Source organism: Sparus aurata, unplaced genomic scaffold (assembly GCF_900880675.1).
Source record: "Sparus aurata unplaced genomic scaffold, fSpaAur1.1, whole genome shotgun sequence".
NCBI lineage: Eukaryota > Metazoa > Chordata > Actinopteri > Spariformes > Sparidae > Sparus > Sparus aurata.
In genome coordinates this window covers 526-72,614 of record NW_022045158.1, presented here as the reverse complement: position 1 = coordinate 72,614, position 72,089 = coordinate 526, and the positions used below count along the sequence as shown (strand labels likewise).

General features: G+C 43.1%; 2 protein-coding genes across 2 annotated transcripts in view; both read right to left on the bottom strand.

Moving 5' to 3' along the window:
• LOC115578045 (alpha/beta hydrolase domain-containing protein 17C-like) overlaps window positions 1-10,116 on the bottom strand; it is an 18,815-nt gene extending 8,699 nt beyond the window's left edge. The window contains exon 1 of the mRNA XM_030410902.1: window positions 9,280-10,116. Within this exon, the coding sequence (XP_030266762.1) occupies window positions 9,280-9,764 (485 nt within the window). The 5' untranslated portion in view covers window positions 9,765-10,116. The remainder of the gene's footprint in view (window positions 1-9,279) is intronic.
• Window positions 10,117-40,603: 30,487 nt separating this feature from the next.
• Window positions 40,604-67,837, bottom strand: LOC115578046 (aryl hydrocarbon receptor nuclear translocator 2-like). Its single transcript, XM_030410903.1, has 11 exons — window positions 67,694-67,837; window positions 65,859-65,993; window positions 64,133-64,207; window positions 60,216-60,367; window positions 54,542-54,617; window positions 53,445-53,568; window positions 53,175-53,277; window positions 52,906-53,044; window positions 51,212-51,362; window positions 43,515-43,660; window positions 40,604-43,423 (listed from the first exon to the last, which is right to left on the bottom strand). The coding sequence occupies exons 1-11, from the start codon at window positions 67,820-67,822 to the stop codon at window positions 43,325-43,327; spliced, it is 1,329 nt and encodes a 442-aa protein (XP_030266763.1). The 5' UTR covers window positions 67,823-67,837; the 3' UTR covers window positions 40,604-43,324.
• Window positions 67,838-72,089: the final 4,252 nt, after the last annotated feature.

The window sequence follows — 72,089 nt, the reverse complement described above, 5'->3', positions numbered from 1 at the left end:
AACATTCTGAGACATGATGCCAGTGCAAATTGATTTTAAACAACCCTGCCTGAAAATATAACCATTTACTAAACACAGCCAACAGCTCAGCATTACTCCCAAAGGAGAAGGAAGGACAGAGCCAATAAATACACTGTATTCTCAGACTCTGCTAAATGTACAGTGAACAAGGTAAAAAGCAGATGAAGAGATTTAAAGAGATTCTTTTAACTGCAGTTTTGGCATCTTCTACAAGTTTAAAAAAAATGGTACCAGTAACTAATGAAACAAGAGTTTCGGAACATTATTTTAGCCCGACAGTGTCTGCAGACAGATAAACTGAGTTTAATTATGTTTGAGTCTATACACATATAAAACACAAAGGAGTGTGTCTTTAAAGCTTGGTGCAGGGAAATGTAATTTCAAGGAGGAAAGACAAGAATGATAAACTCATTTAGCAATTATCAAAATGTTAAGCCAGCTGGTCTTTGTGCAAACAAATCTTTATCTTCAATGTATTTTGTGCTTTTACAATTCAGCAGAGCCCTGAAGGCAGAGCAACAGGAAAACCACAATGAAATCAAATTGCTGTTTAAGGGCATATTCTTAATGATTTTCTCCAAAATGTAATTAAAAACATATTGAATAAACATAAACCTCCTCCTCAGGTGTTTAGCGCTCTCCCCCAAGGAGGGCCTAATGATCAACACTGCTTCATGCTCGGGCAGATCGCTCTCCAAAGGGTCAACGAACAATCAAGTGTCTAATACTAGGTGGGAAGAGACACTTTCCTTTCAGGGATTTTCAGATCATCTGTCAAATGGAACATTAATCAGAGGCATGTTCAGAATCTACTGGACTGTTAAATTCTAAATAAAAACATGATCAGCCTTTGGCTTATATTATGGCAGCAAGGTGATAATTACATTAATGTCTCTCCATCAATAAATCTGTATAGTCTTCAGAAGAATTTAATCCATGAAAAAAAGTCACACAACCAACAGCAGTTGGGGATCAGACCAGCTCGAACCTGCAATGTCAGATGAGCAGTCAAGTCTCTACTTCTGTTGTTTTAATACACCTGAAACTAAATGTCAGCAGTATGAAAACTACACAAATCACCTTTCCTGCAGTCCTTTGAAATAAATCTAAAACCTTTGTCAATATACAAAACGTTTGCTGTTCTGCTTGGTAATAAACAAGAAGCCCTTGGGGTCTGGATTTGGACAAAAAGGTGACTGAACGAGTCTAAACTTACAAATAGCGAGGATTATCCACCAAGAGAACCCGTCTTTCAAACTTCACATCAAGTCTCTTACTGAAAAGCTCAGGGTGAAGTTGGTTTACATTAAACCATGTTTATTTTAGTGCATGGAAAACATCAATTTCAAGTGACATTTTTATCAGCAACACATTCTGGTGATGTTTTGTATATGCATGTAAATTCATCTCCTTTGAAATGTGTCATGCATCATGTGATTCAGTGGTTCATGCTGCTTTACAATTTGTCTGTGATCATCACATCAGTGCAGCTTGCATGAGAGAGTTGATATTAGTCCCTAGTTTTGCTCTCTACTGACTCCTAAACCCTTCCACAGCTGAAACCTGCTGTCATGCAAACAAATCTTGCACGTCATTCCTCAATTCTCGATACGCTCGTTATCAAGAACAACTCATTGTGGATCTTATCACATCATGAGTCAGCCATGCCCATAATCTACAACAAGGTAAAGTGACAAGTAAAAGAACTGCTGAGCAGAGCCAAACAAGTAGCGCTTACCTGGGACTCGTGGAGCTCACAGGCCATAGAGGATTACATCACCATAGAGGCCCATTATATTGCAAAAGACTCTTCTCCATCCTCTCATGTCCTGCAGACTAGAGCCTTGAATGAGTCCCGCAGGAGCTAATCTTGCAGACCTACACTGTAATGTGACCATCAAATAGAACATTACTGGCAAAGACATTGTTTTAGTCACAACAATGCATGTGCTACCGCACAGCAAGCTTTAATATTTTCTCATGGCACTGAGCAGAGACAGCTAAATTGTTAATAAAAGTTAGAAAGACTGGTCTGATGTGTGCAGAGTTTTTGGAAGTAAATATATTGTAAATATTGTATTGTATATTGTAAAACTTAGTATGTTGTTGCATCCCTAACGGCTAACGATACATCTAAAATGTAAAACCACCAACTCATACGGGCAAGCGGTCACTTGCAGACAGCACATTCATTGGGCATTTCCAGTGGTATAACTGGGTACCCAATCAGAAAGTGCTGTGGGCGGGACTTTAAATGAGAGAGAGACTACAGTAGGGATGCACCGATCCGACTTTTTCAATCCTGATACCAATACTGATGCCTGGGCTTTGTGTATCTGTCAATACCTGATACCGATCCGATACCGTTGTTGAATTAATAATAAATTGTATACCTTCCACCTTTTACCTTCCTTCCACCATGTGGAAGACACTAAAAGGCACCAGACCTTCCTACCCAAGACAAAACAATCAAACAGTCAACAAACATAGTAAATATGTAAAAAAACTAAAACAAATATGCATTCAAATCTAAAACAGAATGTAATCAAACTTCTTAAAATTAAAATAAATCAAATGTAGCCGCAGAAACAAAACAGTGGTTGGTTGAACATACAGTAGCAATTAGGGCTGAACGATAGATCGTTATCGTATCTATATCTAAATTAGGGCTGGGCGATAAATCGATTTTATCGATTAATTCGAATTTGTACTTTACGTTGATTTGTTTTAGTGAAAATCGATTTCCCCCCCTGCTGGGCTCCCGTAGTTCAGAGCGCGCGCGGCACGCTTGATAAACAAACAACATGGCGGCGAGCAGTGAAGATCTCATCCCCAAGAAAGGAAACGTTTCTTCAGTTATTTGGAATTGGTTCGGGTTTGTGGCGTCGGACATGGAACAAACAGCACCTCGCTGCAAAGTTTGTTTGGCTGTTGCTACCAAAGGAAGCTGCACGACCAATTTACTGCAGCACCTCAAACAAACAGAGGCATGCTGCCGAGTGGGAGAGGTGTTGCTCCCTACGAAAGGAACAAGACCGCGGCAGCCCAAGCACCGCCACCACAAACAACCGAGCGTCTTGGAAACATTTACAAACTGTATCCCATATGATAAGAAGGGTGCCCGGTGGAAAGCGATCACGGATGCAGTCGCGATGTATATTGCAAAGGACATGGTGCCCATATACACCGTGGAAAAGCCGGGGTTTATTCACCTGCTGAAAGTTTTGGACCCCAGGTACGTGCTACCAAGCCGCAAATATTTTTCTGATGTTGCCTTGCCTCAGCTGTATAACAGTACACACCAGAGGATCGCCGCGGAGCTGGACGGGGTGTTGTTCTACTCTGCGACAACCGATCTGTGGTCCAGCAGAGTGATGCAGCCTTATCTAAGTTTAACGCTGCATTTCATAAATGATGACTGGACTCTGCGAAGCGTCTGCCTCCAAACGGCGTACTTTCCTGATGAACTAAAAGGCGAAATAATTGCCCAAGGCTTAAAAGACGCCCTGAGCTCGTGGAATCTTCCGGAGGACCGACTCACCTGCATGACGACTGACAGTGGCACCAACATGCTCAAAGCCCTGAGAGACAATGGGTGGCCCAGCCAGCCTTCAGTGCTTCGGGCACAGATTGAACTGTGCTATAGGTAAGAATCAAGTGATATCAAGAGCTGCATGATGTAAATGATGCATTATACTAAACCAATATTTCCACAAAATCTACATGATTAATCATAATTATATACAGTACATGCTCCATACTCTGTGTGTGTGTGTGTGTGTGTGTGTGTGTGTGTGTGTGTGTGTGTGTGTGTGTGTGTGTGTGTGCGCGCGTGCATAATAAAACACATTTTTAAACAATAAAAAAACTAAACTGAAACAAGGAAAGAGACTCTGGAAACTAACAAACTAAACTGAATTGAAATAAAAAATAAATAGCCTAATAATGAAAATTAATGGAAAAATACAAACTATAATTACTCTTGTGTGCATGCTCTTTGTGTACATTCATAAAATGCAGATATGTGAAGAAAGACATGTTAGTGATTGTAGGTCATGTTACACTAATTTCTTTTTGCTTGTGTATTTTTTATCTATCACAGAGAATGGTGTGAAGGACCCACGGGTCGATCGTGCTGTTGGGGTTTGCAAAAAGGCTGTGTCTGCCTTTAGTTACAGCTGGAAGAAAAGAAAAGAGATGGCTGACATTCAGGTTGAGCTGGGGCTACCCACACATCAACTTGTTACAGAGTCCCCGACGAGATGGGGCTCCCACCAGAAGATGATCGAGAGGTTTCTCGAACAGGAGAGGGCAATAGTCCGTGTCCTGGGTGCGGACAAAAAAGGGTGCCATCTTGTGCCCACTTGGCAAGATCTTCAGGTCTTAGAATCCATTAATCGAGCCGTAAAACCCCTTCAAGACTTTACCGACGCACTCTCTGGGGAGTCATACGTGAGTGTTTCATGTATTAAACCGGTGCTCCATTTGTTCAAAACCAGTCATATCAGATATTTACATGATTCAGGGAATCAAAATAGTGACCAAATACTTTTGTATACCTCAGGCACCTTTTTACTATGCAAAACATGTTCAGGTAAATGTTTTGTTTGCACTTTATCAACCTAAAAAAGGTCTTATAATTGTATGTGTTACTTATTTATCTAAGTGAGTTTGAGGGGGTACTGAGTCAGTTTGAAACAGATAAAGCTTACTGAAAGTTACATTGTCACTGTTTACAATGGCAGGCAGGGCTTGCCATCTCTTTTTTTTTGGCTTGTTCATGATTTCCCTTTAACCTCAGAAGGGAAAATCAAAATAAAATTAAATTAAAACTTGTTTTCAACAACTTCTCTGTCATCTGCAAATTGATTTTAAGTGGAGGGGGAAAAAAATCGATTTAAATCGTGAACCGGATTTTTTGTAAAAAAATCTGAGATTTTTTTTTAGGCCATATCGCCCAGCCCCAATCTAAATATGAACATTCAAGATATTCATATCGAAAAAGCAACGATATAAACGATATAGATTACACCGCTCGCCCTGCACGTACAGCTCTGGCAGTCACAACAAACATCCTTTTTACGACTGCCCTTGAATGCACCGCTAAGGCCAGCCAACCACAAAGCTTATTTCATGCTTGCTGTGGATCGACAGCTGAAGCCAACCAATGACAAACATACGAGGGCGGGAGTGAGGGAGACGGAGACGGACACACAACTTGGCGACTTTCTAGCTAGTTTAGCGACTTTTCAGACCCTCTTAGCGATGTTATTTCTAAAAAGCGACTAGCAACAAATTTAGCGACTTATTCCAGTGTTTCCTCTAGGATTTCTTTCAGCAGCTCTCCGGGGAGGCGTCAACAAATGACACTTGACTGCTGATTTTACTCTAATGCCCAGCTTAATCCCCCTTTCTACTGAATGGCTGGCATGGAAAAGGGCTCTTTAAAGGCTGAATGTAAAAATAAAAAATACTAACAAAAATACAACAATAAAATAAAAAAAATGAATAAAACAATGAATAATAATTTCTTGATGGGGCTGTAGAATCAGTGGCAAAGATTGCACCCAGGCTCAGAACAATGAATTTTTCTGGGCTTTGAGAAATATTTGACGAGCTCATCTGAAAGTGCAGTCAGCAGTGACATCATGGCGTGTATATATTCGCTTAATGCTATCAATTAGTTTACTCACGTTAGCGACACTGAGTTGAGTTGGCACTGGGCCCAATTAATTAAGCTACCGATACGTTACGTAACCTTAGCTGGCCATCAATATTATGAGAATGTCTATTGAACTCATAAGATCTTTTTCTTAAGCTAATAAGTCTACCTTTTCTCCGGTGAGTCGTTGCCCTATTTTCAAGATGACACTCCTCTGACTCTCCGACCTGGTGCCTGGGTGCTCGACGTGATGTCACTTTCAAGGCCGCGCTCTCGCGAGTAATTAACGTCGATGGCACCAGTAAGATCTTGGGGGGATCTACTCCAAAGAGTAGATACTGAGCAAGATAGTTATCTAGTTTATCTCAGCACTCGCGACACCCGACCCAGTGCAGGACTCTGCTGTGAAGGTGGATGATGCGGCGGTGCTGTATTTGCGACAATTTAAAAAAAAGAAGAAAAAAAATCTGAAGGAGCGACGGCTAGGATTTAGGAGTTGCGTGCCGCCACTCCTAAATGAATGTAGAGGAAACACTGTTATTCAGATCATCAGGGGAAAGGTGAGAAATATATGATATTGTAATTCTCCTGCTGCTCAGAGTCATCAGTCTGCGGCTCCTCTGCAGCAGCGCCGGCTCTCTGTCCTCTCACACGGCTGCAGGTGGCAGGTGTATGTGGGGGGGCTGGCTGGGGCAGCAGGAGCGGACGCTGCGGCCGCTCGCTCTGTGGATTTGAGACCGTATAGCTGCCGTCTACTCTGTTTTGATCCGTTAATTCTCTGACTTCTTAGTCTTTCTAAATTCCACTGGTACTTTACCGGTGATAACCTGAAGCTGCTGAGTCTCGATCTTCACTCTCACTCTTTCTCCAGATTAGGATGTCATCGTTCATCTTGTAAAAATGCACATAGTTCGTTTGATCTTCTCCCTCCCTTTACTGTTGTTACTTCAAATATATTTGTCTCAGTAGTGAGTTTGTGATTATTTGGTAAAGATTTCTCTATCAACCATTTGTATATGGCTTAAAATAATCTCTATTTTTCTGAAAAATGCTTGGTTTTCACCGAACCAGTAGTCATATCGTATCATATCGATATCGAGATATCTGGCATGAATATCGAGATATGAAATTTTGTCCATATCGTTCAGCCCTAGTAGCAATCAAACAGTAACCAGACATTGTAAACATGTAAAAAATATATTAAGTGCAAAGTCCTGCAAACAGGAATTCAAAATAAAACATAGCAGCTGAACCTGAGAAAAAACTAATAAAATATTGGAGCTGATAAAACATCTACCTCTACTTTTAAATGCTTATGGAAAACAGTGGTGTGTGCAACTAATTTAGATGAATCAATCACAAATAATTAATGGTTTATCTAATTAGATAGATTTAAAAATCCCCTGACAGCACTCGTCTGTTTGGATTCCTAAATGTAGTTAGTCAATCACACACTCTTGTAAAGGGTCCTCTGGTGACCCAATGCCCCGGCTCCACCCGGCTCCTCCACCCGGCTCCACCCGGCTATGTCTTTACAGGAGAGCAGCACTGTTGCGGTTCATGCTATACTGAGCAGTGGTCAGTCAGTCTCTGCTGCATGTCAGAGACTATGTAGCTGCTCACTCACTCCTCTGCTGCTGTTTTCAAAACAGGCTAATTGCCTAATCGAAGTTACAGTATACACGTCTAGATGTGATGCACTGTTTGAAGCACTGGATGTTACTAAAGACAGTGATGTTTACAGCTTCTCGGGTGGAAGTCCAGATACCAGTACAGTATGGGTGTTCCACTGGCTGCTACAATGAAAAACAAATAAAGGTCGATATATAAAGTGATAACCACAATAAAAAGCAACACACTGTAGTTTGCTTTGACGAACACAGCCCACAGCACAAAGGTCAGCTCTAAACTGTATCAGAGACCAAGATGAGCTCCTAACATCAGAATACCCAAACAGCCTCAACAACCTACAAAGACGACAAACTCTTCCTTGCACAGAGAAGAGTCTCAGAGAGAATGGTCACCGATCCAACAAGCTGCTGAGCAATACACATCTGTTGTTGTTTTAGATAACAATTCACCTGTTGCAGGGCACCAGATGTCCAAGGCTGCAGTACTGCCTCCTAAATTAAACGTTTCACAGCTCAGTATGAGAGCAACACTGCACACAAATCTCTCTGTTTCCTGGTACTTGTAATACACTCTGTGGAAGGTTTATGGAGAGGGATCCACTAGATGCAAAATCCAACGCTTCACACTGGTTGAGAAGTCACCTGATGTGGTTACAACACTGACTGTCAAACACACATTAGACACCCAGCTGGAGCCGTGTTTCATACTCGTTTTTACTTGTGACAACATTGAGCCAAACAGGCTTAAAACCCAGCTTCACAACAAGGAAAAAATCATTAGGAAATTAGGAACATTAACATAAGAAAAGCTCAAAATCTGAATTTTGAGTTTCCTCTACCTTTATTGTTTAAACTCGAAAGCTCAAAGTCTGGTTTTGAAATTAGAATTTAACTATAACTATAACAGCAGACTCAACACCCTCACATGGTGATCACACTGGATGTGTTAAATGCACCATTTCTGTAGCCTAGACACCCAAACAATGTATCTGCACAGACACTCTGAAGGTCAGGCAATAAGACGGACAACAGATTAAAAAGTAACACTTTAACTTGCACCTGACCGGGGAGCTGATGCTGACGAGGACACTGGAGTCCAAGAGCCATGCAGGCTAACATTTACTAACTGTGGCTGATGGGAATGTCACGAGTCCTGCAGGTATTTGGTCGTTAAAGTGATTACGATTCATCCTCTCAGGACCACTGAATGTACACCATTTTACAGCAGTCCATCGAATAGTGGTCAAGATACTTAATCAAATCAAATTGTGACACTGCAAACTAGAATTTAATTTAATATTGAGTCAGTCAAAGAGTCATTGCAATATTTTGGTTTCTGCTATGTACATTGTAATTTCATAAAGTTTGATTAAGTCAAATAACCAAAGTAGGCCCTGCTTTGTTTGATGAGTCAACAGAAGTGAACCAACAATGGCTGTGAATGGTGGTTCGCTGTGTATGGAGATCCTGAATGTCACACAAAACCCAGTGTAGCCAAGAACCTTTCAACTGGACTAAATCAAGACAGACTTCTCTCGTAATCTGCAGAAATACCAATCTTACAGCAAATAAAGTTGCAATTGACGTGTTTGAGTGGATTGGCCTTCCTTGAAATTGCACATCTGGCAATGTGTCTACTGCACGTGTGCAAAATAAAACAAACTAAGTGAACTGAACTGGTCGGACATCATCTTTAACATGAACACAGATTATTACAGCAGCACTAAACCACAGAAACTGCTGTGTGAAAGGTTTACCGTCTCAAATTCTTATTAATCCATGATTGTTTACAGATTAATACATGTTTTCATGTTTCCACCACCTCCATGTGTGTGACCCTGTGCACCTGCACAGTGCCTGTGTGTTTGGACACCTGTGTAGTGAGTTAAACATCACAGGTGTGTGTGTGTGTGTGTGCATGTTGGAGGGCTACAAGACTTCATGGTCCACTTCTCTCATACTCACTTGTTCCTCAGGACCTGCCAGGCCGCCTCGATGTCCGCATACAGGTTCTTCTCGGAGGGCTTGCCGGTGCTGACTCCGTAGCCCGAGTAGTCGTAGGAGAACACGTTGCAGTTGATCCTGGAGCCGAGGCCGATGTAGAAGCTGCACATCTGCCCCAGGTCCACGGCGTTACCGTGGGAGAAGAGCAGCGTGTACCGGCTGTTCGGGGCGCAGCGCACAAACATGCATCCCACCCGGTTACCCCGGCTGCTCCTGGTGCTGAACACCTCCACAGCATCGAGCTCCCGCTGGGAGTACTGCCAGTCCGCCCGCTCCGTGAGGTGGAGGCTCGTCGCCCCGTTAGCATCGGCGTGCACCGAGTACGTGGGCTCCGGCGGGAGGAAGGCTAGCTTGGCCGCGATGCGACTCGGACAGGGCGGACAACAGAACAGCCAGCACAGTTCACCAAGAGAAAAACCATTCATCCTGGGACCTTGCTCGGGCATCTAGGCGCGGGTGTACCAGTAAATGAGCCGCTGTTGGAAACAAAGGCAGTTCTCCCGGTGTGAGCTGCTACTTCTGTCCCATCGACAGACTTTCACAGCGGCGCTCAATGACAGGTGGCTGTGCGGCTAACGAGCTAGCTAACAACAAGACTCAGTCCTCCTGAAGATAACACACTCACACAACCTCACAACACGTCGTTCAGCACCACAACACCGTGCGGAGTCCGGTCTCCCTGCAGCAGCTCCGCCCGTGTGACATACCGCTCTCTGTCCGTCAGGGTTTGTCGCTAATGCATTGTGAGAGAGAGAGCGGCCATTTCTGCAGGACGGAGAGCAGCCGGGCTTCCGGCGGAACCGGATATCCGGTTTGGATCCTGTGCGTCTTTATGTCAACATGTTTTATTCATTGTGTGTTTTAGAACAATTGAATGCATTTTAATTGTTATTCAACTATTTATGTTTTCTCATTACTTAAGACAGAGTGAATGACCAGAGTATAAATAAGTTCACTTGTGTATATATAGTTCATTCAAATCATACTCGTGTAATTAAATGAGTTTTATTGTAACATCTGTTTTTTGTGTGTGTGTGTGTGTGTGTGTGGTCCTCCCTTCCTACGTCACCTCTCCTGCTGGAAAAACCAGTATATGTTGGGTTTTGGTGCTGGTCTCTGCTGGTTTTTCCAGCAGGGTCTGAGGAGTTGCCTCCAGAGCACTTGTGATTCAGACATTTGCTTGGCAGTATCAGTCCGAGTTACGTCCTGTTGGCTTCTTTCACAGAAGAGAAGTCAGCAGCGGGATGTGTTGGGAAAGCTCCATGAAGGTGGAGTTCTGAGATACCAAACATGGCCACCTCGCCAACTGCACGGAGCGGAGAGGGGGGAAGCAGCCCTCAGGACTTCTGTCTCCATCCTGCCAAAGCTGAAGGACATAAATCCACATAAGTCTGCAATATAATCTCCATAAGTGGAACCATGACATCCTCCCTCAGTAGCTCAGTTCTGCCCCTGCACAGAGGCCCTGCCCTCGCCACCGCAGCCCAACCTGTCCTTTCAATAAAACCCAGAAAAGGGAAGAAAATATTAAGAAAAACAACAACAACAAAAAAAGATGCTTTAGGATTTAAATAAAATAAATATAAACAAACAAAAATATAATAAAATCCCAAAGCGTCAGTTTTTTATAGTTCTTTTTATTCTTATTTTTAAAAATATTTTTCAGAATGGTACCTTCCAAACTACACAGTGTGAGCACGTACTGAAAACATGTTTTGACCTGAATTAAAAAACATCACTCATTACAGGCATTGTTTACAGTTCAGGAACATTCAAGCTTCTAGGTAACTGTGTAAAGACATCATCAACATACCACTTTTATCAATCTATATTAAAAAAGAGCAGACTTTATTTCAGTAAGAAGCATTCCTGACCTTGCCAGCAGAGCAGCCAGTGACAGTGGTGCTCTGTGCAGACGACCAGGCACCAGCTGTACTGTGAACCCTTCTCTCCGGAGCAGCAGGCTGAGTGCCTTCAGCTGCTGAAGGAGGTCTGACGTCAGGTGAAGAAACATCCTCTGGTGCTGCGGAGGCTCTGATGAATGGACCCGGCTCTGTTTTTCATGACGACACTTGCCTCCCTGACATTTGGCTCACAGACAGTTTTTAAATGGAGTGGAGCACAAGGGCCACACTGGGTATGACATCACCAGGAGGACTGGGGCTTACTTCAGCTTCTCTGCATGTCCTGACTAACGGCTCTGAACGATGTTATAGAGCCATTGTCATTTAGGTGGTTCTCAGGTCAGGTCCACTAATTTGATGTTGTCATATGTAGAGGACGTGGTGGAGGGAAATTCCACTTTCACCAAAACATATGCTGCATTGACTGCATTCAACACTGAACTCACCGTTCATCCTAATGAAGACAAAAGCTATTGGCACTCAGGTTGGATCCTCTTAGGCCAACTGTGTGCCATCGTATTTAGAATATAAGTGGTCACTGCCTCTTCTCATGAATATTGACGGAGCCACATCTGCTGTTAATGACACACGTATATTCAGAGTAGCCTGGCTGCCACAAGGAGTTTAACATTATACATCTGTATCCTCCACAGATGCTGAGGTAGATATCCAATTATTTTTTTAAGATTTATACTTTAACAAAGTGCTAAAGATATCCGTCTGTCCTCTATCTGGCCAATGCTAGCTAAGATCCAGCCACCTAAATGTGACGACCAGTCAACAGATGAGACCCTGTGACCATGACAGCTCACAGTTTTTATTCATCTTTTAAACAAATGTCTCTCAATTTGTTCTCAGTCATTAATCAACCTTGCCACAAGCATATACTGTAAAAATGCATTGGATCTTTTAATTTTCTGTAATGATGATTTAAAATGTTTCAACCCTGACACATGACAGGCAGTGCAGCACTCACAATGCAGAACACAGGATGTCTTTACTATATTGCAGTCAGAGTGGAAACGTGTTTCCTTACATAGCTGAAGTTCTTCAAACTCACCTGAGAAGGAGAAGGAGATCGGCTCCACATGCACATTTCAGCACTGTCACTAATAACCATATGGAGACAGCAGTCGGCTGCATTTGTCACAGCCTGGAGGGGGAAAGTCATTACTAGATATTCTAATGTGTTCAGAACTAACAGACTGCCGGAGACGAGGTCTGTGCCAAGTTTCCAATACAAATACTGCAGAAAAAAGTTCCAATCGCCTTGCACCATATGTCTGATATTTGGAATAGATTGGGTAAAATGATGCTTTTACAAGCCTAAGTATAATATTTATGAGTCGGATACGTACCCTCAGAATCCTCACACTTACACACGTCCTCTGTAGCAGAGCCTTCTGCAAAGCCTACACACAGACATGTTTTTAGACCTGTCAGACAAGGACAGGAAAACAAGACAGTATGCGATTATGAACCTGCCAACGTAGAAGTCCAATCAAATTTAGCCTTTCGCTTCATGACCCGATGATTCATTTTAGTGTGGGGCTGAACAGCTTTTTTTTCTCTTCCTTGCTCCCATTGCGTCCATGCAAGTGTAGCTGAAAACATAAGATTCCTTAGGATGACAGAATAAGGTCATTTCCTCTTCTGTATCATGGTGAACACAAAGTCAGCCCTGTTACTCATTTCTTCTCCCATTAAATAATAAACCTATAAAATATTTACTCAATTCTATGAACATTCATTTTACTATACTGTCACAGTCACAACACATTGCAGACCCAGAAACCAGGATACTGTCCTGGTGCTGCTGTGGCAGCCTGGTTGTTGGTTTGCTCCTCTGTTTCCTCCCTTCCTTCTCCCTCACCTGCTCCTTACCTGTGTGAGTGTCTGTGGCAGCAGAGTGCACACCTGTGTGTGACCAACTCATCCCCCTCCAGCTGTATCTACCTGGTCTCTCCACCACTGCGGTGCTAGATTATTATGTCCCATGTGGTGACTTCAGAGTGCCACTGTTGTCTGATGCTCAGAGTATTTAGTGTTTCTGCCTTTGCACTCATGCTTATATCTTTGTTGGCTCATCTGCAGAAACCTCCTGTGTCATTCTGCTCTGCTCGCCTGCTCTCATTGGTTCCTCCACACCGGCTCCGGTCCACCCTGCCCGCCTACCCGGTCATCTCATCTGTGTTTCCCTCAAGGAGAGCTAGGTTGTACCAGTAAATCCTTACACACTAACCTCCAGTCTCCGTTCTCTGCATTTGGGTCTTAAAAACAACCTCAAAGTAACAGATAAAAATGTTAAGTCACTCTATGTTCTGTAGGGTCAGACTGTAGAATTACATTTCTGTTAGTAGCTACTTACATGCTATTTGTTGTCAGACTGTTCTGCATAGTGATTTCATGAGGGTATCTGGATTATGGCTAATTAATGCAGAATATGGGATAATAGGATTGTGTGCATGTTTCCACATGGACATTTTAGAGGGAGACACTGATGACAAGTAACCGGCTATCATGTTATGTCAGCATCTGTCTGAATGGCCTTTCTCTGTTAAACACTGGTTTATAATTGAACAGTGTCGTTTTGAAAACATTTAAACATTAGCCATTATTTTGGCACTGGTATTGTAGCCATAACAAGAAATATTTCATCATAAAAATATCTAGTCACAACATGAAAAGGAACATTAAAAATGATTTGAACACTGCTCTTTTGCTCTTTTCAGCTTAATGAGTTGTAAAACGGATGACGTGGATGTTAAACTGCCTCTTCCATGTTAATCTGCAGTAGTCTGTATGTTATCTTCACTTCAGACCTCAACACTGCTCTTGTGACTTCCATAGAAAAGTAACCAGGGTTCTTGTTCAGTCTTCAGACTGGCGTGTTAAATTGCCATCAGAAATGTAAAAGGCAAACATCTGAAAGCTCAGGTCAGGAGGTGACGGATCAAAACTGTGGCGACTGCAACCAATGCTGCTTCCTGCATCACATAAGACGACTGCACTTAACACACACATGAAGTGGTGTGCAGTACTTTGGGGTTGTTCCACACTCTGTCAGTGCCTGAGGAGAAACTGTATCTGAAGAGTCTGCTTAAAGAGACCCAGTCAAGGAGGGTCCCAGCTGGGACGGTGGAGGGCAGGATGCTGGACTGGAGACCGGTTTATCTGGAGGCAGGGACCGGGGGCTGGCAGCAGGCCAGTTACTCCAGCACTTTGACAGTCTACATCTGAAGCTTCTGGTCTGCCTCACATGTAGACTGGCTTCAAACTGACACTGAAGAACAAGTTGGCATTCATTTATGCCAGCTGCTGGAGAAGTGTGACTGTCTGCCTCACACTGAGCTCTGACACATGGTCAGAGAAATGGTACAACTTCTAAAAGGTCATCCATCAGCCAAGAGGTTTTATTCTTCAAATGTTATGTTCATTAACAACTGCTCATTTTTATGAAGTCAGTGTAAAATGTAGTGAAGAATTCCAAGTGTCGGTCTCTAACACCTGAGGAAAATATTTGACCAGTGAAAAAAGAATTAGTGAAGCCAAAGAGACAAAGAGGCCACCTGAACACAGAGATCAGGCTTTATGTGCAACGGGAATGTGTAAACTCGGCATTTACACCCGGGTCAGTTCACTCTGCGGTAAGTTTGTATTTAATCTAAACATACGACCGGATGAGCGTGCTAAACTCCACCACGCAAAGTGATGAGGCGTTATCAACTTCGCGGACTTCCCGAATCTCAAGTTACCTGGATCGCCAACTGAACTTCTGATTTAGTGCCCAGTTAACTTGAATGAGAATAAAATGTCATGCTGCAGCTCTTCTAGACTTTCCAAATGTTATTGGTCCTAATAGCTCAAACTATGTCAGTAAGACGAGTCATCACATGGTGGGTCTGTTGTTTTCTCTTTTGTTCCAACAGTTTCCAGCACATTTGTGATGTGAAACGTGTCAGTGAAATAACTTCAGATGAACATCACAGATGGGCTGCCTTGCCTGCAGGAAGTAGCAGTGTGGTTGAGTAGATTTTTAGCGGTTGTACCCGTGTTTAAAAAAAACACAACTTTGGTTGAAAAGTGGCAAAACTGAAGAAGCCTCGTAGATGAGAGGTGAAACATCTTCAAGAAACTGAAACAAGTCCGGTTGCCTACAATACAGCACTCAGGATTACCATGACAACATGTTAGCTCCACTATGTTCACAAGCTAGTTTCTATCTAACTACCTGCTGTTTTCTGACTTTTATACTGGAGACGGCTCCCTGCTGCAGCTGGTGAATGGAAGAAAAGTTTGTGGGCGGAAAACCCAATACAATGAGCCAAAGGTGCTAAAAGGCTCTTTAGAGCTGAGGAGAGCTGCAGAGGTGCTGACAGAGAAACAGTCAGCTGATCATGAACTGAATTTCCTTTTAGTCTTTTTGTAAAAAATCCATGTTAGTGAGCACTTTCTGTGTGACAGGTGTGTCATACAGTGATGCTGATTAGTGCACAGATGTGCTCTGCACTGCTCACAAAAGGCTTCTCTGAAATGTGCAGTTTGATATCACACAGTGTGTCATGTGTTTCAAGGGGACGTGCAGTCGGCTGCTGACTATTAATTAAATGTTAATTTCATTAAAGTGTCCGATTTTGTTTCTGAGAATTTGGCACAACACCCCACGGTGTAAGCCCAGGACCCCCCATCCACCTTCTTCACCTGCAAGACCAGCCGCTGGGACAGCTGAGGCACCATGCAGGGTCTGTTGTTCCATTTATCCACCAGGGTCACTTCATGGAGCAGCACGATGTCCCATGAGACCATGCTGCAACAATATGTATCCAATTCCTGAACAAATAAGAACAACCCAGTTCTGCAGGTCCTGCACACTCTCCACACCTGTCACTGATGTTTTGGATCAACATGTTTTACTTATTTAATATCCAACATCTTCAAAGAGCCATTGAGGAGAACTGGCCTGATGGACTTCATAAGACAGTGCAGCTGCTCTGGTAGACACTGCTTCAGTCTGCAGCCAACAGCACACGTGTAAAACTATAAACTATAACATCTGTGACATTGTGTTTGGACATCAGACTGCACACTTCAGAATGGTCTTTTATTGTGACCAGTACAAGTGTACCAGTGCTCACTAACAGGGATTTTACCTTAACTAACTGAAGGTTGAAAGCTAAAACAAAAGTATTGCATTTGTGTGACGTGTAGTTTACGGTAGGTCAGGTTAGACACAATTAATATGAATGGTTGCCGGTTCAATTAACTGTGATATCTGTTATCAGAGACGTGTCTGTTTAAGTGTGTTATTATTATTATTATTACTGGTAAAATGAACTCATACAGGGTTCTCCCCAGACGGTGGAACAGCGGCGCTGCGCCGCTATACCGCTCGGTCAGCGCCGCTATACTCCGCGCGTGACAGTGTCGAGCGTCCGTTCGTCCGTCCGTCCGCCGTCCCCCGGTTGACGGCTAGGAGCTCCCGGCTGACGGCGATGAGCGTCCGTCCGTCCCCCGGCTGACGGAGTTGATGACCGGCTGTCCGTACGTCCGTGTCCCCCCCCCCCCCCGGACTGACGTTGACGAGCGGTCGCGCAACCCCCCCCCCCCCGGACAGACGGTGCGCCGCTATACTAAGAATTTCTGGGGAGAACCCTGTCATAGCTGACTGACTGAGGTGTCCTGCACTGACAATCCAGCTGCTGAACAACCATGCTAACAAGAAATGACTCGAAATTGGTTACAGCAGCTGTAATAATTAATACATTTGCATATGTGTAGTTCAGCTTTTGATCAAAAAAACAAAGATAACTGACAGATTGCTGAAGATTAGCAAAAACACATTATTTCAGCTTCTCATGCATTATTAATGAAACACCTCACACCATGGGAGCGCAGACACGGGCATATTTTCCATTTTAATACATATTCTAGGATAGTTATATGAAATGAATTCAAACCAATGGCTGCTTGAAAACAGAAACAGAGTGTGAGAAACAGTGCTGGATTGTGAATAAAGACCTAATGCTATGTCTCGGTTGGGAAACAGCAGACAAAGCTTTCAGCTCTAACGTGCAGCTCATGATATTATTGCTTCCTGTAATCAGACTCAAGCGCTCTGTTGCTCCCATTGTTATTCTTATGGATGTTTTCTGTTCTCGAGAGATCCTGATCTCAAGAACGCTATCTGGTAAAATAAAGGCTGAAATCAAGAGAAACATTTGCCATATCAAATATCTGTGTGAACAGTCATGTTGGAGCCACATACTCCATCTAACAATCAAACACAATATTTTTACATGGCAGTATTGGAATTGTGTTTCCTCACTCACAGACATCACTGTGGTAGTTGTGACTCAGGAGATTTAAATCTGCAATTCAAACGAGCAGAAAGAATCAGAGCAAGCTGGATATACTGAACATAAGCAGAATATATTTACATTCTTCTTTTAGAGCCGTCTCTTGATTCCGGAGGGGAAGTCTCAGCAGTCCTGAGCGCTCATGTCACAGCTAAAGTATTTCACTGCAGTCAGTGTGTCAGTCCTCCTGCATGAACACATGTATTAAGGCCAACTAGGGGTGAAAAGTAATCTGGATTTAAATATGATTTTGACAGTGATGCCAAAACATTCATCAGAATAAAGTGTCTTCAGTTCATCTGTCATTAACGAGTAAACAGAAGAGCCTGTAGGGAACAGTGAGAGTTCAACCTGATACACTGGTGTGTGTGTGTGTGTGTGTGTGTGTGTGTGTGTGTGTGTGTGTGTGTGTGTGTGTGTGCTCGTGTGTGTGCGTGGGTGTGTGTGTGTGTGTGTGTGTGTGTGTTGCCTTGGTGGGAAGCACAAACTGGATAAGATAAATGCTGTGAGTAACTGTGTAGCACAGCTAATTAGCAAAGCATTGATGAGGCTCTGTCACCTTTGCCATGCAGCTCTGAGAGGTGCAGGTGTGACTCATCCTGTATTTGTGATGATTGGCACATTCAGGCAGTGCCTCGTCTTTGAGCTGCTATGTGAAAACAATACTGTATTTCAGTTCCTTTCTTTTCAAGAAAGTCCAGTTGCCTACGAGAGAATAGCACACAGCACTTAGAAGTCCTGATTAATGGATGCAGGAAAAAGAAAGAGAAATAGGACTCAGGCTGGCTCCATCACAGCATCTCTGATCAAACTGTTGTGCTCAACGGATGGACTGTGTTCTGAGCCGACAGAGCTCAGGACAACAACGGACGTGGAGAGCCGCTGAACACCGACTGGATGCCAGCCCTAGATTCTGATGGAGCAGTTGTAAGCCTGCCATCCACCTCCCAGAGAGGCTCATGCTGTCAGCCAAAACATCAACAGCACTGGCAGATGACGTCAACATCATTGATCATCCTGGGTACACTGTGATGTTCTGCTGGGAAACCCTGGTTCCTGGTATAACCTGTGTACACTGTTTGCACCACACACTGGCGCCACTCATGCAGAAAATGTGGACCAGACGTGAAACATGAAGACACACCGGGAAGGTCGTTTAAGTCGGTTCAGTGCTGTTTATCTTCATCACCATGTCAGCGGCTGTGCGCTCCCCTCTCAAAACTGACGACTTTTCCCCATCAGTCAGTCGACAACAATGGGACAGTAAATCAGCTTTTATTGCGATAACCCAGTCTCTTGTATTAGCATAATAAGATAAAAGCCAAGTTAGCCAGATGCTGCAATGGAAGTAGCTTTACATAAATAGCAGCTTGGCACTCAGCGGCTTACCGTCACAATAGAGCCCGGCTCACTGTTTCTCTCTTTGTTTTGTTCTCAACAGTCACACACACCAATAACAATGTCTCTTAGTCATCATTTTCCTGATTTAGATAAACAACAGGGGAAGACAAATATATGTGACTCAGTGGAAGACCAGCAGCTCATTCTTTCCTCTGCATCACACACTGACAATGAGCGGAGGACATTTATAAAGTGGCTGTGAATCTAATGAGAGCTTGTTTCTGTAAGTGACGGAGACGGAGACAGAGTGTTTGTCCACAGGTGGAGCCACAAGTCTGCTCACCTTTCTGACCCCGTCAACTCTGTTCAGTCTCTACATATTCAGACTGATGACTTCTAACGATTTTCAAGTCTTATGTGTTCAAAGCAGCTACAATCAACCAATAACCACTGCCTTTACATTTCTAATATTTAACACATCCACAACTTCTGCTCTCCTACCGAGCATGATGTTGCTCTTTTTGGCTCTCACAACATTTCGTAGACATTTTAATGCAGATTTCTTAAGTATTATATCTTGAGGTATCATGTGCAGTGTGGAGCTGCAGCTATCAGCAGCTTGAATCCGGAACAGAGTCGATGTAGACATTAGAAGCCCACGCACACAGACCATATCTCTGTTATTCATTACAAGTGCACTCAGATATCATTTTCAAATACCAAAAGGAAGACAAAAATTGCAAACCCATATGAAATGCAGAGTAAAGGTTATCTAAACTCACGGCTGTAAAGATACATATGGTGTGAAAGTAAATAAGGTGGAAATGAAATTGGCTTTTCATTTCCTGAGAGCAACCAAAAGTAGAGCTAGAGAGCAAACAGAGAGCACTCATTTAAACAGAATGTGTGGGCTGTGACTAGAAGAAGCTGCTAAGTGCCATTAATTGTGGTCTTTAAAGTGTGACACATTAGTCCTGCACTTACATGTAGAGAGCCACGTGTTGTCCTAAAATGACATACACTGACATGGTGGGCCAGCAATCTATGAGTAACTATCACAGCAAGATAGCATCATTACCTCCAGACCAGCTGATGTTTTTGCCGATGACTTTTTCTACTGTTGCAGCGTTATACACAGAGTTATAATTACAATGTAAGCCCATGAATGCGTCACACAGCCTGTGCTTACAGCCCTGGTCAGACAGAAGTGTGCTGATGCTGACTGACGGCTTCATACTGAGCAGGTGCCAACGAGAACTTTGATTCTTTGGACCTCGGAGCTTTAACTTTGCACCCTGTGTGGGACCGCGGCACAATCAGAACACGCTGTGACTCGTCATGGAGAACACAGGACATGACTGACTCTGCTGACCAACCACAGTGCCTGCTGTACACACATGGCATCTCTGTTTAAATGACAAATGAACTAAGACACACTCAGACACACCATGGCTTTGTAACAGAAGACTCGTTGAGCTGATTGGATGTGTTCATCTCTCAGCAGTGGTTACACCTCCTGAGGAGTCGCCTCCTGAATCTCCTGTTCCTCCTCAGAGTCAGCACAACAGCTCAGACTGAAGAGCCTCTCCTCCACCACACTGGACCATGTGGCTGTGTTGAGTTTCATAAGCTGTGTTTTTATGTCTGACGATGGGAACAACACATACATTGTGAGTGACTGCCTTTGTACAGTGTGATTTCAAAGGATTTTGCCGCTCAGTCACCCGTTTATGCAAGAGGAGAGGAGGAGCAGGAGGAGGACTGGACCCTGTTTGGTTAGGCCAGCTCAGACACCTGCTTCCATGCAGGTGTCTGCTTAGCCTGGACAGAGCTGGAACACACACACACACGCACGTACGCACGCACGCACACACACACACACACACACGTACGCACGCACGCACACACACACACACACACACACACACACTCACAGCACAGTGTGACAAAGGACATGGTTGAAGTACCAGCCCACATGGCAGGTCCACTCTGTCTCCAGATGGTGTGTAAGTCAGTGCATCATCCATTGAGACTGATGAGCCAGAACCAGAACCACTACTTGACCACTTGAGCAGCATTTGAATGGTGCCACATGAGACAGTGGTCAGCTTAGTCTGGGTCTGTAGCTAAAAAGGAAACATTTACTTATAGAGCCGCACCATAATGACGCTGATGGTGGAGTCAGTAACACTGGGTGTAATTGGGGGCCTGAGCAGCAGTCAGGAGAGCAAAGGACTGTGGGAGCTTTACAGCAGGTGTCAGAACAAAGTGAGCAGGCCAGGCATTGTTTCTTTTCAGAAACCACAAGTCTACTGTCAGGAGGGATATTAATCACAGCCAATTAGCTCTTAAAGCTCTGGGGTCGGACAGAGAAACAAGGAACTGATGCTGTTTTATGCAGCCACGCTACATTAGCTGTTCTTAGTAATTATCAATTATAATGGCAGTCAGTCAGTCAGGACCTCTCAAACTCAGCATGTACAGTCTCAAAGTGCTCACAGGCGTTTCATTTTAGCTAAAGACTAATTGCTGCTCAAAGTAGAACAGATACTGAGTGTTTACAGTGAGGCCTGTGGAAGACTGCAGACTCTGCTGTCCACTCACATCTGAGGGAGACACGTCTGTTCTTTGAGGACAGTTGCCTATGATAAAGTTTATCTAAATATGATGTTAAATCCAAATCTAAATGGTGAATGTCAGTGTTGAACTCTCCTCCAGAAGGTTTTCTGTTCGTCCAGTCATCAGAACAAACTTGCATTGAGCTCTTTGGACTTCATGTTGTGATTTTTGTGGCCACGGGGTCATCTTTTTATCTAAGTCATATCCCATCATACATTAGCTGTTGGGAAAATTTTACAACCACGTAGAGCAATTTTAACTAATAGAGGATTTACCGAAATACTAATCAGTTCATAAGATTACCTGGTGTTCTATCAGGTACTAAGTTATTTAAATGCCATGCCGCATCCGATACATCTTAGAATCACATTTTTACTCTTAATGGTACAATGAAAATTCACATATCTCAAACATGACTTTGGAATAAGGATAAGATGGTTACATCAACAGTACTGTGCTACAACAGGAGTTGGAGACGTTTAGTTCATCTCACTCTGAGCTCACAGTTGCTCTGCAACATGCTGCCAAAGCTTCTCTGCTGTGTTATTAATTGCAGTTGTTTTATTCAATAACTGTATAATGTGTTGCTCTGTGGCTGCGAGCACTGTAGCTTTGTCTTCACAAGTCTTGATTCAGTGTGATCTCATTAGGTTTATGAAGTCAACATCATGACACAGATAAATCCTGGTTAGTTAGTGTTGCTCATGTCAGACAGGCCCATCTCAGATGCTATCAGGAGCCTCCTCTCTGCAACACAGGTGTTTTTGTTGGTAACAATGGTGTAACTTCAAAGAAATGGCCAGAATTCAAAGGCAGTTCCAAAACTATAGGGGGCAGTATAACTGCTAACTGCTGCTCACTATACTCTTTCTTTGGTTGTAATGACTAGCTGCAGTTAGAAAGCAGCTCAGTTGTCCTTGGAGCTAAATGGCTGTGTTAGCTGTCTGTGGTTCGACCTCGGATCACAGGCGGAGTCATTGCCGGCAACGGGGCTCCTCAGTCTACCAGTGAACACCAGACTGGGACCTCACACAGCTGCTGAGACCCACAGCTGCCAGTTTAAAGACAGGCGATACAGAAAGTCGTATCAAATGGTATGTAGAGTCGGAATAGTTTCATATCTTAGTTGGTGAATTGGAGAATAATTTCAACCAGACTAATTGTAGGATAGAATAAAGTGTGTTTTAGGATGTGTTAACAGGCACTGGAGTTCATCTGACTTATTAGACCAGCCTACATCTCCCAGCTGAAACTGTCTGTGACATCAAACAGTCCACCTATACCTCTACTGTACCGTGCAGTACAGAGTGGTGTTATGAGGCAGGACAGGTTGGGGATAGCTGGTTAGCATGCTAGCTTCAGAAGACACAATATACGTCTTTAACATAACATCAGCACTGGTCGACTACTTGTTTATGAGTACTGTGAGTATGATGGTGTCATAGCATGCACATTGGTCAGCAGTTTGAATGCACTTTGGATGTGACAGGATAATACTTGCTTTCTGAACTATATGTACTGTTCTTTTCTATCTGTGGTGGTTCCAGGAGACCTGAACCTGAACTGAAAACTGTGGCAACACTTTGGTCCTCACAGCACCTGGTCACCAGAGGTCCTGTGGTCAGACTGATTACACTCAGCTAGCTTTTATATCCAGTCCCATTTCCTCCCTGTGACCATGGTGTGTGGCCTGAACACAATGGAAATACAGAGGAAGGATGGAGCTGGGTGGAAACGGTAAAGTGATGTTGTGTGTGTAAGTGCAGGTAAACAGGCAGCCCAACAGAAAACAGTGGGTTATTGTTTTCTCTCTGCGGTTTGAATGCCGCTGTCAGTGTGTTTGGAGGAGATTCACAGCAGCGTGATTTAAGATAGACCTGTCAGCATGGAGACACACTGACTGCAGACAAGCATGCAGCTATGCTCCGCCAACCACAATGTGCACACACACGTACACGCGCTGCATTACATCTCAGTAGCTTATGCAAATTGAACACTATCTCACAGGCACACACACCCCGACACACGCAGCACAGCGCAGCACAGTGTCTCGCTGATGGTTTCGGGGCCCGAGGCGAGGCACTGTAAAGAGAGCAGATGCCATTTGAACGCTATTTACAACACTTGAGTTGAAACTTTTCAAATAAACACCATCTCGACAGTTATCAGCTAATGACAATCAGTCAGGAGATGTGGAGCGCAGCCAGACGACAGCAGCATGTAGATGCAGAATGAAGACATCCTGAGAATGAAATGTTCCTTTCTCCCATCCCTGCCAGTCCATCACAAATGCTGCAGAGCTTAGCAAATGTCAGAGGGGAATTTAACAGGCTAATCGGAGTGCATGTCATGTCAGGAAGGAATGTGGGAAACTATTTCTTTTCAAATCACCTACCAGTTTGTTCAAGAACCGAGACTGAAGAAAGGTGTTCAAGTGCCAAGCAGGAGAGATGCCAAGAGCTGCCAGTTTGTATTTATGAGTAAAAAAAGATCTGAGCTTTTGGCATTCCTCACATACTTGACAGGCTTTAGAAAAGTTTGCACGGCTTATGTGGAGCTGGTATAGGCTGAGTGGGAAGATGAAGTGCTACAAGACATTTAAAGTATAGCAGCTATGTTTGCAGAACATCACTGATGTTTAGGTTCTTTTTATAAAGGCGAACATGTTATTACTGACACATTTGAAATAAACCTGTATCAGAGGAAGAGGTGAGAACAGGCCTATCCAACCTGTCAACGAACAAGGCTACTGGACTGCATCTTATTGCTTCCAGATATCCAGTATCCATTCTGACCTCTATATCAAAAGTGTTTGAGCATCTTGTGTATAAGCAGGTGGAGGAGTATTTTATCAGACAGAATCTGCTGTATGAGCTTCAGTCTGGCTTTAGCGCGGCACACTCTACAGAAACCTGTCTTATTAATCTTTTTGATTACATTTGCCAGAATTTTGATAAAGGAAATTATGTTGGGATGGTTCTTCTCAATTTGCAAAAAGCATTTGATACAGTAAACCATGAAATACTGCTTTCTATACTGCAGTGCATGGGGTTTAGTGGTACTGCAGATAAATGGTTCTCTTCATACTTCACAGGAAGGACGGAAGGACTCAGGACTGTGATGTGGAAGGGAACACATCTGATCCTGAGCATATAACATGTGGAGTGCCCAAAGGTTCTATCCTGGGCCGCCTTTTATTTTTAGTGTACATAAATGACATGCTGGCTGCAGTGACATGTGGGCTTCTTTATATGCTGATGACTCTGCCTTACTCGTCCCGGGGAGTGATGTGCATGAAACAGAGAATACTCTTAGCGAAGAGCTTGAGACGGTCAGCCAGTGGCATATAGACAACAAGCTCTCAATACATCTGGGAAAACTGAATCCATTTTTTTTGGAACAAAAAGGAAGGTGTCAAAACTCAATGCACAAGGCTCATGTGTTATGGTACTGAAATAGTGTTTCAGTCAAGTGTCACATATCTAGGATTAACATTAGAACAATCACTAACGTGTAAATCTATTGCAGCCAAAATATGAGCTAAATGTGCCAGTAAATTAAAGTTTTTGTATCATAGCACAAGGCTTGTTTTATGTCTGATACAGTGCCACTTTGAATATGCTTGCTCTGCACGGTTCTGTGGATTGTCTGTCAAGCTTAAAAACAAATGGCAAGTTATGCAAAATGATGTTATCTGGTACTTGTGGAAATTTTGGCTGATATTATGTCAGTGTTCTTGTTTCTGTGTCTTTGTGTCTTATGTGTTGACACCGAGGACCATGTTGGAAATAAGTGTCATCATTTTAACATGTTATCCTTTGGATTATGTTTTTTGTCTTCAAATCCAAAAATAAATAAATAAAAATCAAAAGTTACTCTCCAGCGTCTGCTCGGACAGAGATTCACCTGTGTTTCTCTCTCTGTATGTAACCAGTCAGAGCTGTTTGTCTTCCACTGACACTTCTATACAACATCTTTCCTTTCTTAGTGCACTACTGCACTATTTATATTGCATATTATCAACCAGAACACAACCCTATATAGTTACCATCATAACCATGTGTATAGAATCATGGATGGACTACTGAACATGTCTGTGCACGGCAGGGGAGAGGAGCCCTCTAGCTTCATTGTCTGCTCCTGTAAACCTGGTCTCTACAATATGCATTGGAAATAGTCTAGTCCTTGTGTCACCATACAGTCTCTGGCCAATATGAAAATCCCTCCTGTTCTAATCTTGTTTTTTACATCACTGAGACAAATGTACGTTCGTGCATTTAATGGAACTGTTTTAAAAAAGCAAATTGTGCACTTCCATTATACTTACTTTCTCCTGGAAACCTGCTCACCATGCTTGGTGCTCCTCATCAGCCCATCCATCACTACAGAAAAACAGGAAACAACCATCTCCACGTGTTCTGTCTGAGAGTGGATGCAGAGCTAACTCTGATATGATATCTGCTTTTATTGATCTGAGTGAAGTGTTCACCTTTTTTAGGTTTTTGCTAACATTCATTCACTCTGGTCCCATATTATACTGTTTTTCATCAATTTCACACAGCTGTCAGAGGTCCAACAACTCTGTATTTGATATGCATCGCCCCAAACCCATCCGTGGTCCTGAATTTCAGCTGTCTAAAAGTCGCTCAAGTGAGTTCTACTGAGAGCAGGCTGTTTCTGTGCCTGCACCTTTAAATGCTAATGAGCTCCGTCTGTCAACGCCTACTTGGAGAGCCTTGCATGCTACACGCCCCTCTCAGGGAGAGGATGCTGCTACGCTAGCAGTAGCATGCGCTAATGTTTATGGTGGATGTATATATAAGTATCGCTATGGCTCGCAGAGATTTTTTTTCGTTTCCTGAACCAGTTTGACCCAGAATCAGACCCAGAAGGAGAGGCTCCTAAAGAAATACAGACTCTGCAGCTGCCAGCAGGACGTTTCAGGAATGGTTAGTGTGTCTGAATAATGTTAGTTTGTTCGTATGTGTTGTTACAGTTACTACCATGTCGCTAATGGCTAACAGCTAGTGAAAGCTGTGTTTGTCTCCAACACAGTCTCTTAACTCTTGAACACTGTTCGCATCGTCTCTGTCTCCAGTCTGCACATGTTTCCAGACTTTTTACTGTGACAACCAGCTCCATCGTAATATTATTAACATTAAACTCGCTTCAAATGCCATTATATTGCGGACCGAAGTGGAGCTAACTAGTTAGCCAATTTCCAGCTGATTTCACCATACTCGTAGGCAACTGTAAATACTATCAAATAGGGGTGTAACGGTTCTGGACCGAAACCGAAAACCTCTGTTCAAAGGACTTAGGTTCAGAAACTCATTCTACCATCCCGAACCTCGGTTCATCCCCGCCCCTACTGCACAGTTGTGTCAGGTTAGTTTCATTTGTGCAAGATGGCTAATAAACCTGAGCTCGCGGATCCCCCGGCCACATTCCGGTCAGCCGTGTGGACACATTTTGGGTTTCCAGTGGATATAAATGAGGATGGCAGTCGCGTCATTATCAAAACGCACGTAATTTGTCACCTGTGTTTTATGAAACTTGCTGTGGGAGGGGCCGGCAACACTTTAAACATGCAAGCGCATATGCGGAGACATCACCCCGACACTGAGCTCACTCAGCCCAGCGGAGCAGCAAGTAAGAAACCACAACAACAGCTAAATCCTCACGAGGCCTTTAAAATGAAGCTTCCTCCGAACTCAGAGCGAGCCAAAGCAATTACAAATGCTAAAGGGGTTTTCATGGCATTGGACATGCGCCCCTTTTCAGTTGTTGAGAACCGTGGATTCAAACATTTGCTAAGTGTCCTGGATCATCGATATAACATACCAAGTCGACCGCATTTCAACCAAAATGTGTTGCCAAAACTTTATGAGGATGTGAAGGCTAAACTGCGAGATGACTTAAGCAGCGCAAAATTCATTGCATTAACTACCAATGGTTGGACATCTCGTGCAACGGAGAGCTTCATCACAATAACGGCACACTACATCACCGACAACTGGGTAATTAAGAATCCCGTTCTTCAGACACGCGCTGTGTATGAAAGTCACACAAGTGACCATCTGTCGGAAATACTGCAGGCAGCTGTATCAGAGTGGAAGATTGACAGACCAAAAATATAAAAAAATATCGTTAATGCCGTTGAAGCATGTGGATTTTCTCCAAGCATCCGGTATTTCGGGCACACAGTTAACCTGGCATCGCAGAAGGGCATGGGCATGAACCAGGTGTCAGGTTTTAGGAAGGGTCAGAAAAGGTCTCATTCTTCCATGGCAGCACAACTGCTGCAGCAGTGCTGCGGGATAAACAAGAGATGCTCCAACTTCCAACACAAAGACTGATTCAGGATGTCTCTACCAGGTGGAACTCGAGTCTCGACATGCTGGAGTGCTACCTTGTACAGCAGGCAGCTGTTTTCTCAGCACTTACAGACAAGAGGAATATCAAGGATGTTGTTACTCTGTCTGAAGATGACGTTAAAACAGCGGAGGACGTCGTCCAGGTTATGAAAACACTGAAAACAGTGACAACACTAATGAGCAGTGAACAGTTTCCAACAGTTTCAATGATAATGCCTCTGAAACACACAATTCTTGCATCCATGGAGCAGAATGATTCAGATTCAGCAGAAAGATATCAAAGCTGCCATTACATCTAACTTAAAAAAGAGATACCCTGACACTGACTCAACACTTTCTTCACATGAGCACAGCACTTGACCCACGTTTTAAATCTCTGCCCTTTCTGGATGAGACCACTCATGGCCAGATCTTCAACAGCCTGACTGAGGATATCACAGCTCGTGGTCCCCCACAGGTATTTGTTAAATAGTTTTAATTTGAAGTAAATTTAATAAGAATTTAAAAAATACAGTTTACTTTCCTGTTAGGTCATAAGACCTGTAAGCCCTATAATGAAAAACATGTTCTGTGATAAATGCTTTGCAAGTTTTATAATTAAATTTAACAATAAATGTATATTATTACCATCAGAAATGTACATCAGTGTTTTGGTAGATGTAATATCTTGTTTCCCTGGATTTGTAGGCCTGTTGTCAGCTATGTGATAAATAATATAGTAACATTATAATGCAAGTGTTTTGTGCACTTGTCTTGGGTAGGTCCAGGCCTCAGAGGTAGAGACTGACAAAGAAGAAGTGGAAATGGCATCCAGCAGCAGTGGTCCTCCAGGCAAAAGGGCAGCAATCACCTGAACAGACAACAGCCAAGCCTTGGTGTCAAGTGGTGGAGGAAGAGGTGCAGCGTTACAAGGCAAGCCTCGCATCTGAACATGTGGACATGATGGTCTTCATGAAGAAGAACCTGAATGAACTGAAGCATTTACACAAATGTTTCGATAACTGAATGCAACAACCACTGACTTATTTCGTTTTATCTCTAGACTGGTCTTAAAATAAGTGCTTTTATTTATTGGTATATGTAAGACTGGCCTAGAAATTAAGTTTTGTTTTGTTTTGTTATTGTAGACCGGTCTTAAGAGAAGTGCGTTTTATTTATTTTGTTATACCTCACACTGGTGTAAGAAGTTTTTCATTTTTATTTTATTTATTTAGACAATGTAGACTGGTCTTAAGACAAATGTTTATTTTTTGTATTCCTTGAGAGATTAATAGAAGTGTTTAAGTTATTTTTTTGTTGTGGACTTTTCTAAAGAGCAGTGCTATACTTTGTTAAGTTAATGTAACTATAATAGTAATAAAATAATGTTCATGTTCTTGATATTGCAATGCAACGATCCTTCAATAAAATCCAGAGATTTTTTCTGGAAATTTTCCAAAAGGTTTTTCAGTATGTTTTTAAAAACCGAGGTTTGAACCAAACCGTGAGTCAAAAACCGAAGTTCGAACCAAATCGTGGGTTTGGTGAACCGTTACACCCCTACTATCAAAACAAGGTGACACTTACCTGTGGCTCGGGTGCAGGTGCTGGGTCCGGTATGGTTGAGACTGATCCTTTTACGAGGGTCAGTGTCGAGGCAAAGTCAGCTTTGTACTGACACTCGTTACTGAAGCAGTCCGATGTAAGTGGTTAGCACACACTACAAGCTAACACAAACCGCACGTTGTCATTAAAAATGAAACACAACCACAGTCTCTTCTGTTGTTCTGTAGCTGGGACAGAATATAGGCACTGATGTTGATTTATACAACCAACAACAGAGCAAATGCTTGTCTAGCTCTGAGCGACGACATTGTGAAACACTGCTATCTTACCGCTGGACACACTGAACTTCACCTCGGGGGTGAACGCCCCCCTCTCTGATATCTCCTATCACTGTGCAGAGGCGGCGGGACAATGAACATCTCTCCTTTCGTTACGTAACGACAGGAGCTGAATCTGAACAGCCTGTAGGAGCTCCATGTTACCAGTGGGTGGGCTGCAGAGACCATGCAGGACTCGTTAGCTTTCCTCATTCTGGGAGTTGGCAGGCTCAGGGAGGACCAGCTTATATATGTAGACACCAGATAAAACGTGTTTTTTAATAATATGGGACCTTTAAAGGGGTGACCCCACTATTTTAAACAACTACAGGCCCATCTCAAAACTGTCTGTCCTGGCAAAGGTTTTAGAATCCTTTGTTAGTGATCAACTAAAGGATTTTTTTAAATAGTAATAATGTTTTATCTGACTTTCAATCTGGTTTTAGAAAAATACATAGCACAACAACTGCAGCTCTTAAAGTTTTAAATGATGTTAATGAATCTATGAATAACAAGCAGCATTGTGCAGCCCTCTTTATTGATCTTTCTAAGGCATTTGACGCAGTGGACCACTTTGTGCTCAAGCACAGACTATTTAAAGCTGGACTGTCTCAAAAATCTTACAGACAGGTCACAGTGTGTGCAGGCAGAGGGCTGCACCTCTAGCTCTCTCACTGTAAGTAAAGGTGTACCCCAGGGATCAGTCCTGTGGCCACTCCTATTCATTTTGTACATCAATGACATTGATCTAAATGTGTCAAATGTGAAATCTCACTTTTATGGTGACGATGCTGTACTCTACAGTTCAGCACCCCCAACCCCCCAGAAGGGGCCCTCTCCCAGTAACAACTTGCTTTTAACACGGTTCAAGAACATTTGTATGATTTAAAACTTGTTTTAAATGCTGACAAAACTAAAGTCATGCTGTTCTCTAACACAAAATCAAAACCACGAAATCTGCCCTCCATCTTCTCTACTCAGGGTTTGAAGATTGAGTGTGTTTCCAATTACAGATGTCTTAGTATATTAATTGATGAATCTCTCTCTTTCGTAAATCATATTCAGCAGCTGGTAAAAAGATTGAAACTGAAACTGTGTTTTTTGGATGACCTGGAGGCAGAAACATCTAGCTGTAGATGTTTTGCCTGAGGCTTTTATTATTTAAGCTGACCTTGAAATGTGGCTGTTTTGGATGCTAAGTGTTTTTAATAGGGCCGGGACTTTAACGCGTTAATTACGATTAATTAATTACACAAAAAATAACGCGTTAAAAAAATTTACGCATTTTAATCGCACTAATTTTTGCACCGCGGAACGTTTCTCACTGGATGAGTTTCAGGGGTACCGATTATACTGGAGCACCAACAAACGTTCATGCATAGCGTTCAGTTGGGCAGTTACTAGTTTAAAGCCCCTGTACAGACTTTTCATTTAGTGTTGATTTTGGCGGCCCCGCTGGACGAAAGCGGTAGTGTTTTGCCGGAATGAAGACTGCATTTCCCATGAGCTCTAGCGCCCACTGTCGTGAAGACGTTTGTCTGGCCGGCGCGTGTAGATTTGTTTTGGAAACGTCGGAAAGACGACGGGACTTGCTTTGAAAACTTTTTTTTTTTTTTAGCAGCTATCTGCAGCGTGCATATGGACGAGGTAATGTGTCTATTTGTATTTCTACTTAATATAATATGCCGCCGGTGAAACAAAGTAATGCTGCTGTTGCGCTGCAATTTGCCCGCTATATATATTACCCACGGTGCTACAGAGCTAGCGTTACAGCAAAGTCACAGTGATTGTGATGGATGTTTTGTTCTAAGTAAGAAACTGAATCATTTATAATGACAGAGGATATTACCGATGCATCGTTGCAGGTCGGCTGGGCTGATACACACAGCTGAAATGGATGCGTGATCTAAGACGTTTGTTGTCGTTTTCACGAGTGTAGTATCTAGAGCTAATCTAGTGGTAATGTTAGCCAGCTTTGTTGTAACAACATGAATTCATGTATTGCTGTAAACTACGTCCCGCATTACATTTCATAAATGAAATAACATTTACAAACCTGTCTAGGAGGAATCGGGCGAATTATGGATCAGACCCTCCCTTCAAGCCCCGCAACTCTCTCCATCTCTGGAAGGAATCGCCAATGTTTATCCGTGTTTTAGCCCTAGCTCGATCGGATTCCCTCTTGGCCTTTCGTTGGTCTTCGGTTCGAATTCTTTTTCTTTTCTTTGTCTCATTATCAGCCATGACAAAAGTTTTAGCTCGGTTAGCACTGGCTAGCGTAGCAACAAAACAGCTATGCCGTATCCTGAATGTCGTCAGTTCCGGTCTGACTGCCGTAAATCATTTCGTCAGTGGTCCGACCCGACCAAGGCCTTTCAGAGGTATAGAATTAGACTACTTAGAAAAAGCGTATCTTCACGCTGATGGGCTCATTTGCTGTTGTAGGTAACAGAGACACATCAGCAGAAACCAGAGACTTTTCTATATCCAGTTAAAAACTCCGTACAGGGGCTTTAACTACATTTCTCAGTAGCGTGGTGGTAGCGTTGCTACTTTCTGAATGAAATAGCTTTTCAGTAGCTTAGCTCTTTTATTGACCAAGTAGCGCGGTAGCGTCCACACAAGCTACATTTTTATGAACACCTCTGAAGTTCAGCGCAGCGGAGCTTTCTGTTGCGGTCTGAAATGAAAGGATAAGTCGGTGATGCCACCGCCACACATGGCCGTGTATGTGGAGCCGACAGAAGCACTTCGGTATGACGGTGACACCACGGACTCATCCTTGCATACAACGTCTCTGCTGCACGGCAATACAGACAGGTTAGCTTCAGTGAGTCACGTTACTTGATGGAAAGATGGCAGAGGGTGAGGAGGACGGAGACGAGTTGATCCCGAGGGATGCAAAAGACAAACTTGAATAATAAACAAATACAGTAACAGAGAAACATTACTCTGAATTGTTACTTTTGTAATTTTTAACCAGCAGCACAGCATATTTCTACAAAACCAAAGTATGGTGATTAGTCAAAATGATTAGCTTAAAATGTATGTAGATATAGCTACTACTACAGAGTGGGCTTAATAAAAATACCACTTTTGAAACTGCCAGTTATATGAGACACTGGTTGATGGATAGAGTACTTTAATTTCCCTTTGAGATTAATCTCAAAGGGAAATTAAAGTGTTACAGCCACTTGACATAAATCAAAATCCAAAAACAATGAGGTAGGTAAAAGAAACAAATACAATTAAAAGCTGAATTATATACAATAACTAAATAGACTAACTCAAATATCAAATATAAATTATAAAGCTGAAACTAGAAGACTAGAGAACCTTAATGAAAACTACAACTATAATATACTATTTGCTGTTTAATTATGTTAATATGCTACAGTGTAGGACACTGTCCATTAGTGTAAGTCAGGTGGATATTGCTGTGGTAGCAAGGTGAATGACTGTCCATGGATGTTAGAATTAAGTGTGCATTGATAGTTAATAAACAATTGAACGTAACATTTTTGCCTGCTTATCTGTCTGATTGGTAATTTTATTGATCGCTGAGATAGCTTTGACTTGGAATGAAGTTGTTCCAATATAAAAGAAATAGCTTTGATGTAGTTAAGCTACTTTTGCCATTTTGCTGTAGCTTAGCTTGCTACATTTCTCTGGGGAGTAGCTTGGTGTAGTGAAGCTTAATTTAATGTAGAGTAACTTGTAGCTTAGCTCACTACTTTTTTCGAGTAGCTTGCCCAACACTGCGTTCATGACTTCAGACAACAACAATGAACAAGAAGCAGATGAGACCGCTCTGGTTGGCCCCGTGGATGGGAAATTTTGTTTTAAAAAGCGGACGGATGGCAGCGTAGATAAGAGCACGGTTGTGTGCAAATTATGCAAGAAGGAGTTTGCGTATCACCGCAGCATATCAAGCCTCAGATATCACCTAAATGCCAAGCAACTATTTATTATGTTGTTGTTGCAACTGGCACTTTATGTTGAACTGTTTATTGTTTTGGCCAAGGTTATTTACAGAGAGTTGGACTGAAATTGATTTGTTTAGATCAACTGTTGGTAAAGTCTGTTATGGCCTCTGAAGATAGATGTTTTCTAATAGTCAGGGTTTCCAATGTTCTGAATGTACTTGAAAGTATTGTGTTTTACTTAAAAAACAAAGTGTTATAGTTTACAGAAGGTCTACCTACCTATAGGCTACCTGAATCTCTGAAATGTATTCCTAAATAAGCTATTGCTACACTTTATGGCAAAAATTGCACTGGTCTGTTGGTCTTGAAAAAAAAACCCAAACAATGTTTTGTTGCTTAAGCTTCTGTATTCAGTCATTATCAATGGTATACTAAAATCCATGTGAAAAAAATTGCTTCTCACTGTTCTCAGGTCAAATATTATATGCGATTAAAATGCGATTAATTTCGATTAATTAATTACAAAGCCTCTGATTAATTCGATTAATTTTTTAATCGAGTCCCGGCCCTAATTTTTAATGTTTGTGCCTACCTTGTGTTTGTGTGTATGTATGAATATGCTGTTGCCTGTCTTGGCCAGGACACTCTTGTGAAAGAGATTTCTAATCTCAATGAGTCTTTTTCTGGTTAAATAAAGGTTAAAAAAAAAAAAAATCTGACTGGAATATTTTAACCACATTTAGAATTCATTCATCTGCTCTCACTGTATATATGTATACATGAATAGTGGTCCTTATTATAGCCAGGTCCCTCAGTAGTTTGATAAATAAGAGATGGAGGTCAACGTAATCAGAATTTACAAAATTCAGATAGAATACTGATTTACTGGATGTGGCTCATTTCCTCCTAATCAATTAATCAATCGATAAGTTAATCAATGGGAGTGTTGTCCCCATCTAACGAGTGCTTAATGATGTTTCATACATATTTGGCGAGAGCACTCCATCATTCAACAGGAAGAGACCCTGTCACAAAGACATGTAGGACAGTAAAGTGACAGTTTGAGAGCACACACACCACAGGCAGCACCATCAGCCACATCACTGTCCAGCACACAGAGTCACATGTCACACCTGTGGTGAACATGACACCTGTGATTGAGTGTTTGATGCTGGAAAACCTCTGAACTGTCAGCACACAGACACAGGCCACACTGACTCGCTGCCTCAGGGAGTGTGAGGAGGAAATGGATGGTCCTCTGAAGTGAGTGTCAACAATATTCTTAAATTCAGGCTTGATTTGAGAGCTGAAGCGAATGTGCTACCACTCTTCACGGATCAAACGCTGCATGGCAAAACAACTATGCCCTCATAAGATGAAACTTGATGCCTTTGGAGGATTCAGACTGTAGCCATTCACATTACAGAGTGCACATCAAAAGTCCCGGCTAATCTCCTCTTTAATGTAACTAAGCCCTCCCCACACAGCCGTCCTGAGCAGCAAGGCCAGTGAGCATTGGCAGCTTAAAGAAACATGTAATGTACTGAATCCAGCTGGCCCTCAGGGACCAAGAACTTTTCTCAAACAAACCCCCACTCCCTCTCCCTGCCACCACCTTTGTGCATCCTTGTGCAGGGTGAGCCTCATTAAGGGCCATTATCAGGGAGAGAAAGTGGGGTTATAATAACCCTCCAACAGTCTGCGCAGATATCAACCTGCTGACCACATCCATATAAGTTCTGTTGACCACCATACAAACGTAACTACTCAACTAAGACTAGACCTCAAACTAGCAGCAGAGTGGTGCTGTTGGCACAGTGTGGTGTAACAGGGTGGAGTTGGCACAGTGTGGTGTAACACGGTGGTGCTGTTGGCACAGTGTGGTGTAACAGGGTGGTGTTGTTGGCACAGTGTGGTTGTAACAGGGTGGTGGTGTTGGCACAGTGTGGTGCAACAGGGTGGGTGTTGTTGGCACAGTGTGGTGCAACAGGGTGGTGGTGTTGGCACAGTGTGGTGTAACAGGGTGGTGTTGTTGGCACAGTGTGGTGTAACAGGGTGGTGTAACAGGGTGGTGTTGGCACAGTGTGGGTGCAAACAGGGTGGTGGTGTTGGCACAGTGTGGTGTAACAGGGTGGTGTTGGCACAGTGTGGTGTAACAGGGTGGTGTTGTTGGCACAGTGTGGTGTAACAGGGTGATGGTGTTGGCACAGTGTGGTGTAACAGGGTGGTGTTGGCACAGTGTGTGTGTAACAGGGTGATGGTGTTGGCACAGTGTGGTGTAACAGGTGGTGTTGTTGGCACAGTGTGGTGTAACAGGGTGGTGTTGTTGGCACAGTGTGGTGCAACAGGGTGATGGTGTTGGCACAGTGTGGTGTAACAGGGTGGTGTTGGCACAGTGTGGTGCAACAGGGTGGTGGTGTTGGCACAGTGTGGTGTAACAGGGTGGTGTTGTTGGCACAGTGTGGTGCAACAGGGTGGTGTTGTTGGCACAGTGTGGTGTAACAGGGTGGTGGTGTTGGCACAGTGTGGTGTAACAGGGTGGTGTGTTGGCACAGTGTGGTGTAACAGGGTGGTGGTGTTGGCACAGTGTGGTGTAACAGGGTGGTGGTGTTGGCACAGTGTGGTGTGCAACAGGGTGGTGTTGTTGGCACAGTGTGGTGCAACAGGGTGGTGGTGTTGGCACAGTGTGGTGTAACAGGGTGGTTGTTGGCAAGTGTGGTGTAACAGGGTGGTGGTGTTGGCACAGTGTGGTGCAACAGGGTGGTGTTGTTGGCACAGTGTGGTGCAACAGGGTGGTGTTGGCACAGTGTGGTCTAACAGGGTGGTGGTGTTGGCACAGTGTGGTGTAACAGGGTGGTGTTGTTGGCAAAGTGTGGTGTAACAGGGTGGTGGTGTTGGCACAGTGTGGTGCAACAGGGTGGTGGTGTTGGCACAGTGTGGTGTAACAGGGTGGTGTTGGCACAGTGTGGTCTAACAGGGTGGTGGTGTTGGCACAGTGTGTGTGTAACAGGGTGGTGTTGGCACAGTGTGGTCTAACAGGGTGGTGGTGTTGGCACAGTGTGGTGTAACAGGGTGATGGTGTTGGCACAGTGTGGTGCAACAGGGTGATGGTGTTGGCACAGTGTGGTGTAACAGGGTGATGGTGTTGGCACAGTGTGGTCAACAGGGTGATGGTGTTGGGACAGTGTGGTGTAACAGGGTGATGGTGTTGGCACAGTGTGGTGTAACAGGGTGATGGTGTTGGCACAGTGTGGTGCAACAGGGTGATGGTGTTGGCACAGTGTGGTGCAACAGGGTGATGGTGTTGGCACAGTGTGGTGTAACAGGGTGATGGTGTTGGCACAGTGTGGTGCAACAGGGTGATGGTGTTGGCACAGTGTGGTGTAACAGGGTGATGGTGTTGGCACAGTGTGGTGCAACAGGGTGATGGTGTTGGCACAGTGTGGTGCAACAGGGTGGTGTTGTTGGCACATTGTGTGTAACAGGGTGGTGTTGTTGGCACAGTGTGGTGTAACAGGTGTGGTGGTGTTGGCACAGTGTAGTTTAACAGGGTGGTGGTGTTGGCACAGTGTGGTGTAACAGGGTGGTGTTGGCACAGTGTGGTGTAACAGGGTGAGTGGTGTTGGCACAGTGTGGTGTAACAGGGTGGTGTTGGCACAGTGTGGTGTAACAGGGTGGTGTTGTTGGCACAGTGTGGTGTAACAGGGTGATGTTGTTGGCACAGTGTGGTGTAACAGGGTGTGTTGTTGGCACAGTGGGTGTAACAGGGTGTGTGGTGTTGGCACAGTGTGGTGTAACAGGGTGGTGTTGTTGGCACAGTGTGGTGTAACAGGGTGGTGTTGGCACAGTGTGGTGTGTAACAGGGTGATGTTGTTGGCACAGTGGTGTGTAACAGGGTGGTGTTGTTGGCACAGTGTGGTGTAACAGGGTGGTGTTGGCACAGTGTGGTGTAACAGGGTGATGGTGTTGGCACAGTGTGGTGTAACAGGGTGGTGTTGTTGGCACAGTGTGGTGTAACAAGGTGTTGTTGGCACAGTGTGGTGTAACAGGGTGATGGTGTTGGCACGGTGTGGTGTAACAGGGTGATGGTGTTGGCACAGTGTGGTGTAACAGGGTGGTGTTGTTGGCACAGTGTGGTGTAACAGGGTGATGGTGTTGGCACAGTGTGGTGTAACAGGGTGGTGTTGTTGGCACAGTGTGGTGTAACAGGGTGATGGTGTTGGCACAGTGTGGTGTAACAGGGTGGTGGTGTAACAGGGTGGTGGTGTTGGCACAGTGTGGTGTAACAGGGTGGTGTTGTTGGCACAGTGTGGTGTAACAGGGTGATGGTGTCTCTGTCTCTGTATCCTCAGAGAGAGGGAGGATCACAGTGTTACATACATGTTCACGTCAACATACAAGTTTGCAGCACATAACATGTTATGGTTGTAATGAGTTTGCTTTGTAATCAGCGCCTACATTAACACATTGTTACAGACCTCAGATCAGTATTTTACCACAGTGGTGTTGCATTCAGAAAACTGTGGGAGGTGCCAAATCACACAACATGACAATTTCTCCATAATGTTGGCTTTAAAATATTGTCATTCAGACGTCCTACACCTGACGGAGTGATTGTAGGGGTTTCTCCCTTCTCTGTCACTTTCACTGCTGTTTTCCACATGTGGTCCCTTCTCACTTTGAAGAAGACTCACATCCCTGATGATGCTATTCCAGCACAGCCGTGTAGAACGTTAACAGGATGTTGGTTCTCACATCAGACAGTGTGAGTGTTTGTTTTGACTAAATACTGCTCTAATACACAGTCTCCAATGAGTACAGGCTCACTGTCACCTACCGGGGGTCAGATATCATATCTTTAGTTTTGGTACTGTTCAGAATGAGGTGGCTGTAGCAGTCTCCACGTGATACCCCTGAGGGGCAGTCATGTAGCAGGCTTGATATAACTCATCTGAAAATGTGCTGATGTAATTATTTGGCTGTCATCTGTGCACAGTGTGAAGAGGAGCCCTGTGGCACGCCTGTACGAGTGTCTGATCTGCTGAAGGGAACCTCCACCTGTTGGGATCTGCATGTTCAGAAGGAACAAAAACCATTAAAAACTAAAAGATTTACTTACATGTCATTTAACTTCAGGGTGAGCAGGTGTGGCTGGTGTGTATTCACAGCTGGACTAAAATCTACATATAAAAATTGGAAATTAGCTTTGGATTGTAAAGGCCTCTTGAGGCAATTTGTGATGTCGGGCTGTATAAATCAAATTTGACTTGACTTGAACAGACGTCATCTGAGAGAGGCTGCAACAGCAGGAGGGTTTACATGGATGTGAGCTGACCAGAACAGCTGATCTAAGCTGAGGGACTACTCAGTTCTGTTCAGAGTGGTTCTTTGAGTCGGCAGTACCAGAGACAGACAGACACACAGACACACAGACACAGACACACACACACACACACACACACACATCTGAGTCTGCTGACAGCTTTGGCAACACAAACATGTACGGTGCTGACAGAAGTGTTCAGGGTCGGACTCTGGCTGGCTGCCATGAAACAGCATATTTGAGGATGGGTTGAGGACAGCAGGCTGGAGGAAACCTCCAAACCAAAACAAATAGGAACAGGAAGCTGTCTTGGCGTTCTGTCTGAATGACAGCTCAGCTCAGCCCTTGAATGTTTCAGCCTGACAGCAGCTTAGTGTCTTCCTGACATCCATCAACCTTCCTGTCGATAAGGACATGTTCATCTCTGTGGGCTCCTCTATTCCAGACCGTCCGCACCAGAAATTCTCCAGCATCACGCACGATGGATTCACTTTCTCATAAAAGTGGTCGGTGTTAAAGTAGCTGGCAGTATGAACATTAATGAAGGGCTCTGTACATAAGTTGTCAACAGATGATTGACAACTTGTAAGATTTCAGATGTATGGATTAAGACATCATTTGCTCCACTGAGGGAACACAGAAAAAGCCCCTCCTCATCATGTACTGTATGTATGGCAGATCCGGCCCGGTCAGGTCAGGTCTGGATCTCACATCAGCTTCATCAAAGTGCTGCTCAGCTGCTGTCAGTCGAACATGATGTCCCTACATGGATCCATGTAGCTCTGATGACGTACAATGACATCACTAAAGCCAAACCTATCAGTGGGTTAGCTGTCAGTCCACAACTTGATGTTCACATCTCTGAGTCTGTCTGTGAGCGGTCAGTGTGGAGGAGACCGAAGAGGCTGATGATCAACAGCCTGAGGAATCTTTAACAAGCTTCAGCTCATCAGCTCTGTCAGCGGGCGACTGATCAGTGAGTGAGGGATCCGAGCGACTTTCAGCTCATAAACTCATTTAGCTGTCTTGTTTGGTTGTTCTCATTGTGTCTGTGTTGTGCTGACCTGCTCACTTCCTGCTCAGCACCCTAACTGACGTCAGAGACTAGCTGGGTAACACAGAGGAGATACTGAAGACAAACACACAACTGAGAGAGTGAATCATGGACTTAAATTCACCAGGTAGTCAGACACATGACTCCAAATCATATGATAATGTTGCTCCATAAGTGCTGACTTGTGTAAACAGGTGGTGTCTGAAGTCTTCTGCAGTCAGTTAATACAGATAAAAGCAGCGATACCACCTCGTGAAAATACTATATTACATATTACTTCAGTAACTTATACAGTAGTACTCTCTGAAACTTGTCAACGGCTTGAATGTGTAAAACCAGAACACTTTCTATACATTAATAAGAGTAATGGCTCCTGTGTTACACACTTCAGATCCAAATATGGGTTATGGCAGAGGAAGAACCTTTGTTTTTATCTACAGCTTTACTTGTTTTCTCTTTTTTAACACAAAGAACATCAGAATGAAGGATTTTGATGAATGAGTGAATGATGGAGGCTGAAATCTTTGACTGGAAGCCACGTAACCAATAAGAATTTATTGTCACAAGCACAATTTGTTACACAAAAATAATGGGTCACATTTACACAATTTATACAGGTCTAGAACTCAATGTACAATTAACAGACTAACTAAATACCAATAGTTAAATATGTACTCACATTGCACACAATATCATTAAAACCTACACAAAAAACATGTACTGTGTGAAAGTAACACGAGTCGACATAAAAATCACATTATTTACAAAAAAAACATCGATTTGAGATCTTTAGCAAAAGGACTCTGATGTCTGTTCAAGGTTCTCCCATCCGTCTGTCAGAGACATTATACAATCTATCATGTAAAAGCTCCCCCGCTAGAAAGTATTATTCAGTCTCTTAAGAGTTGAAAAGATTACAAAGAAATAAAGTCAAGTAGCCAGAGCTGAAGAACACCTAATACACTAGTAAATACTGCGCTTTGCTTGGACGGTATGGCGGTTTTTCCCTTTAAAGCAGGCTGGTGAAATTAGCAGTTAGCTTCATGAAGTGCACTTTAAGCCTTAGCTTAGCAACTGTCTGCAATGAGATTTTAATTTTTTTTCATGTATACATAGAATCCTTCAATACTCGCATCAGGTCGTCACTACATATAGGTTACACAATAAGGTTGATGGGAGAGTGAGGACAGCAGCAGGTGGAGAGGAGCAGCTTCTCCACCTGCTGATGTGTGCAGGAGGCTGCAGCCAGCAGACGGAGGCGTCACGTACATCGCACTGTGTGTCTGTGGGGACTCTGTGGCATGTACATCAACATGTGGACTGCTCTCTACAGTCACTGCAGGAACTACCAGAGGAGGTGATTGGTCAGCTCGACACCAGCAGCCAGATGCAAACATGAAGACTGAGACAGCAGCTCAGAGAGCCACTGTGGCTCAGCTGTGCACAGGTTCACACACAGTACACAGCACACTCATACCATTATCCAGGAATGATGATAACATGGAACTGTCTCTGAACATGAAGCTGACCTGTTCTTCATTTGGCACCGGTAACATCCCATAATGACACTACAGCAGCCTCTGTGTCCCAGCATGTACTGACACACGTGAGCTGTGACGGACTGATGAAGCAGGCGGGTCAGATGTACGAGCCCGCATGTGTTCTGAACACAGTGCCTGTATATGAACCCAGGCCCAGTGTAAACTGTGTAGAGCTGCTTCCTCTCAGCACCGTCTCCAAAAATACAAAATGCTCATCATGCACAGAGTCAGACGGTGTTCTGCAATGATATCCTCCTCAGTCACAGTTGAGCAACAACTCTGACAGCATGGGGCAACTTTTGTGAAGCAGTGCAGGCCTAAATTCCTCTGCAGATGAGTGATGATTAATCACTACGGTGTTACTGCATCTTTTTACACTAAAACTAAATGTGAAGACGATGTACCGCACAGTGTGTTCTGTGTGTTTCACACTGTTGGCACTGGCCGACTGTTCAGCTCAGCGACTCAGTGCACAGAAGTAAGAAAGAAAGGAAAGCCTTCAGCCCGTTGCTGTAGTGTCCATGACTTCACCCTGTCAGTGCAGTTTCTCATATTGTTCACCTCCGCCTCTTCACCGAGGTCATGTGAGTAGCTATGTTAGTGAGAGCGGCTTGTAACTCATTACATAATGTGTAACTGCTGCTTTATCATGACAATGGTCTGCATCTGTTCCACAGTGCTGAGTCTTCCCTGTCTGAACGATGAATACCTGCTGCCTGCTGGTATGGACAGTTATTTCCTCTCACGCAGGCGCAGAACTTACAAGCTAGCTGGCCGTCGGCTGTAGTCTGCACGGTGTGTTGAGGTGAAGCTTGTTGGCCAGTTCACAGGAGACGTGAGGCGACACCAATACTTTGATATCTGTTTGGTGTGTCTGGACTCAAACATAAGATCGTCTAACATATTTCCTGTTAGGTCAGTGATGAATATTCAGGTCAGATTTACAGCAGTAATTCACTTCAGTGTCAGCTGTCAACAATCTGCAGACACATTCTGGTCTGGTGTTTAACTTCAGACAACACTTTGTGTCAATCCTGTGAAGGGACTCATTGTACAGGAGTCGTGGCTGACATCACTATGGAATTACTTGTAGTTGAAAAATGTAGCAGGTGAGAATCAGCCACCATGTTTCCTTCTCTGGTTGTTGAACCTTTTGTTTCAGATGTAATCATTCCATCCTGAGAACAACCTCTGACACTGACACAGACGTGTCGTGTGTGTCTCTGGGTGTAGTGTATTGGTCAAATGATGTCATGTCAGGATGTTGCTTCTTGGTGGATTTCAGTGTCAAATCTAGGTTATAAACACTGATGCTGGTCTGTAAGAGTTACAGCTTTAGTCACCTGACTGACCTCCTCTGGTCACACTGATGCTGACTGCAGAGAGCTGGATGTCAAACACTGCACCGTTTCTCCAAAGAGCTCCAGACAATGTCCAGGATGGCGAGGACAGACGAGCGGCTCGTCCAGGTCGTTCCTTCCATCTGACAGCAGACTTCCTCTTTGCAGCGATGAGGTATGTGTATGTTCACAGGTACATACTGTGGAAACATGAGTGGACTGTGTGTTTGTGGTTGTGTGTGTGCACCCAGACATTCACCGTGCTGCACATGAGCTGTGTGTTGGTGATTCAGCAATATAGAAAAATGAGACAACATGAGAGATGAATGCAGTTCAGTCCAGTTCTGAGAGGGAGAGAGATGGTTACTCAGAGAAGGGTGGGAACATGCCGAGGTCAGCAAAGTCCTCGATGTTGTAGTTGGCTGTTCCCTGGGTGGGATCTCCAGCCATGGGTAACATGTCCTGCAGACACACAGGGGAGAGGGGTCCCAGGTCACACATCACATACCTGTGTACACTGGGCAGCAGCCAACAGCATCAGAGTGTGTGTTACCTGGAAGACTTCTGTCTGGCTGGGGTTGGGGTGTGTGTGCTGCTCCCCGGCCTGCTGGGAGTGATGCTGGTTCTGCCACTGGGACCAGACCTCACTGGGACGACCCTGGAACTGGGCTCCGCTCTGGCTGCTCTCCCCCGACACATCTGGACACACAAGATCACAGGGTGAAGAAATTCAAACGTTAACTTCATGTCTTTGACATTTGATCAGCTGACTGTTTTGTTACAAACAAAGTACAGTGTAGTGCAGTACAGTGTAGTACAGTGTAGTATAGTACAGTGCAGTACAGTGTAGTATAGTACAGTGTAGTACAGTACAGTGCAGTACAGTGTAGTATAGTACAGTGTAGTATAGTACAGTGTAGTGCAGTGTAGTACAGTGCAGTACAGTACAGTGTAGTACAGTGCAGTACAGTACAGTGCAGTACAGTACAGTGTAGTACAGTGCAGTACAGTACAGTGCAGTACAGTACAGTGCAGTACAGTACAGTGTAGTGCAGTACAGTGCAGTGCAGTGCAGTACAGTGCAGTGTAGTGCAGTACAGTGCAGTACAGTACAGTACAGTGCAGTACAGTGTAGTACAGTACAGTGCAGTGCAGTGCAGTACAGTGCAGTGTAGTACAGTACAGTACAGTGCAGTACAGTACAGTACAGTGTAGTACAGTGCAGTACAGTACAGTGCAGTGTAGTACAGTACAGTACAGTACAGTACAGTACAGTACAGTGTAGTACAGTGCAGTACAGTACAGTGCAGTACAGTACAGTGCAGTACAGTACAGTGTAGTGCAGTACAGTGCAGTGCAGTGCAGTACAGTGCAGTGTAGTGCAGTACAGTGCAGTACAGTACAGTACAGTGCAGTACAGTGTAGTACAGTACAGTGCAGTGCAGTGCAGTACAGTGCAGTGTAGTACAGTACAGTACAGTGCAGTACAGTGCAGTACAGTGCAGTGCAGTGCAGTACAGTACAGTGCAGTACAGTACAGTGCAGTACAGTACAGTGTAGTACAGTACAGTGTAGTACAGTACAGTGTAGTACAGTACAGTGCAGTACAGTACAGTGTAGTACAGTACAGTGCAGTACAGTACAGTGTAGTACAGTACAGTGTAGTACAGTACAGTGCAGTACAGTGCAGTACAGTACAGTGCAGTACAGTACAGTGTAGTACAGTACAGTGTAGTACAGTACAGTACAGTACAGTACAGTGCAGTACAGTGCAGTACAGTACAGTACAGTACAGTGCAGTACAGTACAGTACAGTGCAGTACAGTGTAGTACAGTACAGTGCAGTGCAGTGCAGTACAGTGCAGTGTAGTACAGTACAGTACAGTGCAGTACAGTGCAGTGCAGTGCAGTGCAGTACAGTACAGTGCAGTACAGTGCAGTACAGTGCAGTGCAGTACAGTACAGTGTAGTGCAGTACAGTGCAGTACAGTACAGTGTAGTACAGTGCAGTACAGTGCAGTACAGTACAGTGTAGTACAGTACAGTGTAGTGCAGTACAGTGCAGTACAGTACAGTGTAGTACAGTGCAGTACAGTGCAGTACAGTGCAGTGCAGTCTGATCATTCTGTGTGTAAATCCATAATTATTATGATCAATATCCCATGAGCTTCACAGACATGGAATGCCAGCCCACTTATTACCAACATCTCCCTTGATCATTGTGTACAGTGTCAGCTGACTGATGCTGCATTTCTCTTTGTTTGTAACATTTTTTCCTCAGGTATGTGAACACCTTCTCCTGTAACTGTACACAACAAATCTCTCAAAATGACACACTGCACTCAAAACCATGGATCCATTTAAACACTGGAGTGATACATTCAAATGTTATATTGATCACATTTTTAAGTAGATACATCATTTTCTAAAAATAACACATCTGCAGAGCTTGTAGGAAGCTGCAGAATAAAAACATGATTATGGTTGTGAATGAATCATTTAAACATGTTTGTACAGAATGATTGTGTTGCTTATCTCTGTATAAGAAGGCTCCACACTGGAACAAGGTTTGTCAGCCGATAGTATGACGTCGCTGGTTTCTAACTGGCAACCCCCTGAAGGGTCATGAGACTGGAACAACAGCGGTGTGGTGGTGTGAATGTGATGGAGGACGGGAGATGGAGCGCCTCATTTAGTGTCTGTATGTTATCAGTAACACGTTCAGGACACTGTCATCAGAATGCTGCTCACGTTCACGTGTTGTGGCTCCATGTTTCATATATGTTACATATTCAAACTGTGTAGGAATTGTTTTTTATTTTACTTGATTTTTTATGTTTAGGGCTCTCTGTGACTAATAGGTTTTATTTTAATGTGCCATACTGTTGTCATAGTGTCCTAAAATACTGTGAATACTTCATATGAACATGACACTGGAGTAAAGACTGGCTCAGAAAAGGATTTCATGTCTTTCATCCAGTTATCCAGTTTTTGTGTCTATAGAATGAAAACAACTTTTTTCTTAAATCTCTTTTAACAAAATAAATCAAAGGAAATAATGACACTAATCTTTCTTCCAAACTCAGTGTTGAAACGATTAGCTGATTAAGCAGTTATGCTTGGCTATGTACAGACAATATTAGCCAGCTTGATAATAGATTAATCTGCAATGATAAAGAGTCCTCTATAAAGCAACAATGTCAAACATTGATGAGATCCACACTGGCTGGAGATAATATTAATTGAGTGATTTTAACATTTAGATATTAGTTTGATGCATACTTACTAAGTTTTACAATAATACTACAACAAACCATCTTCAACACATCGACTGAGTGGCTGACAGTTGCTCATTCTGTGGTATCATGATGTTTCAGGTTGATGATGGAGCTTTATCTAACTGTCACGGCTCACACTCTGTAATATAAACAGATGCTGTTGAACTTCAGTTCACCACAGCAGTGGGAGGGAGGTGAGTGTTGAAGCAATCAGACAAGTTACAGATGTTTTTCTCTAAAGTTATGACAGGACTGTTAGACATATCGCTTTCTGTAAAGGATGATATTTCTCCATCCAGAAGAGACTCCATCGAATATTCAACACCAAAAACACAACAAGAAACACACATACACACACACACACACACACACACACACACAGTCCCGCTTTTGATTTCGACGGTTGACGTTGAAAGCTCGTTTTGATTGATTTTTAATTAAAAACTGGAATCATGACCCTGAGCCCTGATCTTTAATCAACACTGAATCTTTTGCTGCTGTTCATATCAGATTTGACTTGAATTTGACTGACTCATAATGATAAATCCTCATCATCCTAAAGAAAAACTGCTGTTTTTGTAGTGTGTATCAGCACAATGTGAATACAGAAGCAGAATGAGCACCAACAGCTACATTCCCTACTGACAATGCAGCAGCTCCACATTTCTTCCAAAATATGAATATACAAATATGCACACGCACACATTTTCCCCACGAGGCTGTTTTGAGAGTGTACTGAGTGCATTACAGCAGAGCAGATTGATCTCCCTCCCTCCTCTCCCTGCAGAGGAACATTCCTACTGTTTCACAATAATAAACAAAATGCTCATCTCATCTCACAGCAGCTACAACAGAGAGGCTGAGCTGCTGATGGAGCGACAGACACACAGACAGACAGACCGACAGGCAGGCAGGCAGGCAGGCAGTCAGACAGAGAGAGAGACAGACAGTCAGACAGACAGACAGGCAGACAGGCAGACAGACAGGCAGTCAGACAGACAGACAGACAAACAGACAGTCAGACAGACAGACAGACAGACAGTCAGTCAGAGAGCACAAGCAAAAACACAGACTGAAAAAGTAATTAACCAAACACACAGCAGGTCGCCTGTGTGTACACTAAGTGGAAAGCAGACAAGATAAGGGAGAACAAGAGCTTATCATAAGTGAATAATAAAAACAAATGCCACAGCAGAGCACATGAATGGCACTGGCTGTGACTGACACCAGCCTTCAGATGCTCTGACAGGAGCGAGAGAACAACACCGTGAGCAGAAATACATGTTATGTAAGAATAGAACTCAAGAGAGTCAGCTAGCAGGAACAAAGGGAGGAAACAAAGGATGCAACAGAGAGAGAGAGAGAGGGAGAGAGAGAGGAGAGACAGAGAGAGAGAGAGAGAGAGACAGAGAGAGAGAGAGAGAGAGACAGAGAGAGAGAGAGAGAGAGAGACAGAGAGAGAGAGAGAGAGAGAGACAGAGAGAGACAGAGAGAGAGACAGAGAGAGACAGAGAGAGAGAGAGAGAGAGACAGAGAGAGAGAGAGAGAGACAGAGAGAGAGAGACAGAGAGAGAGAGAGAGAGAGGGAGAGAGAGAGGGAGAGAGCATCCATTTGGCTAATGTGAGTGTGCATTAAAAGGCCATCAGGTAGCAGTGCATGCTGGACATGCTTCACTCCTACAGTCATGTGGACAACAAGCAGCAGGAGTCCTGAGCAGCCGTCACTCACTGAACACACACTAATGTATTTGAAGCCTCTTCTGCTCGTGACTAACCAGCACCATGGATAGAAAACAAGATGTCGGTGTGCTGGTTGCTCCATCATTGTGGTTCAGAAAGAAGAAAATGTGTCCAACAGTGCAGTAAACATATCTAACTTTCAACCATCATTGCAGATATGATTTAATTACTGATCAATCTGATGACTTTCTCAGATAACTGGTTCCTTTGTAAAGCTGATGCCCAGGTGACATCACAGGAACGGTCAATCCCAATTCATTTATTGAACACACATCGACTGAATGGATTATTCTATCATTTATAGGACAGGGTGACAAAATCAGGTATCACAGTGTTTGTGAATGAATACTTCAACATCCATATTTCAACATTATTGTAGAGGTGATTGGTATTTAGACTCAACATTAGTAGAACAGTCTGGCAGGTTCAGACAGTGACATCACTTACTGTACTGCAGCCTTTAACAATATCCCAAATCTAAGACCACGTAAAGTCTCATATCACTGGAACAGTATGTACTGCATACATTGGCAAGTGTTACTGCTGCAGACCCCCTACAGTCCTCATTAATCACAGTGCTGACGTGGAGCTGGTTCTGAGGTGTGCCATGCAGGGATGTCACTTTCAGTTCATTTTGCTTTCAAAAAGCTGACATTCATTAACCGGTGAGAGACCGGTTCATTATCAAGAACATAACCCACAGAGCTCCAGCGTCCCGCGTCAGCCCCGGTGAGGCAGTCGGACATGTGCTGGACGGAGAGGCTCTGACTGAGGAGCACACCAGACTGCATCTCCCCGTCAGCACGGATGACGCTACAGATCCTCGTCAAGTTAACTTTGGTTTGTGAGAGCTGTCCAGCAAATGCTTGACAGAGCTAGCGTTAGCGTTTTTGCCCTGGCTAGGCTGACTTTTAGCTCAACCTATTTGTTTCAATGTGTTTCATAAGTTGGACTTGAGGAGTGGAACAGCTCTTTGACTGCCTCCCCCTCTACTGACTGACAGCACATCCCCATCACATCACTCTTTCTACCACCAGCTAACAGAAATCTGACCATTGGCTGCGAGCCATCCTCAGACATGGCAGCTGTTGGTTTGTTGTTAATAATAAATCTTAATCTTAGTACTACCACTAAACTGAAGAGCAGCGTCCCACATTAGTACTCACTTTGGTGCTTTTCTGCAGGAAACATTTCCATACTGTGCTACTTTAAGCTGCGCAACTTTAATAAAACCTTCACAATAAGGCACTCTCTAATACTGCTATTAGCCTTCTGAGCAGGAAGCGTTTGAACTGGAATTCAATGATCGCAAGCCTTTTTGCCATTTTGTGAGGATACTCCCGCACACCGATAACTCAATGAATGCAATCTGACACAGTGTTTTGTGGCAGTTTGTCGGTGGAAAAGTTGCTTTTATGAAGCAGTGTATAGAAGCACTCAGATGTAACCTTGCTGTGTTATTCATGGCACTCATAAAATGGCTGTTATGCAGTGTGAGGTGAGTAAAAAGCTTTGAAGGCCATACAAAATGATGTACATTATTGGAGGATGGAACCATTAATAAGTGATTTTGGCTTTGTCTGCTTTGCTTCCCCATCCATGTAATTACCTCTGGACCAGGACGGAAATAAGCCAGTGAGCCTTGGAAGCAGGAAAATGGTTTTCCTAATTAAATCAAACACATGCCAACTGTAACCCGGACTTAGCTGGAGCTAATGGCACGCTTCTCTTTACCCTTTATATTTATAAAGCTCTGATCATTATTCATTATATTTAAATACATACAGTTTGGAGACCGTCATTACATACAACATGAGCATCCAACAGCTCCTGTGTTGATGCCGGGCTTCATCACCGTGTATCTCAACCTTTTTGCCATCAAGAACAAATATTTCCAACGTCCTTAAGAATGTTTAATGGCCGTCACATGGACAGGAGAAGTGGAAACATTTTGGAGAGCTCAGAGATTACAACACTGTAACACGGAGAATAATACTACAACAGATATCAGAGCTTCCACAGGTGTGATTGTGACAATGCTTTTACCTCTACAGCATATTCACCTCCAGACAGCACAGTGATGTCACCTTCATCTGATTTTCTGTTTTTCAGTTATGCTTTAGAAAAATAAAGCCGGCCTTGTGATCAATCCAGACAGCTCTGCTTCAGTGTGAGTGAAAACACCTTGAGGTGAAGTGTGCTGGTAATGATGGTGGCACCAGTAAGAACATTACATCAATCAGAGGGCTGGTTAGTCTATATACAGAGTCTGACTGAAGCACAGGACTGCACATTGTGATCTCTTGTAACATTATCTGTTGTTGGATAACACTCGGTGACTCGCTGCCTGTCGAACAACAAACACACACACACGCCTGCTGAGTTTAAAACACAATAAGGGTCATACTGTATATCTGAGTTAATCTGCTGTGAGTATATTACCTGTCGAGAAGAAGCACCACAAGCGCTGTATCACGTTTTCTTCCTTTAATGGTGTCAACAATGCAGAGGCCTCTGCAACAATATCAATCTTTGTCTTGAAACAATAATGTCTCTTTGGTTTCCCTGCTGCCTCAGCTGAACAGTATGCCATCGGTCAAACAACTTTTAATTTCAGCTCACCTTTGTCCTCCAGAGAGAGCACAACATGGGCACAATGACTGTACTGTACTGTACTGTACTGTACTGTACTGTACTGTTCTGTACTGTACTGTACTGTATGGCTCATTCTCCACTGTTTCCCAAAACAGTGTTGTTGCTGCATGAATTTCCAATGGTTTGATCATTTACATACAAATGTAACCAGCGAGCCACAGTCAGACCTAGCTGAGGTCTGAGTGATGATGTCATCATGAGTTACAGGCTGGCTGCTGTGATTTTAATTCTCTTCACTAAATTAATGATTCCAAGATTCCAGGGAAGCTAAAACAATTAGTTTCTAAAGTATTTCTTTTTTTCGTGTCCAAACAACGACTACATCCCATCCAGTTTTGTGTACATTTGTGATCTACAGTAAAGTTAAATGTGTTGTGATTAATGTGGTGCTGTTGGTTACAGCTGTACTGTCAGGCCCACCTTGATGACAGCGAGACCTGTGCTGTGATTACTTTAGTTTTTATATGACTGGATGTGTGTGCAGACACACACAGACGTCACCACACAGACACACACAGACGTCACCACACAGCTGTGTGGTTTATAACAGTTGACCCAGTGATGAATGAGAACTCACCAAAAGCTGTGCTGCGGTTGGTCAGTCCTGAGTAGGCGTTGCCGCTGGGAGAGGAAGTGGCCGGGGACGACAGGGGACTGTAGGAGGCCGGGTCAGTCTGGTAGCTGTGGCCAGAACCAATACCAAATGGACTGGACTGGGCTTTACTGGACTGGAGAGCACAGAGACTGGTTACATATACAGCATATTGGATCTGCACAGTCAACTCAAGCTTCAGTGTGACACAATCCATCATACAATGTAGCGTTCACAGGTCAGAACACACTTTTAACTGTATCTTTAATCAATCAAAGAAGACAAACATTGAGTACTTTTGTCTTTCGATTAGACATGAAATGAGCAAAGACTCTTTTCTTTTGTCTTTTCAGATTAAATACATCTTGTACACATGAACAATGACTGACACACCATATGTGTGTCATGTCAGGCCAAAATACTAAACAGTGATTGAAAACACGATGACGCATGTTGTTAACCAGCAGAGTGGTGTTGGACATCTGACACTGGACAGCTGTGTGTTTGTCTGAAGCTCTCTGTGAGTCAACACAGTGTAGATGAATAAGGAGCTGTGCTGTGTTAACAGCGCTGTAGTCTGACTGGACACAGTCACAGTCAGACTGTAAATTATGAGCCAGGCTGAAAAATACAGATTCGATTTTCCTTTTATTTGATAAAATCTTATCTCAACAATCATATTTCAAAATTCATTGCACAGCACTATTTTCAAGCAACACCATTCAGAAAATGCAATTCATTTTATCCATCAGCAAAGAATTTTGTCTAGATGTACAAATGTTAACTCCCACGATGCATTTCAGCAAGAAACGTCCCTCTCACTCACAGCAGGTGTGCTGCTGAGAACTCATTTCATCATTAGTAAATTAAATAAGTTTACCTTCATTAATTTGTTGCAAACTTAACTTTGGTGCATGTGTACTGTCCAACCAGCCCCATGCCACATGACAGATACAAACATATACATGCATATTCCTCAATAACAAAGTTCAAGAATTTGAAAAGGTGGTCCTAACACAAACCTGTATGATTGTAACACTATCACATGTCTGTCCAGACAAAGACACAGTTTTCCAACAACCCACAGCCGGATGTTTTTCTGTTCTTTACTCCTGTAATTCAATAACCGGCTGTGTTCAACAACATCAGCCTCTTATCCATTCTGGCAGCTTGTAATGGTTCAAACACAACCTGATAACTTTGTGTTGAGTCTTCTTTCATTCTTCAAAACAACTTGATGTTCTGGACAACAGTTTGGTCAAACAGGCTTTTCCAATGTAGAGCAACTGCACTGCTGAACGGCAGCCTAACAACTGTTAGTCCTTCATGTCTGCCGTGTTTAGAGGTGCTGAAAACATTCAGCTGTATTTTCAACTCATCATCTGGCTCAAGTTATTGTGATGCACTCAGAGGTTACTGAACAACAAAGCAGTCAGTCCACTGGAATGACCTGAGCAGTGCAGCAGCATGTCTGCAGGACAGACGGGCCTGTTAACCAACATGTGCCCAGCACATTCTCCCTCTGAGCAAGACTGCGATGCACGCACATAGAAAACATGGCAAACAGGTCCATCTGTGAGAGGGCACCAGAGGAGCACGTGGAATCACTCTGGCATGGCTTCACTTGTGTAACAAACACTGTTTGTGTGTATGTGTTAGTTTGTGTTTGTGTGTGTTACCTGTCCAGAGAAGGGGGGTCGGTTGCCTGACCATGCCACCTGGCCTGGGTTGAGCTGTCTGGTGATCTGAGCTAGATTCTGATTGGACGAGCCTGATGGCTGGATGTCGTTGACGCCAGGGACGTGGATCACAGACGAACTGTGTGCACAGACATTGAGTGAAATATGAAGCTCAGTCAGACTTGACAGCAGAAGTCTGATCCAGTGAGTTATGGATGTGAGCTGCTCAGCATGACACGCACTAACACACATCACTGACATCAACATACCTGAAGCTTTTGCCAGAGTGTCCCTGCTGGAAGGGAGAGCTCTGAGAGTACAGCTGCTGTCCTCCAGCTGTGGAGGAGGGAACCATCATCTTCTTATCTCCCGCTACACACACACACACACACACACACACACACACACACACACACACACACACACACACACACACACACACACACCAGGGTCAGCATGATAGAAATAACAGAGATAGCTGATACAGAGTGAGACATATTTATGAGGGAGAGTCGGGTGTTTGTGTGTCTGTGTCGTACAGCCAGAGATGCTGGTGTACATCTCAGCAAAGCGGGGGTCTCTTTCTTGGGAGAACAGGGCTTCTGTCTTGTCGATGGTCTTCCCCGTCTCATGGACTCCACTGCTGACGCTGGCCACAGGCACCTGAGGGGGGACAGGGGTATGAGGAGAGGAGGATGATGTTAGGGATGAATTCACTTGAACACAAACAATCCACTCCTCATGTAAAACAGATGTCTCACACTCTGGGATTCCGTCCAAACAGTTCTCGTGTCAATAAACAGGGTCAGATTTTTGCCAAGTAGACGAGCAAGAAGGAAAGAAACAACTTTGAGTTTTGTTTTTGCCAACCAGGACTTCCTACTCTGACACACTTGATGGCCCTGTGTTGTTCTCATTCAGCATGGAACTTCCACAATAATCTGCATGTTATGCAAATAAACTATGAAACATCACATGAGAGGACAAAATGTTATTTTCTGTATATCCACTTACATGAATCGCTGCTGTACATTAACACCTGGAAATGTATCATTTGTAATCTAATAATTATGTCTGCCTGTTTTAATTAAAACATCTCTCTCCCCAGACATCACAGGGTGTTCTTTTTTTTGGCATCGTCCTTCAAATTGATTCACAATGTTTCTGGTCTTTGGATTTATTACGTTTTTGTTTGTGTTTTCTTTGCCGGAGCTTGTGAGCTATGCTTCAGTATGGTGCAGTAAGTTACTGAGCTCTCACTGCATGATAACTCCTCTGAGCACCGACTGACGTGCAGCATCTACTGTCACAGGCTGTGCACGCAGATCTGTCGGCCCAACTGGTTCATTTACTGCCTTCAGTTACCAGCTTACATGTGGGCGTCTGGCTCAGTGATGCTGCTTGTGAATATTATCTGTGCACAGGGTTAATTGTGCAACAATTACTGAACTTTCTATTTTGTCAACCCCTCTTTAATCAGTCAGTTAACCTAGCACCTGCGCCATGAGCACTCTAGATATGTGCATTTTTGATAAATGGCATTCTCATCATCATTTATACGTGTCAGAGATATCTTCTTTGTTATTGCAGTGATTAGTGTGGTACAAGCTGATGCTAAGACGCTTCATAGGGTTACCTGGGAAAGGTCGTAGGCAGTCAGCCCGTCTCTCTGGTGAACCTCCAGTTCTGCCTGCTGCTGCTGCTGTAGCTGCCTGCAAACACACAGCACACCACACACACATCAGCGCCTCAGACTTCAAACTCACACAGTCGTACGTTTGAAATTCACTCTACAAAACCACTTCTATGATAAATAAACATTTGTTAAATAACACAAATCATTTGTGTAGATACAAATTGTTTGTGGGGCAGGAGATGCAGAACACCCTCTGACACAACAATAAACAAGAAGATGTCAGAGAACAACAAGGAGAAGAACACAATGTACATTTGAGCAGAATGAGAACATTCACATCAATATCCTGCAGACAAGCAGTGAACACTATATTCATCAGTCCTGCTTCAGCTGGAGACATTTCAGGCAGTGTTCAGGTGCACTGACACTGGTCCAACAGCAGCAGTACTACCAAGGCTGTACTGATCCACCTCAGTCTCACACTTCATGTGTTAGCAGGGACACACAGCGAAACCTGAGAATTCATTAGATGTGAAAAGAACTTACATACACAGGCTGTTTTGAATGCAACAGGCTGGAAGAACGTTTATGTGAAAGGTTTCAGGAATGAAATATTCCGCTGCTGTAAGAGCTTTGGATCACTTCAGCTCACGTCCAAAACAAAAGTCCAAAATGGCCTCTCTTACTGCTGCAGACTCTTCAATGTTATATCCATCAAGAAGCAAAGAGTGGGCTATTTGTTTAATTCAAAGCTTGGTCTTGCATGTGGTGGCACAGACAGTTGCTCTGTCCTGATCCTTCCTCACTGATTCTTCTCCAGTTCTGTGTTCTGCTGGTGTCATTGTCACTTCTGGTAGCATGAGGCGGTACCTGCAGCCAAATCAGGTTGCACAGGTAGTCCAGCTCCTCCAGGATGGCACATCGGTTTGCTGCGTCTCACAGCACAGTCCCAAAAGCATGAGGGAGATACCAGAGGTGAGCTGGACGAGGCCACATTAGGGTATCAACCTAGTAGCAGGACCAATACATGCTCCTTTGTGCGAGGAGGAACAGGAGGAGCACTGCTGGTGTGCGTGTTTCTGACCAAACTGTCAGAAGCAGATGCCATGAGGGTGGCACCGTGCAGCTCGACTGGCATTAGTGAGAGAGCGACAGGCTTGGCAGGTCGCCGTGGGTGCCCTGTCCTCTCCACAGATGAGAGCAGGATTACACTGAGCACATGTGACAGGTGTGAAGGAGTGTGGAGGAGGTGTGGGGAACGTTACGCTGCCTGTAACATCATCCAGCGTGACTGGTCGCTGGTGGCTCAGTGATGGTCTGGGGACACATATCCTTGGAGGGTCGCTCATATAGCCAACGGTACCCCGACTGCTGTTAGGTACCGAGATGTAATTCAGAGCGACTGTCAGACTGTACGCTCCTGCAGTGGGCCCTGGGTTCCTCCTGGTGCAGGACGATGCCCGGCCTCATGTGGCCAGAGTGTATCGGTGCATCAACGCCACCAAGTACCACAACAAACTGTCCAGGATGACTGATGCCCTGGTCCAGGTCTGGGAGGAGATCCCAGGACACCATCAGCAGACTCATCAGGAGCGTGTCCAGATGTTAGGACAGGCCCGCGGGACACACACACTGTGAGTCTCACACAAGGTGGGTCAACCTGTGATTTTTAATCTTTTACTCTGTTCTCCGGTGTGATTTTTAACCCAGCCCTCAGTCAGTTGATGATTTTGGTTTCCATTGATCGTTGTTATGTCATTTTGTTCTCAACAAATGAAACAATGTACATCAGTAAAGATTTTCAACCTGAATAATTCGTTCATCAGGATCTGATGTGTGGTTAAAGTTTTCACTTAATGTTTTGAGCAGTGTATCATTTGGTCTACATGCAGAAGTCGACACCGAGAATCAATGATTACTGGTGGAAAATAGCAACCAGAACCCGGTGCAGTGCATCTCTCCCTGTTTATACAGGGTTAATGTTTTATTGTGCACTGTCCCTGTTTAAATAAAGAAATAATAATAATATATAGATGCCCCTGCTGTAACTTGCACCAAGGTCCGTTTCTACAAGGAAGACGCCACGACAACAATTTCAACAATTCTGGTGCGTTAACGCAGGATGTCACTGAGGTGTGAAAGACAACAAAAGTCACACAGCTGTGAAACTTCCAGAACGATTTGTGATGTTTCTTTTAGGTCTGCTCCGTGTCAGCTCTCATCAGCCATGAAGCTACAAAGAGAACAAGACTGCTGCTGCTGTCAAACCCACACAGGTGTAATTATTTGAATGATACACAGTCAAAAGGACTGAAAACAAAACTCCCACACGTTATCACAGTACAGTGAAGAGTGAGACAGGGCAGCGTGGATGGAGGAGATGGAGAATTTCAACCAGGAGAGAAAAATAAAAATGTATTATTGATCAGCTGTTGTTGCTGCGCATACATATATGCTCATAATTACATCACATTCTTATCAGACCAGGCAGGTATCCTGGAGTTTAAAGAGTTTAATTTGTGAGCAGAAATCACAGATTTGTGCACTTACATTGATAAATGTGTGACATGAATTCTAGATAGTGAGTATGTTGTAAAAATGGCACTTCTCAGTTTATGTCAGTGGAGACATCAAACAGGTTTTACCTGAGCCTGCACAGCCTTGTTCAACTGTTTAATGTGGCTATCTATGTTCCATTTCAACCCAATTCCACGATGTAGTAACACAGACTCATATCACTTAACCTCCAACCTTAAAAATAACTTCAAACACGTGGTTAAAAAACAACCTTTCTTCCTTTCCTTTCTGTGTGCCATGAGGGCTCACGCAAAACACGGAACTGTTTGGATCTAAAGCCACCGTATTAAATATGGTGGCTGTGTCACAGTGACAGTCACTGCCATGGCAGTCACTGTGTATGTCAATGTATGAGTTGGTTTGTATGTCCATAAACATACGTAATGCCATGCTCATTTCAACATGTACATAGATGAGATTTGACTCAAAGCAGTGAGGCCAAATGAGCCGGCTGCCACATGAGGTTCATCAAGTCATTCTCCACACAGCCCTCACAGCAAAATCAGCTGGAAACTGGCTTCTGCAAAGGCTTATTTTATGCTCAGAGATGGCACAAGTTTGCCAGTCAGGGCTGCGATGGCCTGTGATCAGCTGCAGCACAGAGCTAAACAGGAGGAGGCACTGGGCACATGAGCAATCAAATCAGCAGCTAGCTACAGACCATTTCACTGATCGGACTGGCTCGGTGTACTGTTCCATTAGGCAACCAAACTATATCTGACTGAGAAGTTCAACAGGCGAGACATTTCCTCCGACTATACTTTGGCAGTTGAAGTGACATGTGTGCCATCATTAGAGATTCAACTTACATGGATATGCTGTGAGAGCAGCAGGGACCAAATGACTGATATGGTGTCACAACACTCTCTCTGGCCTGTGTACACTTCATTTGAATTTGAAATCGATATCACATCAAAATAAGAACAACACTGCAGTTTTTAACACCACAGTTAAACTGATGTTTCTACAAAAAAGACCAGATGGAAGCTCTGACAATTTTCAGGACAATCTAGAAAAATGAACAACAAGATATTATAACTGCACTTATCACAGCAGATGTGATGAAACATCACACAGTTGCCAATTCTGTTGTTTCTCTGCTGTATTAATAGAGAAACTGTTTGCTTCTAAAGATGAATAACTTCAATACATCACAGCTCCAAGAAGAGAAACTGGGCCATTATCTTGTAGATCATTTACACAGGAAACATAACTCAATCATAATTAATAATATGCATCACGTTCAGCTCATCACTAACATCATGACCATTATCATGCACTTCTATCACTGTTGTTGTGACAGACTAATTCAGAACGCATCACTCACAGTGAGAATACTGAGCTGCTCTTGCAAATGTGCAACATGCCATTTATTAATATACAGTCTCAACAGTACAAGGGGATTGTGTTCCCCTATGAACACTACATATATCTATCTATGTGTGCACACAGAGTGGACACACCGGTACTCCTCCTGCTGTGTGGAGCTGAGGACAGTCTTCTACTTCTGAATTTTGTGGGATTCTGATAAACGAGATCCATTTTTTCTTATAGTGACCTCATAAATCTCTGTTAATATTCTGGCTGCCACTTCAGCCCCAAGGTGCTGCTGACTCATGTACCTGTAACACACACACACACACACGCGCACACACACGCACACACTCGACTGACAGCTATCAGCTGTATGTTGACACTGGTAATCCAGTGATGACAGCTGAGAGCAGTGGTGGGATGAAGAGGACACAGACGTCAGCAGGTGAAGACTGAGAGACTCTGACTGTTTCCAGTAAACAGTGAGTCTGTCAGTCTGTCAGTCCGTGATGATCAGTGTCCAGATGAAAACATGTGCCCACTCACTCAACAAATGCACATTAGTCCCCTTCTTAACTGGTGACTTACTCTACGGTGACACCACTGCCCCCTACTGCCAAACACCTCTGATGCCACTGGCTGCACTGCACCTCCTGTTAATGATCCATTCAACCAAGCTTTGTGATCTGACTGCAGACACACACACTGTGTTTGTTACCTGTCAGGAAGTGACCATGGAGTCATAACAAGATTCATGATATACAACTATAATAAAAGATTAATAAAATAAATGACACATCAAAAATATGAATACCTGTCCCTTAATGAACAAATAACTAATACATAAATAAATAGATTAATAAAATAATGTATCTACCAAAATACATAAATATGTTATAAATTACATATTAAAACTTGATTCCAAATGTTCTGGATTAACTGTGCATGAAGAACTGTGAAGGCTCTTTAACTTGTTCCATCATTTCTGGCTGATGCTGGTCAGTCGACCTTTTACAGACGGATCATTCTGTTCAGGCTGATGCTGATACAGATATCAGGGAGTAAATCATTTGGCCAATATAAACATTTTGCAATGATCCCTCAAATGTATTTATTAAGCACTTGTGACAGATATGTAACAGAGACAGGATGCTTTAAAGGACAATAAAATAGACTTTAATGTATAAAATGACATCAGTCACTAAAACAACAGCTGTGTTTGTGTTTTTTAGTTACAAATTATCCCAAACATCCATAATGTAGGTCAACTAATATATCGGTTGGGCCCAAAAACCTTTGGGTGTGTAATCCCCAGCATGAAGGTGTGTTCATGGGGCATCTTTTGGAGTACATAAAGTATCTGACAGTGTCTTTTCAGCTCACCAACAACATCTAACCAGGATGAACTCCAGCTCAAACTCCAGTTTGAGGACTTAAGCCCGAGGAAACGAGCAGCATTAACGAAGCTGTACGATTACATTGCCAAAATGATTTCTTAAAAAGATGTTTTATCTCATGTTAGTAATATATAGTGTGCTGGCACAGATCTTATGATGCCATTAAAATGAAACACATTTCAGGTACAATGCCAGTGGCTAAAAACACCTTAGAATAGACAGATTTAAAAGAAGTGAGTTTTCATTAGTGAGTGAAAATATCCAAAAGAGAACATTAAACATATGATAAAAATACATTACTCAATGAGAGCACAGTGAAAGGAACTGTCTACAGTACCAATAGTACTAAACTGAAAATGTGGTGTGGGTGAGCATGAAGAACCTACTTGACATTGGTGTTGGTGCAGATGATGTACTCGATCTCATCAGAGTACGGGTTCTGGAAGGTGAAGCTGCTGGTTCGGATCAACATCCACTCCCTGTTCTTCATCCGGAAACGATACATGACCGACAAAACCTGACCCTTCAGCTTCACTACCTGCAGAGGGAGGAACACTTCTAGTTAGTATTACTGTTTCTAACAGGCCATTATTATTCAGTTCAATGATCCAGCAGGGCATGAAGGAGCGAGAGTCGCAGAGATCGACAGTAATGTGACAGCCTTGTGTATTTTCATCCCATTACAATCCTCTTCAGAGTTGTTGTTGACAGCTTCCTGTGTGTTCGCCTGAGAGTCAAACATTCAATTAGTCATGTTGTAATTAAGCTTAAATTAAACTATTTCAGCAAAGGAATCTCCCCTAAAACAAGAACAGTGAAGAGTTTACTCCATTTCCGTTTTACAACTTGTCAATAAAAGTGTTTTCATCTGGATGGAGAAAGAATCTAAAAACAGCTGTTCAAAATCATTTTAGCAGCCCTGGTTTGAGCTGGGCTATCATATAATCATGGTTTCAGCTGCATCACATATCTTCTGTGGCAGGCTGCTGGTACCCATACTCTTCCTCTCTGACTGTCAGTCTGGGAATGAAAGCACTGCAGTTCTTCCAGAGTGAAACAGATCTAAAGTGACTGCTGACGCTGATCACAGAGAACCTTTCAGTCCACACAGACAGAAGCTGTGACAGAGGAGACGAGCGGAGGACGCAAAGGAAAATGTTCCTCTGGTTAAGTTCAGCAACCGGTCAGGATGATGCTGTCTGGTTGATCAATGCCATTGATACTGGTGTCTCTTGTGACTACATAACAGAGAACCTAATTCCTCCCGCTGGGTCAGATAATCAGCAAATACAACATTAATTACCACTGCTATGCTGATGACACCCAACTGTATGTCCCACTGACACCTTGTAGTGACGGCATGTCTTCCATGTTGTTGTGTCTGAATGACATCAGATGCTGGATGTCTCAAAGTTTCTCAGTCTGAACAACTCAGAGACAGAAGTCATTACATTCACTCCCTCCACCAGTTTGTCTGGTATAATTTTGTCTCTCATTTAAGTCTCAGAAACAAGACTGCACAGCGTTTGACACCTAACAGCTGAGACTGATCTCTAAGGTTACACCCTTTCTCTCTTTCTCAGATTTAGAGAAGGTTATTCATGCGGTCATAAGAGTCGACTCCTGAGAAGCACTGTACTCTGGAAATTCACAGGATTCAGTTCATTAAAAATGCTACTGCTCAGATTTTAACTAGCTGTAGTAGAAGTGAGCACATAACCCCAGTTATTGCTGCCCTTCACTGACTACCTGTTAGTTTTAGAATTGATTTTAAGGTCTTATTATTTTTTTTAAGCCCTACATGGTCAGGCAACACTTTACATTTGTGGTCTGTTAAGTGTTTACTGTTTGAGCTCCTGACAGGAAGCTTCAGTCTGTCCCTGAATCACACCTCGTCATTGCTGTTCTGTACCTGTGGTTTATCTTCCAGTTCATCCTGAGTAGTTGTTATGTCTGCCTATGAGCCACAGTGTAACTCTGAACTTTGTTCTTGAAAGCTGCTTTAAAAATGTATCATTATTATCTTGATAACCAGAGCAAATAAACCAGAAAGGTATCACATTAAAATTAAACACCTACACAGATCTTTTCAATCCACACATCAAATAGATTATTTTAATCACCTAATCACGTGGCCAGTATAAGACAATGTACTAGAAGTTCAGCTGACCCAGTTATAATCAGACTGATATCTGCTGGTGATTGAGAAGGCGAAATACGAAGCATAATGAGTGAACCTAATCACTCCGCCTGCAGCACTGTCAGTCAAACCCACATGACACAATCTGGTGAAGGCTCGTGTGTCTAACAGACAGACACTTGTGGAATATACTTCAATAACAGAACTGTGATGGATCGTGTGTTTCCGAGGTGAGCAGAGGAGGAAAACATTCCTGGTGTTGGTGAAATGATCCATTTGGTTTAGGAGATGAGTCAGTGATGGCAGTAGTGCACACAGCATTTCTGTAAACATGAGGGAATGTGTGACCAGATCATTTAACCAGCAGCTTAAACATTTGGCTGCCATTGAGAAGAACATTAACCTTGGTGCATGTGATGATACACCTGACTCGACTGCAGGTCATCACTCCAAGCCACAGCATCACTGTACCAATTAGGAATGTATTTACTGGGGAGTGAAATGTAATAGTGACAAATCATCTCACTGTTGTGTCCAACATAGAGTGCTTTAAGCTACAACAAGAAATTTAAGATTCTGCACATGATCTGACCAGGTGATGGTTACATCAAATCAATGACTGTTCTCACTGTACTGTTGAAAACTTAATGTTGAAGTAAACATGTATGTAACACACAGAGCAGAAACAAGTGACAGAGACTCCATTCACCCTGTTACAGGCCAATGTACCATCAACATGTTGTTACTGTAAGGTCAAAACCTTACATCATGTTCATTTATAATACAGAAATATCTAATGGTCTTATTTGCTTATGTACCAACAACATGTTGAGCTTATTTGCTGATGATTTCTATTTGTTTTCATGGAGAGAGACGCGTGACAGAGAGACGGAGGGAGAGCAGGCAAAGCAAATGCAGCAGAACAGATACACTGTAAAAACAAACAAAAAAACAACTAAATGCAATATGTGGTGGTCGCTCTTTATTCTGTGGTGCACCAACACTACTTAGTCACTGAGTGGGAAACACTGTAGTGTGTATGGCCCTACTATACACCTGCCTGTGTGCCTGTATGCACTCCTGACAACATGTGGGGACGCTCCTGATGGTCTGCAGATGGTGTCCCGGGATCTCCTCCCAGACCTGCACAGATACATCACGTCCCATAGGGGCTCAACTGGACTTAGGTCAGTGGAACCAGAGGGCATCAACGCCTTCATCATCGAGGAACTGTTCCACACTGGCCACATGAGGCTGGCCATCGTTCTGCCCCAGGATGAACCCAGAGCAGAATGTTAACCACGGCATCTCCAGACTCTCTCACGTCTGTCACATGTGTTCAGGGTGAACCTGCTCTCATCGATGCAGAGAGGACTACCTGTACCTGTACTGCAGGTACCGCCTCATGCTACCAGCAGTGACAAGGACACCAGCAGAACACAGAACGAGAGAAGGGTTGTGTTGGTTTTGCCATTTTCACCTGTTGTCACTTTCATTTGCACCAAAGCAGGTGAAACTGATCACATCACTTGAGCTTCCTATGTGGACAGATTGATGTCCCTGAAGTTTACCTGACTTGGTGTGACGATTGAGTATTTCCTTATTTTTGTTGAGCAGATATATATATATATATATATATATATATATATATATATATATATATATATATATATATATATATATATATATATATATATATATATATATGTGTGTGTGTATATATATATATATATATATACACACACACACATATATATATATACATATATACATATATATATATATATGTATACACACACACACATATATATATATATACATATATACATATATATATATATATATATATATATATATATATATACATATATATATATACACACACACACATATATATATATATATACATATATACATATATATATATATATATATACATATATATATATATATATATATATATATATATATATATATATATATATATATATATATATATATATATATATATATATATATATATGAAGCAGGACTACACAGTTTGTTCCCCTATTGGCATCGTTGGACTGTTACCCACGTTTTACTCCCACACTTACTGGCTTTGCATGTGTTTTTTGTGGCTAATAAATTAGTTTGGCTTGATTTTTTTCAGTCTGTTCTTACCTGTTGAAAGCTTTCTCTCAGGTGACTCTGGTCCTCAGGATGACAGAACTCCAGAATATCTTTCCCCAGCAGGTCCTTTAGGACAGAAAAACAGTCAGTTAACAGGAATTCACCCTGTGAAATAAAGAGTTGGTTTAACCTACTAAACCATCTCTTACCATGTTCCATACAGCCTACTGCATCCTACAGAGATATCTGCAATGTGTCAGAAGTTGTCAGTGGAACTAATCAGTTGAGCAAAGACTTTAGAGAGTCCTGTACATGAAAGGACCTCTGAGTCAATGATACAACTGGAGCCACAGACTGATGCTGATAACAGATGGTGCTGCATTGTACTGTGGACATTAGATCTGAGTGGTGTCCACGGTGAGGTAAATCAACCACAGTGTGTTCAAACTCAGTGTTTCTTTGTTTTCCTCTCAGTTTGAAATTAAAGCAGCTCCTCAACATAATAAATGTGTGTTAGCTGAGATGGGAAACTGATTCACTGTGTGCAAACCTTTCCCTTAAAGGTGAGAGCTACTGTTGTTGATTCTCATTTGAAAATAAATGTGATTAATGTGTTACAGCCAGAGACAAAAAGGGTCTGCATTATTATTAAATGTCAAGATGAAGTCCCTTGTCTAAACAGGATGTATTTGTTATAATGTTGCAGAAAAACAACTCTGAGTCTGTTTTTCGTTGAGTAATGGACAATCAGTCAGCGAAGGCACGAGCCGGCTGACCACAGGAATGTGTTGGACGCAGCAGTGCAGGCAACAAATGTGTTTCATCCTCGTCTGCTTATTTCCACTGTCAACACAGCACCTCGTGTGCAGTGCTGATCATTTCAAGTACTGCTTAGTCATGAATCTGCTCCTCATGTGGAACACGAGAAGTTAATCTGAGAGCGTAGGTCACTGAAAACAAGTGTTTGTGACTCACATGAAGCTGTAAACACTGACAGGTGGTCATGTCGGGGAACCGGGCAGCGTTCTTATATTCTTTTAATCTTTGGTTTAAGCAATGCAATATTTTGTAACGAGTCTTATTTCATCATGACAGATTTCAATGATTTCCACCGAGTTGGGTCACTAAAGGTTTTGAATATTAGTACAGCAGTAAGTCAAGAACATCCAGTCACCCAACAGTCAGATCATACTCCCACTCTGCTGCTCTCAGTGTCACTGTTTATCAAACATTCTATTTTCATTCCAATTGATTCTATGTTATCATCCTTCTGATCACTACGGAGCCACTGAGAGTGAATCACTACACTTCCAGTAGATGTTTCACAAGCCTATCAGGAAGGGGAGGGAAGACGTGTTGGAGCAGCTGGAGGTCTGATCCTGTGCAGGACGTGTCGACTTTCACTCAATGATAGCAGAAATGTAAGAAAGTCCAAATGAAAACACTTTTCTGTTTGAGCAACAGATTGATCAGCATGACACGACCCTGAGGACATTTATTATAGACTTTTTACACTGCCAGGAGAAAGTGTTGAGTCGGCACTCACAACAAATGACAGATGAGAAAACTGGAAGGCTTCTTATTAAATCTAAACAAATAAATTAGGAATGTGTGATGTTGTATAATATAATCCTCTCTCAAATGAAGGCTGCTTTTCTGTGCCGCTTCAGTAAATTAAGGACACACACACAAGTAGAATGAAAGTTGCATGTTTGCAAGTTTGCATGAAACTGAGAAACAGCTGATAACACTCTGATCTCCATCTCCAGTTACTAACCTGAGGCTGATAACCAATGACGTTGATGCAGCGTGGGTCGACGAAAGTGATGACACCATCTGAGTTGTGACGTGACAGGAACTCTGTGGGCACCGACAGGCCGTTCATATCCATGGAGACCGGAGAGCTGGTCACCTGAGGGAGGACACACTCACATTTAGGATACATCACAAAGATATTCAAGAAACGGAGAGTTTAGTTATGAAGAATACAACACAGCACACCAGTGTTTTGTACAGTAAGTTGCTGTAGAGTCTGTTAACCACAAGCACCACAAGTACGCTCAGTCCAAGACCCGACAGCATTTCCACTACAGGTAACCATGTGGCTTCTTCAGGGCTGATATGGATACTGAGTATTAGAACTGGGACTGATATTCAATCGCAGTGAAAATGAAACTCTAACCCCAACCAGAGATTAAATAAACCTGAGTACAAGTTACACAAGTGCTGTTCTGAAGTACGATTTTAAGTTACTTTACTCCAGTATTTTCATTTTCTGCTGCTTACTATACTTCCTCTCCACAACATTTATTTGAAATGTTACTAGTTACTTTGCAGATTCAGATTGTTCAGTGTTTATGGGCTATTAATTGTGACGTGTTACCGATCAGATAGTGCTGTGGCCGGGACATTGTGTGACAGGATGTAAATCAGAGCCAAAGTAGCAGATTCTAAATAAGTTTATTTTATAGGCAATCTGAGATAAACACCAATAACTGGATTAAAGCTGAATATCTAATAATCAGCCAGGACCAATAACTGGTCTACCCATAATTCTCAGTATTTGGGCTAAATCTAAATATTTTCAGTAACTATATGTTTCAGTTAAGATCAATTCTAAAGGGAAAAGTTTCCTCAGCAGGAATAAATCAAATCAAATCAAATCAAATCAGAGAAACTCTTTGAACTGCTCCTGCAGCAAATCCACTTCTCCACTGGATTTGTGTGGTCCGGCTCGGCCTCTTTAAGACGTGACTTCGTTTACAGCGTGTCCAGATATCGCCCTCTTTGAAGCTCGGCAGCTCAGATGGAAGCAGCATATTTAGCCTCGTGTGTTGAAGTGTTGAAATGATAAATGTTTGAAACATACTGAGGCCACAGAGGGACAGAGGGGACGTGATGGATGCTGGAGCAGGGCTTTAAAAAGCTTCAGAGGAATAACACAAGCCCTGTTCACACTGCCCTCAGTGCAGGAACCAGGAGTGTGTCTGTCTGAGGATGTTCACAGTCTGACAGCTGGACTCATCCTTCACTCGACAAAAAAATAGGCAGATGTTCCACGATTCAACCCACAAACTGTGTGGTGGTACTGGTAGTGTCTTTCTGCAATTTATACAAGGAAAAAGAAAATCCTGCAGTTCTACGTGATGAAGCCTCCTTCATCCTGTCTGTCCTGCCCACTCTTTGTCTAATTTCTGCCTGTAAAACAGCGTCTGTCCTCGACAGCAGAGACCGGTGGCTCCCGCAGGTGAATGGTGGTGATGACGAGACGCCTTTCACTACTGTGTTGTTCTAGTTACTGACTCTGGTAACAGCATCTCTCCCTGTGAGTGAGAGTCAGACAGGGTCCTCTGTCTACTGATGGTGATTACATAACATTATGACAGCATCCATATGATTAGAAACAGGCGGCCAATCCATGTTCAGATGAACAGGTGGACACTGCGGGAAACACGTAAAAAATACCCAGATGGATGTCAGCGTGAGAGTGTGTAGCCTCTTCTTTTGTTCCATAGTGCCGGCGTTATTAAAATGACACACTGCACACAAAGTGCCACTGCTTGTTTCAGTGTGAACAAACAAAGAAGAGCTTTTGTTGCAGCCACCACATACCTGCAGTCTTCCAATGGCCACTAGGCAGTATTTTCCAGTCTGACCTGCCTCTGTGTCTTCATCTGGTATAGTCATACCTGTGAGAGGGAGACAGAGACAGAGGGAGCATGAATGCCATCTAAAAGACATTTCTCATAAAGGGTAACCGCTCATTTTTCCATTTGATACTTGAACTTTGCAGCAGTGAGAGGTAATCTACTGGCTGACATGGCCACTGCTCCTCTACAATGATTTATAAGTTATGTTTTCACCATTAGGCCTCCACAGAGCACGATCAATGTGTACAAAAACAACACCAGAAACACTCAAACTCACTCCTCTCTGTCAAACACAAATTACTGAATAAGACAGGAGAGAGAAAACAAACAGTGTGTCTGTAATTTTCAGTCACAATGACCTTGAATACTTCCAAATTTACTTCCATGTTCATGTTGCACTTCCACTGAAGCCGGGTTGAGGTTCATGTTAATCACATTTTACACACTATCATTCATTTCTTCCTTTTATTAAGGCAAGCAAATGCTCATCCACCATGTTGTTGTTGAAAATACAATAAGCAGTTTAAAATCGGAGCTGTTCCTCTGTCTGGACCCACAATACAAACTTCAACATGTTGATGTGATCGTGACAGAGAGACAGTTACTCAGTTCATCCCCTGAAACAAACATGTTTAGGAGAAACTTAAAGTAAATGTATTTGGGTTTTCAGGGTATGAAGATAATGTTAGAATAAATATTAAGAAAAATTATAAAATAAATATATACCACAGATTGTGTATAAGTGTGCATATTGTGTGCACTAGAATAAAAACACAGCATATACATGTATACCATTGGTGCTACACACACTTCTGCCCTGGTTTCTTGTTATTTCACTGACCTATGGTTCAAACAAACATAGAAATGTGCTAGCAAATGAAAAAAACATGAAGGAGGCATGCTTTATTGAGCCCTCTCGGGGAAATTAAATGTTTTCCTTCCCTTGTTAATTTACACACACAGATCAGACAAATACGCGGTTGATATATGGAGAGATGTCCGCTACGTTACAGACAGCTGTGTTGGCAGGAACCAAAGCCTGGTCTACTGCCTGGAATGCAGCGATGCTATCCACTACACCAGCAATGATTACAAAACACAAAATCACTGAGGAGGTTAAAAACTCCCCAAACACAAAACAAACACCAAGAAAAAAAGGCCAAGTAGGAACACTGCTCCGACTGGCCATCTGCTATGATGTGTGACTGACAGCCAAGAGTCTTTATAGTGTGGACAGGACGGGACTCCTCCACTCTGTATGACAGAACATTTGGATGATTTTAATCAGAAAACTTCAGAAAAAAAGGAGACTTTATGTGAAGCACCCATTTATATCTGGATACAACACTGTTGGGTCAGGAGGGGGCGAGTTTCTTTGTGATTAACAGTGAAATGTCAGTAATGCACATATGTGTTTCCTGTTACAGCTGTGGGAGCAAACATATGACGTCTCACAGCGTGCTGCACTGTTAACTCCTTCTCTCACACTCCCACACCAGTTTTGGGATGGTTGAATGGCTCAGTATATCTATCAGTGATCGGTTCAAACATTTCATTTGGTTTCTTGTTGGGCGACTACTCTCTGATGTTTTCAGTACAGCTGTCCTGAGTAGAAGGCTGCCATTAGAAATGAACCGATCAGAGCACATATCAATGGATTGGTAATGGCTGAAATAAAGCCAGTCAACTCATTTTGTACCACTGCTCTCCTTAACCACAGCCAGGCTTTACAGTGTGGGCCAGTGTTCAGTAGAGATTTTAGTAAAAGATAGACGGTTACGAAGCTGACAAATTTGTTGTCTCTCCTCTTTTTTAATTAACAAAAATCTGTGTATGAAACATCCTATTGTTTTTAGCAAACACAATTATCAATACTACATCTGTGGGTGACTTGGTTACACTCTGTAACAGTTTTCTGTAGCCGGCCAAAGGTTGTTCCTCTCACTCACTCTGTGTTACCACTGTCCAATCAGATGTTCTGCTGTTTCAACAACTCCAGCACAGTGACACAGCATCACATCAGTTCAGGAGTGCATTCTTAATGTTAAGCTTTCATTAAAAATGGTATTATTAATAATGATCATAATGTGCGTCATGTTTGTGTGTTGCCATAATAACTGGAAACAGCAGGCTTGTTTGTTTCTGTAGTCATTACTGATTTTTCTGTTGTCTGTTATTGTAACATCCACATCACCATGATCATCATGAATGTCTTCCCTTTATTCTCAGCATGACAGAATAAACATCACAGCATACAAAGTGAAGAAACCTGATTCTACGTGAGTTCCACTGTGTCTTTAACACTAAATCACCTTTGCCAATGTTTCTATGTGGAAGGAAATGCATTTAGCATGTTCGCTCTGAAGTACTAGTGAATGTAAACAGAAGTTTCCACAGGACACATTTTAATAGTATTAGTTGTTATTACAAACTCTAAACTCCCTGTAGCTGCCTTTCAAAGTAAAGGCCTTCCGGTGAAAAGTCTGATTTCAATGTAGATTTAGCGTTAGCACTAACTTTGCAAAGGTCGCCATGATTCTCATCCATAAAATCTACATTTCATGTCATTATTATTCTACCTCAGTGTTCAGGTAAAGAACTGCTGATCTGAGAGAAACTAGGGAGCATGCATAGCAATCTAAAGTCTATACAAATATATAAAAGGTGTGTAATAGCATTCGTAATTAGCCTGGCTGCTGGTTTAATAACAGTAATTACCGTAGGCCATTAACAATGGCCTCCTCATCTCACCTACACGGAACAATAAAACCAGGACTCTGTTCTGGTTTGGGCAGCATCCTCACCTCTACAGAGTTCAGTCAGCAGCAGCTGAATCACGGACTCGCTGCTATCCATCTGTAATTATGAGTGTGTGTGTCGGTGTGGATGCACCATTTTGCCAGCAGTTTTGTCTGCAGAACATTCCAAAGGAGTATTTTTAGTGCAAGGAAGTGAACCATCTGTCAGTAATTCCAAAACACATATGGTGTATGTGAGTGTTTTTGTATTCTACCAGGAGATATTCCAGCGTGACCTCAATGTTTAGTCGATGTTGTTCAGTTCCATTTCACCACGTCAGCCTTGTGGACATCCCGCTTCAGGCTGAGGGGGTGCATTCAAATCATCTGTCTACGTAAACACTGCACAATATGTGTGTGGTGTGTGTGTGTGTGTGTGTGTGTGTGTGTGTGTGTGTGGGTGTGTGTGGTGTGGTGGTGGGTGTGTGTGTGTGTGTGGGTGGGTGTGTGTGTGTGTGTGTGGGTGTGGGTGTGTGTGGTGGTGTGTGTGTGTGTGTGTGTGTGTGTGTGTGTGTGTGTGTGTGATGTGTGGGTGTGTGTGATGTGGTGTGTGTGTGCTGTGTGGGTGTGGTGGTGTGTGTGTGTGTGTGGGTGTGTGTGGGTGTGTGTGTGTGTGTGTGTGTGTGTGTGTGTGTGTGTGTGTGTGTGCTGAAGTCAGAGAGTGCATCTGAGGCCTTGTGCGTTTCTCAGATCTGGTGTGCCTCAGATTCACTTTGTACCACAGTAATACTGACAGATGGGATGAGGCTGAGAGTTCCCTCTGAACATATCTGAAAGTTAAATCCAATAGTCCTAATCAATGGATTATTCTACAACTCTACTGAAAATCTAAAAAACAGAGTTTGGATGAACGAGGCAGGGAGGTTTCAGTTGAAGTAAAGTACGTTTTAAAGGCATTTTATTTCCTTTCACAGCTCTCCTCTGGAAGGAAAAATGGTGCATTTGTTCAGGACTATTTTCAGCAACATCTGTTGCTCTACTAAGTTTTTTTCCAGAGCAGGGTGTGATCCCAATTAATGTGGGATTGGGTCAAAATAAGTGTGTGTGTGTTCATGGTAATGAAGGAACACGTAGGTAAGTAGGAATATAAATATAGGTTCTTTTGTTCAAAGTAGTGGCCTACAAAGGGAGATCAATGTGTTGGTGAGCCATGTTGAGCCTACAGAGTTTGTTCTGTCAGGGAGGTGGCTCACTTTTAACCTGGCTACATCACCATAGCAACTGATGCTGCACACCTAATCTGGTCCAGAGGAGGTTATATTCACAGTTTCCTGGTGATGTTCTCTATGAGCAACACAGACTCTCAGCTGAAGGAATATGTTGTATATGCTGAGCCATACTTTATCACCTTCACCAGATGAAACTGCTGTAATATGACTACAACATCGGTTTGCTTCTGGTGAATTTAACTCTTTAAACTGTACACAGCATTAAACTAAAAGAAAGATGAAGGCACAGCAGCTACAGACCGCTTTGGATTCTATCTTCAGGCTTTGGTCTTGATTTGCTGCCAGGTCATTTTCCACCTTGAAATCTACTAATCTACTAACAACAGTCACT

Bases quoted from the DNA above. Each gene is read 5' to 3' on its own strand.
- LOC115578046 (XM_030410903.1), bottom strand. From the start codon at position 67,822: ATGTCTTTTAGATGGCATTCATGCTCCCTCTGTCTCTGTCTCCCTCTC. The intron at 43,661-51,211 runs GTGAGTTCTCAT...TTGTGTGTCCAG, and splicing joins CAACCGCAGCACAGCTTTTG to ATGTGTCGGGGGAGAGCAGC. The intron at 43,424-43,514 runs GTAACACACACT...GTGTGTCTGCAG, and splicing joins GCCAGACAGAAGTCTTCCAG to GACATGTTACCCATGGCTGG.